The following is a 72,089-nucleotide window of genomic DNA, read 5'->3' as shown; positions in this document are numbered from 1 at the left end:
ATATTTCAGAGAATATTGATCAGACTGCAGTTTGTGTTTCCTTGTGTCCATGATCCTGTTTGCAGCCCTGTAAAATAATAATAGTACTCGTGTCAGTGAGGTAATTACCATTGATCTAACACACTGTGACAAATTTTTCAGTCATGCCACTTGATTCATACTTAAAGTTATGGCACTGCTGACTGCTCCTTAAATAATTGAAGGATGCTCTTTGTAAATCAGTGGGCTTTCCCCCCAAAAGCGGCAGTTTCTTCTTTGTTGAGAGCTCGTTACCTAGCTTCATCAGGGATTTGCAAATTAAACAGACAGGCTTTTAGCATCACATGTAGCTTACGGGAGGTGCTAATATCATTTGAGCTGGCAAATCATTTATGACAGTTTGCAAAACTACAGGGGAGGACAGCAATCGTGTTTCAGCTGCCTTGATGGCATGAAAAACAACTCAGAGCTAAATGCAACAGACATGAAGGTAGACTGTGAAATTTCTCTGCTGAGGGTTTTGCTGCAGGAAAGACAGAAATTCTCATGACCTCTTCAAAACATAGGACAACCATAGGCCCTGGCTGAATTGAAAGGAACCACTGACACCTTTTGTTCTCTTCACAAGAACTATAAGACAGGGATCATAGAATCTTAGGGTAGGAAGGGACTGCAAGGGCCATCTAGTTGAACACTCTGCAATGTGGGAATAAAAAGCACTCCCAAGAGGGCAATCCAAACTCTGCATAAAGACCTCCAGTAAGAGAGAAGTCCAAGCCAGTTCATTCCATATTAGAAAGGTTCTTATAGTCAAGACATTCTTCCTAATGTTTAGGTGGAATCTCTTTTGTTAGGATTGAAGTCCTCATCTCTGGAGCAGCACAAAACATTGATCCATATTCTACATGGCATCCCTTTAAATACCTAAATATGACTATAATTTCACTTCCAAGCCAGCTTGGTGTGGGTTTGAGTTTTAAACCAGGACGCTGCAAGACCAGAGTTAGAATTCCCACTCAGTCATAGAAACCTTAGGCAATGCACATTCTCTCAGCCTCAGCAGAATGAAGTAGGGAAAACTTTCTAAACAAATCTTGCCAAGAAAGCCCCATGATAGATTCGCCTTTGGATCACCATCAGTCAGAAACGACTTGAAGGCACACAACAAAAAACATAACTGGGCGAAGAGCATTGAAAATATGTGGAAGTCATGCGTTGTTTATTCAGTTTTTTGATCTGTTTTGGGGAGTGGTAGTGATTCCATAATAGTGTTACTACATAATTGCACAATTGCCATGAATAAGACTATATATTTTGTACCAATTTGAACGAGCATATCATAGCTTCTTTATTAAAGTATCTAAGACAGAACAAGTCTTGTCAAGAAAAACCCATTACAGGTTAACTCTAGGGTTGCCATAAATCTATATAAATAAAAATGTAATGGTCATTTGTGGGATTAGCATAACTCAAAAACCACTGGACCAATTGACACCAAATTTGGACACAAGACATGTATCAGGCCAACGAGTGACCATCATTCATAAAAACACTGAAAAACAAAACGAAAGGGACTCAAAAAGCAAAAAAAAAAAACCCCAAAATACATTACAACCCATGCACAAAACCACATATATACATGCAAACACACATATACACAAATATACACAAATATATGTGCATATATACACACACAAAACGCATATGCACAGAAAGGGGGAAGGAAGAAAGAAAGGAAGGAAGGAAGTAAGGAAGGAAGGAGGAAGAGAAAGGAGGAGGAAGAGAAGGAGGAAGAGAAGGAAAAGAAGGAGGGAAGGAAATAAAAAAGTGAAAGAAGGAAGGAAAGAGAGAGGGAGGGAAGGAAGGAAGGAAGGAAGGAAGGAAGGAAGGAGAGAAGGAAGGAAGGAAGGAAGGAAGGAAGGAAGGAAGGAAGGAAGGAAGGAAGGACGGAAAAAGGAGAAAGGATGGAACCAGAGAGCAAAGGAAGGGAGGAAAGAAACAGGTAGAGAAAAAAGAAAGAGGAAGAAAAAGAAAAAGAGGGAGGGAAGGAAGGAAGGAAGGAAGGAGGAAACGAAAGGAAAAGGGGGGAAGGAAATAAAAAAGTGAAAGAAGGAAGGAAAGAGAGAGGGAAGGAAGGAAGGAAGGAAGGAAGGAAGGAAGGAAGGAAGGAAGGAAGGAAGGAAGGAAGGAAAGAAAAAGGATGGAACCAGAGAGCAAAGGAGGGGAGGAAAGAAACAGGTAGAGAAGAAAGAAAGGGGAAGGAAAAGAAAAAGAGGGAAGGAAGGAAGGGAGGAAGAGAAAGGAAAAGAAGGAGGGAAGGAAATGAAAAAGTGAAAGAAGGAAGGAAAGAGAGGGAGGGAAGGAAGGAAGGAAGGAAGGAAGGAAAGAGGAGAGAGAAAGGATGGAACCAGAGAGAAAAGGAAGGGAGGAAAGAAACAGGTAGAGAAGAAAGAAAGAAAGAAAGAAAGAAAGAAAGAAAGAAAGAAAGAAGGGAAAGAGGAAGGAAAAGAAAAAGAGGGAAGGAAGGAAGGAGGGAGGGAAGAAAGGAGAGAAAGAGAGAGAGAGAAGGTTGACCACAGCAACGTGTGGTGGGTACAGCTAGTTGGAAATAAAATCATGTCACCTCTCAGTCTGCTGTGGGTTTAGACATACCCTGCCCCCTAATCCTTGGGAGTCTGCAACTGGGATAAGTACCATAGAAAAAAGTAGATTCATCATAATCAAAAAAGGAAAACCTCTTCCTTCTGTATATGCTGCCAAAATCTTTAGCTTCTGAAGAAGAGACTTTCTTTAGTGCACTCTAACCTACTGATGTACACTTGATCAAAGGACAGAAGAGGGCTTTCTCCATAATTCCGGAAATTCAGGAGTGAGTGGGCAGATCTGATCTCGTTAAGGAGGGAGTTTCACAGCGAAAGGGCTACCACATAGATGGCCCTGTTTCTTGTCCCCACCAAACGCGACTGAGTTGGTGGGACTGAGAGCAGGGCCTCCCCAGACGATCTTAAGGTCCTTAGTGGTTTGCCTAAGGAGATACGTTGGGACAAGTAAACAAAAAACTCCTTTTGTTTTTGGGTAATAACACTTTGGGCCAGTTCCCAGATGGTGAGCAGGAAGCTTATCCATTGGGTATGTATATCTACAATAGCTGGATGGTTTATCTGGACCATGCCCATGGCCCAGGGCATTGCATGACTTTCCTGGAGGTTGTCACTTATGTCGTGAAGGATAGTGTAGAGAAGGCAAAGAATACAAGAGACTGTCATAATGTTTATTTTCTTTTGATAATTATTCACTGTGCACGTACACATCTCTGGATCAGTGGGTATTTCCGGTAAGAAAAATGAAATTTTGATGGGTCTATTGTCTAGGAATAATCTGATTCTGGGGCTAGTGGTGTGCGGTTGTGGGGTCATCAGGCCCACTTTGGTAGGGATAAAGTTATATGCATTTATGGGCAAGGGTGTGGGGAAAGGAAGGTCAGGGAAAATGGTGTTAGATATATGTCATATAGATTTGATATATAGATATGGAATGGGATACATTTCATCCAGGGGGAATTGGAGTTCTTGAGAAAGAGAATGGCTGCTCCAGACATCACTTACATGCATGTTAATCCAGATCAGCGCATCTTTAGAGGCAAGTAATAAAAGGGATAAAGATGTGTATGGAGAAATATGAAAGAAGGATTGGGTCTTGTGGTCTGCTATGGCTGGCTCATAGTGGGGTCATGGGGACCCCTCAGATCGTGAGGGAAGACTTCATTTGGATGCTTGTTTTTTATGTACTTGATATACTATAAATCCCAATGGTGGGGGTACTGTGTTTGATAACATCACCAGCTATATTTGGGAGAACAGAATGGTGCAATAGAGATAGTAGGCTTGTATTGCTTTGGAGTCTGAGCAAGAAAAAACTGATTTTATAAGCAAAACATTCAATTCCCTTTGGTGGTGAATAACACGAGCCACCTGAGTTTCTGTTCTGAACCTGGAAATAATGAATTTGGTGAAAATCATTAATTACAACATTCAGTGAATTCCCAAGCATTCCCAAACTTTATGTGGATATGCAAAGCCACACATAATAGCAAATCCTATTAAAGTGAAGGACTTCTGACCCAAGAGTTATGCTAGAAGGACCTACAAAATACCTGGAAATGACTTGTTTTGTGAGATGTTGATCAATGGATACCATCCAAACAGATGTAGAGGTTGTATTGTACACCTTCTGAATTGTGTTGAGGCACAAATTCAAATCTGAACTGCTACACCTGCCCCTGCTATCAGCACTGACAATATAGCAGAGGATTTGTAGAGATTCTGGTCCACAAAGTCCTCAAAAACATATAATCCACCTTTGGCAGGCTGGGGGTTGTGATGGCCGCTGCTGTACACTCAGTGCAAACACCTTTAACCCCAATGTCTTCTGAAAGTAGGATTCTCTGCCAGTTCACCGAGTCCCATGAATGCACTTGTCTGTTTGAAAATAAGAATTCTGAGAGGGGCCATAACCTTTTTCATAGAAAAAGCAATACATAAGAATATTTTTATTTCTCCAGTAATGCAGAAGGGTGTTTTTCAGGAGGATGTTATATTGTCACATAATAGCCTTTTCTGCAGAAAAAATTAAATTAACTGCCCTCCCCCAAAATCTGTAGAACCTCTGTATTGTTGGAATGTGAAAAGCAAGGGCTCCAGTTCTAAGGCTCACTGAATGACGCATTAAGAGTTCCTATTGTTTGCATTCTTGTACCTGCTTGAGGTGATCACAGACCAAATAGAAAAGTGTCCTTAAAAGAGTTTACTAAATAAATCTGGGATTGAACAGGCAGTGTATTCAGAGGTCAAATTTAATTCCTTCCTTGCTTTTGTATCCAGATTAAAGGCCAAGGTGGATTTGCGGAAGCTAGGAGCTCCTCCACTAATGCTGCCTTTACAGTTAACCTGCAATTTACCTGTCAGGAGCCAACACTTTAAAGAAAGAGCTAAGCTTTTACCACTTCCAAACAATTTACCTTGCATTTCAATGAATGCCCTTTGGTTTCATGATGGGTGAAAAGAAATATCTACAATCAAGGGGAGATGGAATAGTGGATGTCTTCAAATCAGTGCATTCTAGTTGTGTTGTACTACAACTCTCATCATCCCATGATGGCTAGGAGATATTTCTAACACATTTGCGAAAAAACCAAGTGCACATAAATAAATCCCTGAATGGCAAATTCAAACCCAAAAGAAAAAGAAACAAAGGGTGAGGCCTCAAACATTCAAAAGTTTAATAATAATAATAATAATAATAATAATAATAATAATAATAAATAAACAATAGATCACATCCTCAGCTGCTGCAAGAAGATCATGCAGACAAACTACAAGCAGAGGCATAACACTGTTGCTCAGATGATTCACTGGAGCTTGTGCCACAAATACCATCTGCCTGTGACAAAGAACTGGTGGGATCACAAGCCTGAAAAAGTTACAGAAAATGAACACATTTTTGTCAGTAAAATAATAATAATAATAACTCTGGCACAAGCCAGTAAAGGTGGTCCCAGTGGTGATCGGCACACTGGGTGCAGTGCCTAAAGACCTTGGATTGCACTTAAACACAATCTGTGCTGACAAAATTACCATCTGCCAGCTGCAAAAGGCCACCTTACTGGAACCTGTATGCATTATTCGCCGATATATCACACAGTCCTAGATGCTTTGGAAGTGTCCGATGTGTGATCCAATACAACAGCCAGCCGAGTGTCTGCTGTGGACTCATCTTGTTGTGTTTCAAATAATAATAACCATTATTCAGACAGACAGACAGAGTGAGTTCTGGAGCACAATACTCCTGACCTCACGATCGTGTTAAAAAACAAAGTATGGATTGTCGATGTTGCAATCCCAGGTGACAGCAGGATTGAAGAAAAACAACTGGAAACGCTGACAAGATATGAGGATTTGAACTCCAAAGACTCTGGCACAAGCCACTAAAGATGGTCCCAGTGGTGATTGGCACACTGGGTGTAGTGCCTAAAGACCTTGGCCTGCACTTAAACACAATCGGCGCTGACAAAATTACCATCTGCCAGCTGCAGAAGGCCATCTTACTGGGATCTGCATGTATTATTCGCCAATACATCACACAGTCCTAGACACTTGGGAAGTGTCTCATGTGTGATCCAATACAACAGCCAGCAGGGTGATCGTGTCTGCTGTGGACTCATCTTGTGTTTCTAATAATAATAATAATAATAATAATAATAATAATAATAATAATAATAATCTTTTTCTGTATAATGCTCTATCACCCTAAGGAGACTTAGGACAGCAGAGGTAAAGGATTCAATTACCACACAAAAAACATACAGAATAACCATGATAAAACATAGACATAATACTATAAAACAGTCATACATATTTAAAGTTAAAAGCCAGTTCCAGTACTAATTTCTATCGGACAAAAATTCAGCAAGCAATGTCCAGAATTTCTGAGTGGGCCTAGACCACTATAAGAGGGCTGGGTTAGTGCAATGAAGTAAACTATGGCCAGTGGAATGGGTAAAGTGCAAGGAGACTCCTACCTGATGGTCAGGGTGGGACCTGGGGCTATTTATTTCCAAGGCCTACTGAACAGCTATAGGAGGGGAAGCATAGGGCCAGGGAAGTAGGTAAAGTGCAAAGCAGGGCCCTAACTAATGGCCAGTGTAGGGCCTGGGGTTATTCATTTCCAAAGTACGGTGAACTCTTGGTATCCACTTGATTGTACTTTATCACCATGAAATCCACTGGGTTTGCAATTTTAATGCTATATTAAGATGTTTTAATTCTATATTTTAAGTTTAAATTTCTGTTTATGTTCTATGTTTAATATGATTCTAAGGTTTAAATTATAGTTACATGTTATCGTTTTAGTTATTCTTCTTTGGTTTGTATATATGTTGCCATTGAATTTTGCCATTGCTTGTTGTACACCGCTTGGAGTCCCCCCAAGTGTGAGAAAAGCAGTATATAAATGCAGTAAATAAATATATATAAATTGTGGTTCCTGGATGGATGGATGGATGGATGGATGGACACACACACAGATGAATACCAAAGTGCATTGATTATCAAGTTCCATTATACACAATTATGTATATACAATGGCAAAATTAATGTCTACTTTTGGGTTTTTTTAATGATATGTGGATGTGGAATCCATAGATACAGAGAGCCAGCCTCATATCTTTTAGTGAAATTCAAGAATTCCATGACAGCCAGAGATGTATTAAGTGGCCTGTCTAGGTAGAGATCAAACTTTTCCCCAGTGGTGTTGAATTCTATCATTAAAACCTATTACCGGGCTATCAAAAACCTGCTGTAATTCGGTGTAATGACCTCATTTCCCTAAGCGTAACCCATGCCACTCATTGCAAGTTTTGCTGATTTGGTGTGGGCCTCAAACGGCTGTCGTTCCTTAATATTTTTTTGCAGAGAGAAAAGGAGAGTGGAAAAATCAATGTCCGTAGAGATGACAAGGCATGAGGCTAGTAGCTGGGGACCTCGAAAACAATCCAATATACCATTTCCTATCCAGTCTATTAGCCACCCCAGTCATTCTAGGCTCTAAGTTTTGATTGAAGGCTGGGCTGAGACCAGATAGATGGGGGGAACAGAGGCCGAGGCAGCCTGCCCATTAAACAAGCCTGCTTTATAGCTTGCTGAAATCAGCCATAAACGTAGGTGAATATAAAAATGGATTATTGCATTAAAAGTTTAAAATGGTTCTTTCCCCTCTGCTTCATCTCCATTCTTCCCCCCCTCCCCCCGCAATCCTCCTCCTTTCCAACTTTCTTTGCTCCATTGAAGGTAAGATGTGGATGAAAGAAGAGAAGTGGGAAGCAGACTGGGAAAGGTTTGTTCCCACCCCCCACCATGCACATAGGCACTCAGACACATACACCTTACCACCTCCAACCCCCCATCCTGCACTACTTCTACTTGCCATGAAATCATTTCGTAAATACAAAAGAGGCCCCTCGGGCTATTGGTGCCCAGACACTCATTTTTGGAGTGGATAATTGACTTCTTTCAGTTGATAATTCATAGCTTGCATATGCGGGCTAATACATCAGCGCCCTGAGACTTCTCAAGAGCCCCGAGCAGAAACAGAAAGGGCGAGTGGAGAGAGGGAAGGGGGAGAAAAATTCAGATGATAGATGAGTGCATTACAGCTTTATGAATGAATTATGTCCCGTAAATACCTTGAGCAGAAAAGTCTGTCGGCCTCTATCTATACTAATCTGTGAGGAATTATGACGATTTTCACATTAAAAGTGTATGTACGGGGAAGGGAGGAGTGACCAGGGGAAGGAGCCAGGAATTAATTGAGCAATTGGGCCATTAAAAATGTATGCCCCAGCATTTGGGTGTCCATTCTCTCATTCATCATATAGGGAGAAAGCTTCTGTCACTTGTATCTTTCTTAAAAATGTAGATTCTTGTCATATAGGAAGAAGTTTATTATTTTGAGAAGACAAAATACACACAGAGTGGATGAATTCCTTTATAATTATGTGTGGGTTTTCTTTGTGGTATTGTAAAAGAGACACCATTATGGTGGTCTTATAAACTGTGATTCTTTGCTGGATGGATGGCAAGGCATAATGAGATACCTTGGAGATGGGACCCAAGCCCAAATGAATAACACATAACCTGAGTATAATTTTATGTAAAAATATTTTTATAATTTTCTACATAAAACAAAGTCTGTGTACATTTAATCAACACAAAACAAAGAAGTTACTATCAAAACTGTCCATGGGGACAAAGTCGAATTCTGTGGAATTTTTGATTCTGGAAGGGTTGGTCAACGTGTACCTTGGTGGAGAGAGGACACCTCAAAAATGCTTTGATCCTCTTTCATTTTATTTCTTGAACATAGTAGGTAAGTCAACAATACTTTTAATCATGTTTTTCTGTTAGGCAGGGTAGGGCAGGGCAAGGCAAGGCAAGGCAAGGCAAGGCAAAGACTGGGTGGCTCGCTGGTCTTCTGGAGCCCCCAAGGGGTGACCGCAACAGGTTCCCCAGGTCAACAGGTGCCTCGGGTACCAACAAAATGGCGGCAACAGTGTGGTGAAATCGGGGAGCCAGCTGGGCTCCATGTTGAGTTTTTGGGGGCAAAAAAGGTAATTCCTGGGTGGAGAGGTAAGCGGAGCAAAAGAGAGCTAGCCATTAGTCTTAGAATTAACCCCGGAGAAGAATGGCACCGATTTTGGAGCAATCCATTGACTCGCGGATACAGGGACCTGAGGGGTTTCCATATCCGCGGTTCAGAGGATCACAGTTTCGGCCTCCCCGGGACTCAAAAATCACATCCTGGGAGGGTTGCAAGTGGTCTGCAGCCTGGGGGAGGAAAAGTTCATGCAAAGAGCAGTTTTAGGCAGTAAAAGACACAAAGTAACACTGGAGAGAGGAAAAGTTACAATTAATTGTTACTTTATTGGGGGATTTGTTACAATGTTAGGTAGGGGAAAAAGAGCGAAGCAGAAAGAAAGTCTCTTGGTTGAAGCGAGCAATAGAGAACTGCGGAACTTCCTGCTGCGGGTCAGATCAGCTTGAAGGCAGGGAGTTGTGGGATGGTCAGCTTCATGACAAACTGGCTGAAAAAGAGGGAAGGAAACTTATATGACACAGGCATCAAAAACTCATCCCATGGATGACAAAATGTATTGAACTGAATTGTGATTATATGGAAAAATAATGTAACGCCTATGCTACAATCCATGTAAGTTTTGTTAAAATATATCCATTCTTCATATTTTTTTTAAAAAAAAACTTGTAACCTTAATTTCTGGATAACCCTTGTATATAATAATAATAATAAATAATAACCTTCATTTTTACCCCACCACCATCTCCTCAAAGGGGACTCGGGGTGGCTTACATGAGGCCAAGCCCGGTAATACATTACAGCAAAATAAATACAGAATGACAAAAATAACATCACAATAAAATAAGTAAAACATAAAAGTACAATAAAACAGTGCAAAGTAACAAAATGCGAAATCAAACGCAATGGATGGGCCAAATGTATAACATAAAATGATAAAATTCTGGATGAGATAAAAGTAAAAAAGGTATATTTGTGAGGGAGAAGCTCATAGGGAATGGAATAGTGGAGACAGGCCATCAGAAAGGTAGAGGGAAGTACAATATGAGGACAACAATTATGGGAGGAACAACAAGAAAGAAGTATGTGTTCACTCTCCAAAGGCACAATGGAAGAGCCAAATTTTTAGATCCTTCTTGAAGGCTGCTAGGGTGGGGGTTAGGGTTATATGACAACTCAACTTCTCTATTTGAGGACCAATGGCCATTTAAGTCTCTTTTTGCAATTTATCTCATATGAACTGGCCAAGAATTCATTTGTGTAGCCTGAACATGTTTTCAAAATAAAAGTCAAGAAATGAATAAAGATGCTTTCAGCATGCCATTGATTTGTAAAATGCGGAAGAAGAATTGCGAGTGATTAAAAGAAACAATTGATTCTTAATGCAAGCAAATATTTAAACCCACATTTATAAAGGCATGCAGATAATTTTAATTCCTTAACCGATCAATTCTGACTACAGATTAGTATGTTCCACAGTCCATTTTGGACATTTAGCCTGATTTAGACTTGCTTAGTGCAAATAAAGTGAAATCTGTTTAAATCCAAACATGTTAATGGCTTAACTGGTTTGTGCCACTCTTGCCTAGAAGACTCTAAAATGTATTTCCAAGGATTATAAATGGGATGCTCCCAACCAATCACCCATTTTTAAATGTCTTCTTATACCAATGCTGAGAATGAAATTATGATTGCCATCAGTGTCATTAGCCTTTATATAAATAATGTCGAATTAAAACTGAAAAATGTCAAAGACTGGTTCCAAGATTAAAAGCCCATTTGAGAAATGCACCAGATATTCCCTTCCTTTAATTTCCACAGTCCAGAAATTATTTTTAAGATATATGAATTCTAACACAATGTGAATGTGTTATTTAAATGTCCAGGACATAACAGAGGGAATAGATCTGCCAAGAATGATAAAATTGGGAAACAGTAATCAATAGTACATTTGCTCCCCACATTTGTCCCATGCATCTGAAGCTGAGAGAGAAGATGGGGAAAATTAATTTCAAGCTGATTTGAATGTGTTATACCATCTTCACCCAAACTGGTTTTGGGGAGATCTATACAAAGTTGTGCCGTCACATGCTGGGCCTGAAATAACATCTGTTTACAGGATGTACCTTCTGTATGCCCAACATGACGCCGGGTTGCCTCAGCTGAAGGGTCCCTTAGATTTCCCAACACAAAGTTCTATTGAGGCTCAAAATAAGTTCAACAAAGTTCTTTATTTGGGTTTAAATCTTCAAACAAATGAATTAAATGCTTTATAACCTTGGAAAACCGGTAGCTTCCTCAATCTGCTATCAAGGGCAGGCAACTGGTGGTAAACTGTTCCTTTCTTCCTTAGGGAAATCTTCTGACCCCTCCCTGGGCAATCTTTCTTTACCTTGCTGGCATGAGGCCCCTACTCCCGGCTCCAAGCTACTTTATGGATAGCCCGAGTGGTCCCTTACCAGACAATGGTTGCTGTAGATCTGCCAAGCTGAAAGGTGTCCTTTAGTTTTACTCCACGAAGGCTGTAGGAACTGTCCTGTTGCCCCAGCAAAGGCTGGCTGTTTTCTCCCAGCAAAAGCTGTGGAACTATCCTTTTACTCCCCCCGGAAGCACTGTTAGAAGTGAAGCCTTTGTGCAGGTGGGAAAGAGAATCCCACACGTCCTGCTGTTAGGCTCCAAACAGTGAGACTGAACAAAGGTCTTCCTTTGCCTCCAAAACCCTGGGAAAAGGGGCGGGTCTAAAGACTCTAACGATGATTGCCAGGTTGCTGGCCCTATGGCTGCAACCTGGGGGAGCTGCCTGATTGCAAAATGCGTGGCTTAAATAAATTCATACAAACTAGCAGTGCAAGAAAAAGAAATTCAAATCTCCTGGCACTGCTGTGCCAGCACAAAAGTGCTCATTGATGGAGCTTAGAGCTCTGGTTGAATTCCCCACAATGCCCCAGAACCATGCTATATCAGGGACAATGTGGGAAACAGAAATCACTGTATGGTAACTGGAGTTTCTGACCTTAGATCTGCTCTCTCTGCTACATTGAAAGGAACCTCAAGCATCCCTGAAACAGGAGAAATAGATGGTGCAACAAATCATTTCCAAAAAAAAAATACATCCTGGGCCACATTTCTAAGAAGAACCAAGGTACATTTTTTTCTAGGAAATATATCTTATATCCCCTTCCTCAATTTCCCATTGTCATAAGTTTTATTTCTGGCTAGCAAATCTTCTGCATGGATGGTAATAAAAACCAACATGGGGGTATCATCTGTAAAAAAAAAAAAAGGAGAGCTAAAAATAGATAAACCAGATTAAAACATTAACAACCATCAGGACTGGAAATGAAAGGCAGGACTAAATAGCAACACAAGTACCAATGTTGCAAAGACTTTCAGGACTTAAACATTTTCCTTTTGGAAGATTGCATTTCCCAGAATCTTCAGCCAGCACAAATAGTTGCCAATATGCCTACTTGCAAATGTGGGAGTTGCAGTCTAAAATCTGACCTGAACTAAACCAGGTACACAGAAACAACAAAATAGTGAATATAAGGACTCACTGCTTGTCAAACTCTCTGACAATGGGGCTGTCACCTAATTAAAGAACTTATAGTCGATTCATCCCATGAGAGTTACTTGATTAGTTAAGTGATTGATTCATTGACTTATTAAAATTAAGCAGTAATAAAGTCAACGAGTGTAAAGTAAAATGCATTGCACACTTTCCCAGTGTTTTTCACAGCCTGGAAATAATTTATTATGACTTTGCTTTGTTTAACTTGTTAATGCATTTTGTCTCTCCAGCGAACAGGCTTCCCAGTCCTTCATTGCTAAATGTGACTTGCTTTACATGCAAATAAAACTTTCTTATTTGTATATACCCTGCAAAGAAAGAGGGATTGGTTTTCACTAAAGCTTCTCCGAAACCCATTATTATTTCACAATGCCAAAGTAAACTAAGACAACAAAATATATAAACAAATACATCTTTCAATCAAATAAAAGAAAAAGAAATAATATTTTAGTTGCATAAATTAATGAATAAGACCAATATTTCAATAAATGTGCTATTCCACGGATAATTAAATTGTCATTTATAATAAGGTAATTTAAACATCTCCCTCAGCTTAGTCATTATTGTATTATCAAATGTTTTTAATGCCCTAACTTCTCTGGTGTTTAATTGAAAGGAGAGTGTCAATGCAAACTAGGACTGTAAATAGTCAACAAGGGGTCAAGACTGAAAACAACTGTGATAAAAACAGCTACTGGATTTGATTTTTTTATTTGCGGTGATTTGCTTTGGATTGTGTTTTGTGCAAGGCAAACACTTGTATCCATGCTATACGATAACATTTCATCTTTCTATTGACTCTTCTTATTTCCTTGCCCTTTGTCACTTCTTGTTTCCTATCCACACCCAAAGTATGGCTTTAGTGATATTACAGTTTTATGACAGTGAAAACCTACACTGTTAATCTTTCCCTGGTTTTGTTGATGTTTGTTCTCTTTCCTTGTTATTTGCTGAACAATTTGTGTTAAGTCCATACATTTTATTAACATCCAACATACTATTGCCATCTGTACACAAGCAAACAAAATGGTCAGTAAAAAACTAAAACTAAAAAAGAAATGTTTTTACTGACCACTTTCCTTCTCCTTATTACAGAACAAAAGGCTCTCCCTTAATTATTTATTGTAAATGGCATGCTAGTGCCTATATACTGAGATATGTGATTCTTGAACAGTGTTTCCCAAACTCTGGGCTTCCAAGTGTTTTGGACTTCATCTTTCAGTATTCCTAATCATTGATCAAGGCACCTAAGGCTTCTGGGAGCTGAAGTAAAAGAAATAGGGATAGAGCATGAAACTCATGTTCAATCTAGAAGGAAAGCATAGATAGATAGATAGATAGATAGATAGATAGATAGATAGATAGATAGATAGATAGATAGACAGACAGACAGACAATCCAACTCCCTGCCAAGGAGCAGGAAAATCACATTCAGAGCATTCAAAGATAGATAGGGGCTACTGTATATTGAGGGTTCTATTGGTTCCAACTAGAATAGACCTGTTTATACAGTTTATTTATCGTATCAGGAGCGAACCAAGGATACAGTTATAATGGGTTTTTTTAAATAAAAAAACACCTCCCCCCCCCCCCCAAAGTTTGAAAACTTGGCATTATATTAAATGTCATTTAATATTGTTAAATATAATGCTTCAGGACAACCTTAACTGGCAGTTTTTTATGCCTTTGATAACTTCCACTTTCACCAGCTAACAATCAGATTGTGGGATTTGTAGTTCAGGGTGTCTGGAATGTTCTGTATTAGGGAAGACAACTGAAAACTACACAAATACTACTTTAAAATAGTTAATAATATTTGCAATTCTTTGTCAATCCTCTATATTCATTGAATCATAGAGTTGGAAGAGACCTCATGGGCCATCCAGTCCAACCCCCTGCCAAAAAGTAGGAATATTGCATTCAAAGCAATATTCCTGCTTCTTGGCAGGGGGTTGGACTGGATGGCCCATGAGATCTCTTTGAAAATATTCTTTGAAAATGTTTCTTAATTTTTAGCTAATTGACACTTAACAGAACAAATACAATCATGTCTCTCTTAACATTATTAAGAATAAATGGATCCCTTGTCTTCCAGAGATCAGATGTATGATTTTGAACATAATAAGACAGATTTTAAAATGCAGTTGTGTACAGACAATGATCATGGGATTGTTTAAATGCATACACTTCTGTTGAAAGTAGAACTGGTGGAAGACTAAGTGAAGGGAGGTATGATAAAATGGACTAGCAATTTTGATTTCAATATATAGATAGATCAATGGGAAAATATGCAGCCAAAGGGATTGAAATTTACATTGTGCTATGTGCAGAAAAAAAGAATTTTTATTAAATGATATCTCAGTGCTACATGACACCAGATAAACTGTATAGAATATAAACCTGAAAATCAAGAACATCTACAGCATCCCTTTCATGATATTGATATTCATTCCCTTCTTTCAGTCTTACATTTCTCCTTTGTTCATCAAAATGGTTACCTTCAGCTTTATCCATCATACCAAAACCTTTTTTCACCCCCTTGCATACTTTTTCAGTGCATATATAAGTCACTTTTAGGATGAACGCAGATTGCTATTGTCTTGCCCTTGTACCAAAACCCATCCATATGCAGAAGCTGTCAATCCCTGGAAGTGGCTGTTACTGCTCCTTCTTACCAAAAAATTGTGAAAGGCATTTCAGATTATAAAGATCTTGCTGTTCTGAACTCCAGGGGAAAGGAAAATATGAGTGAATTCCATTTGAGAATGTGTCCTATTTCTCACCACCACTACCACCACCATTGTGCTAAGGCCAGATATTTATGGTCTGAATTGTCTCTCCCCTTGCATTGATTCCCACTACTAAATGACAGCAGCAAGTACTAGGTAGCGGGAAGATGTAAAAACAACATTTGCAGAGGGTTGCTGTGAGTTTTCAGGCTGTAACCTCTCAAACAAAGGAAGCCTCCAAGGACAACAGCCAGTCTACATCTATGCAATTCCACAGGTCCAAGGCTACTTTCCCCCCACAGATATCTATCTATCTATCTATCTATCTATCTATCTATCTATCTATCTATGCCCAACACTTGCCTCACCTCCAACAGACCTCTGAAGATGCTGACCATAGGTGAAATGTTAGGAGAGAATGCTACTGGTACATGGCCATAAAGCCCGAAAACCTCACAGCAACCCAGTGATTCCAGCCATGAAAGCCTTCAACAACACAACATTTGCAGAGCTACATATACATGTAGAACCCTGTCCTTTATTGATAGTTATTAGCTGTCTAGTTGACTTTGACTTATTTTGACCATATGAATAAGAGACCTCCAACACCCTCAGTCATCATAAACCTGCTCAAGTCTTGCAAACTCTGGGACATGGCTTCCATAATTGAATCAATCCATTCATAGCGCTAACTTCCCCTTTTTCTATTGTCTTTCACTTTACTAAACCTTGTATTTCCCCATAATATGTCCAAAGTACAACACCCTTACTTTAGTTATCTTTGCTTCTAATAAAAGTTCTGGCTTTTGTCTATAAAGCTATTGAATTCTTAAATTCCAGGTCAAGGTTCCTCTTCACACACACACAGGCCAAAGTCCTCAAACTACATGGCCTTAAGTAGATTCAGAACACTTTCTTAGGCACCAGCAAGATGCTGTCCATGGCCAGTGAGAAAATGGGAAGGCAGACTTCCTTGAAGAAACAGGTTCAAACTGATTTATCTAAAATTAGATTTTGCAGAATTCCTATTTTTTACAGCCTGTTCAAAAGTAATTCTTTGATCCCCAATGACATTCTTATCTTTTGTTGAACGTGTTTAAAATAAGATGTTGATTGATTCTTGAGAATGTTTATAACCACAGTCATTTGACATATGGTTCAACAAACTTGAATCACTCATTCCGTTTAAATCATGTTTGCATTATTACCTGCTGGAGTGTTAGGGATACAGTCAGGCATGTAGCCGGGGGGGGGGGGGGGGGGATTTGGGGGGCTTCAGCCCCCCCCCCCCAAATTCTCATGGTGGTTCGCAAAAAGGCCTTACTGGTACATTATTTATGTTATGTTTATTCATATCATGATCTGATCACCATACTCAATATATCCCGTATGCATGGGGGTATTGGGGTAACGATACAAAAGGTTTGCTAGGGTAGACCCTCTTTCACTCAGACTCAGCCCCCCTCGAATCGAAATCCTGGCTACAGGCCTGGATACAGCAGATTAGAATTCTAAATAAACACATTGTGTGTGTGTGTGTGTGTGTGTCTACTTTGCAGTGAAAGACAAGATTCACAAAATTGCAAAATGTTTGTTAATTGCACAAATTCTTCAATATTTCAAAACAGATCTTGTGTAAAATTGTTGCTCTTAATTCACAGCCTGTGAACACAGAAAATGTGGGTGCTTACATATCCAAATGGCAGGTATTGATATTAGTTCTAGCACAACCACTATGTTTCAAAAAGATGAAATTACAATATTTCAAGGAAGAAAACTTTCAGATTTGGTTATGCAGAAAAAGAAGAAGAAACTGAGACATATGTTTGGCATCTGAACATTTTTGCAACTTATTATTTATAGTTAACATGCAAGCCAACAATTCCACCTGGTGGTTCTTCTATGCACTGTAATGGATAAGCAAGACTACAATGAATTCAAATTTAACATCCTTTCTCAATATTCTTAAATAGAATCTTCTTTCTGACCTTTCGCAATCAGAGGCACACTTAATGGCCATGTGAGAGAGGTCTGGATGGAACCTTTTGGTGACTGCTTCCATGAATGGAATGACAAGAGAAATCAGACAGATTCCTTCTGTTTAGTTCCTCAACAAGTAGTCATATTTGTATTTAGACAGTGTTTTAGGTTTTAAACTGGAGCTGAAGTAAAATCTCACTATTGGGGCCTTTTTTGTTTTTTTTATTTAAAGTGGATTGTTGATTTTATTGAATCATTTCACTGTTGTTTCAATTCATTTTAAATTTAGCTATTATTTAATAATTGGTAGCCACTTTAAGCACTGACTGTTAATTGAAAGATAGGAAATTTTAAAAATAGAACCACATATAATATGTTCAAATGGTAGGTCTAAAAAAACAGTAAACTTTGTTGTCATTTTCTCATGACAGATTTTTACCTATGGCTTATTGACTTGGAATCAAACATTCAGTGGAACTTCATAACTAAGGTAACAATGACTTTATCAAAAAAGAAAAGTGTGATTTTAGCTGAAGTGAGAATGAGGCCAAGCCTGGGGTGGAAATAAGGGGGGGGGGAGGCTGTCATGCAGATAAAACTAATAAAACATTGGTCTAGACTCTAGCTGATTGAATTTTTGTAGAGCAGCTGCAATTACTGCTGCTCTACAAAGTCAGGATATGTGGTCTACTGATCAACTTCTTTTCCTGTTTGAAGGAAAAACCAACAGAAGTGTAGGTAATAGATGGAAAGAATGAGGATAATAGTCTCCAAATAAGAATACTGCCTCTCAAATAAACTTTTCTTCAACTTCTAAGAGTGCAGAGATAAGACACAAGAAATAATTCAAACCTAAAACTCATATTTGCTGTGCTTACCCTTGATAGCTCTGTCCGTCCCTTTCTTTCGATGACTAAGATATAATTCTAAATGCTCAGCTGATGGTAATGCTAGAAGTATGGAGAGTGAAGGAACATTTCATTGAAGGTCAGAAGTTCTTATTGGGGGCAATGTCCTTATTCCCCTCTCTCCAGGAGTACAGCTAAATAAATCTGGGAAATCATAGATTTCTAGGATCTAGCATCCTAGAAATATCCTATAAATGCTTGTCTAGTTGTGGCAGTGTGTGTACACTTTTAAAGTACAATGGATGCAGTTCTGTTTCATGGCCAGTGACATCTGGTGGATGAGATGTCGTCCCTATGCTCATAAAGATGGTGTTTCATTTCATGTGAATGAGCGCCCTCTGCTGACAACATTTGTATTTGCAACACTCTTTCTGAAATCCATTATCACTATCAAGAGTTTGATAACTTTAGAAGCTGACCAGAAAATTTCTTCCCTGTGTCTTTGTCCACCACAATTTCAAAGATCTTCTCTGTGCAGGACATCATAGGAATGCTGAGAAGGAGCCGAACTAAAAGCAAAAGTGAGATGGAGTAAGAGGGAAAAGGTGCAAGGGGCAAGAAACAACAGAAGTTCGGGGGTCCTTACATCTGACCTCTAGCTGAATACTCTGCCTCCACCTGTTCAAAAGTCATTTTTAGAATACTATGACCTAATAAATGTTGAGAAAGAATCAGTAGCAAGTGAGCACTGGCTGAATCAAGAATTCATAGATCTCACCACATTAGACACCTTGGAGATTAAGATCGATTAAGATGCTTTCAGTCTCTCCTTCTTGACAGGCCCGACTGGTGGGGACGAGAGACAGGGCCTTCTCAGTCGACTGAGGAACTCCCTCCCCAGTGACATTAGATCAGCTCCCTCCCTCTTGGCCTTCAGAAGAAAAGTGAAAACATGGCTTTGGGATCAAGCCTTCGGAGTGCAGTGCAATAATAAATATGCAATATGCCCAATGAGTATTGGAATGGCCCTGGACTACGATTACGGATGGCGTGGTCCTAATACTGAATGTAATGCTTTAAAATGTTTCATATGTATTAATTTTAATTTTCATCTTAATTTTAATTTAAATACTCATTGGAATTGTATGTCGCTCTAAGGGATTGAATAATTGCCAATATGTAAGCTGCCTTGGATCCTCTTTGGGACTGAGAAAGGCAGCATATAAATAGGGTAAATAAATAAATGAATAAATAAATGTGTACCATAAAGACAGAGGAAGCAAAAGGTGAAGCAGAGTCTATCTCTCTATTTTACCTTAATGAAGGTGCTGCTAATTGGTCCATTGACACAGGTCTTATTGAAATTGCTCCTATACCATAATTGAAAATGCAATCTTCTTGATGCAAAGAAATTATAAACACTCTTAAAGAGAGGTGTGGCAGACTTCATCACGCAGCAAAAGAGAAAATTGAACCTACATTGGATGACTTCCTGCAAGATCAATGTTTCCTAGTAGAGAAAACAGCAGAAAAAATATTTCAGAGAATAGATTTGCAGCAAAGGGAAGTTTCCAGCCTAAAATAAAAAAAGCTGTAAATAAATAAATAAATAACAAATAAACCTGCTATTGGAGCATTGGTTAGACTGGTAGGGCTTGGGATTTTGGCTGCAGCATCTCCAGGAAATCTCCATATCCAAGATAATGGGAGCAGTATTGGGCCAGAAGATTGTCAAGCTGGATGTGAAAAGGGAAAAGAAAAAAAGAAATATACTTTTTTTAAAAAAATAGAAGGATTTCTCTCCAGCAGAGGGCATTGTTGCCATGATCCAAAAAGAAAGTGAAGTTTATTCCTTTCTTTGTTCCTTTATGCAAGATTCTTCATTTTTCCCAGTAATTATGATATTGGTGAAGGATAGAAAAGTAGGCCCATGCGCTGTGGAGGGGGTGAGTATAGTTGGAGTGCAGAAGTTGCTGGATTGCAGCTCCCTGTGTGCCTCATTATCAGCAGTGCAGGCTGATGCTGATGAGACCGGTAGGTCAAAAGTATCTGGAAGGCCAGAGTTTGGCCGTGACTAATCTAGAGGCAATCACTATCAAACAAAGCCGTACTTTGTTAAAAGTGAACATAAATGGGGTCATGCTATGTGACTGGCAGCAGTTAGACTGCTCTAAAATGGCTCTACTAATGCACTACCCACCAATTGCACTTTCCAGACAAGTATGATTGCATGCTCTTATGAGTTTCTGTATGAATCATTAAATAATGATGGAAGGATGCAAAAGTTCTACAGGGGAGTTGGGACATTTGTGATTCAGATAATGCACTTATCATAAAGGTTGATTTATCCAATCAATATAATTCTTCTGATTCTTAATGCCAGCCTGTTTGTAACTGAATGCTCCTCCAGTTGCCTGGATAATGTCTTGAGCAAGCTGGTCTACCCATAAATATATCTGCAAAGATCTGGCTCTTTTTTCTGGAGCCTCCAAGTTACACTTATCAGCTACACACATAATGCTATATTTATCAGCTGCACACATAATGATCTAGCATCTTGTGGTGTTTCTGTGGCAGTATTTATAGACAGGCCATTTTATCTTTCACATCCTTGAATGACTTCTTCTCCCAGATGGTTTATACAGAGATATTTTGATCAGATATTTTGATTTGAAATGGGAACAAAGCAAATATAAAGACAGCAAGTGAAAAGGATAGATCCAATCCAATACATTTATCTGAGCAAGTTAAGATGAATGAGAGCATTTTATGTATCAAATTTTGAAAACAAAATCTGTTCCTGGTTTGAAAGTGTTATTCCATGTTTAATTGTGTTACGTACTTTGAAATTAGTTGTTATACTCCAGAAATGTTGTTGTGGCTGCCCCAAACTATGCTGAATTGGTTGACGCTCTATGAGATACACACTGAAAAACTATAGCAAAATGTACTGCAAGATGTCTTGCAAAAACACATTTTTTCCAGGGTTGCTGTGAGTCTTTCAGGCTGGATGGCCATATATAATCCCACTTGCCTAGTTTCCAACACACCACACAACCTCTGAAGATGCCCGCCATAGATATGGGGAAAATGTCATGAGAGAATGCTTCTGGAACATGACCATACAACCCAGAAAACTCACAGCAACCCAGTGATTCCGGCCATTAATACCTTTGACCATATGACGTTTTTGTAGTTTAATAAATGTTTTCCATGTTAGAAAATGACATTTATAACCCAGGAAAAGAAGTGTTACATAGTGTTATCCCGCTAAATGAGAATTCTCCCCCTTCCATGACATTTGTCTCCAACTCTTAAATTTCTAACAGTGCAGAAGGCGAGATACTGAAAATATTTTACCATACATTTAGAACTCTTGTATTTACTATGTTCACATTCCTTTGATAACTTTGCTAGTCCCTTTTTTGACTAGGTGCCTCAACTGTGTTTCTAATACTCAGTTTAGCTTTAATTCAGCTAAAACCAGGGGTTAGAAAGGCAGTATATAATTACTGTAAATAATAATAATACATCCCATCTTCCCCTATGAACCTGTGCAGGCTTTAAGATCTGCTGGGGAGACCCTTCTATCACTCCCACTTCTGTCACAAGCACAGCTGGTGGAGAGGAGGCCCGCCCAGCCCTAACTTATTTGTCTGGCTCTGCAACACTTTATTACCAGCCCCGTCCTTACAACAGTAATGCGCTAGCCCTTGCCCCACCCGCCTAGATCTGAACATGCCCACTATTCTCAGCTTCTGGTCAATGCTTATTGATGTTCTTCTGTTTTTATGATGCCTATTGCTCAGTTTTATTGTTTTGATTATTTAATTCAATGTATTTTAATTGTGTTATATTTTTTTATTTCTGGTTTTGCTGGGCTTGGTCCCCATGTAAGCTACCTCAAGTCCCTTTGGAGAGATTGGTGCAGGATATAAAAAGCTATTATTATTATTATTATTATTATTATTATTATTATTATTATTATTCATCCAAAGACCCCTCTTGTATACCTGAAATTGTGGAGAACAGCAAACCCTACATTTGGACAACACTTTAACAGGAAGTATACCCTACCATAGCACTGAAGAACCTAAAAAAGCTTACAAAAACGTCTAGTGGCAATTTTTTTGAGACTGTGGATTCATGCAACCATGGCTACTGAGTACTTAGATAAGGAGGTCACACTGTACTGCAATACTAGAGATTTCGAAAGTGAAGTAAAATTTCATGGAAGAGGATTTTTATTGAGATCCACCTGTAGCTATAGCAGAATAGCATGTTGAAAACAAGCTATTATAAGAAAATACTTTCTTCTATACTGGGAAGGCTTGTAATATTTAACATGCATAGCAGAAAGTAAAGTCTGTTCAGAACAGTGGTTGGTGTCACTGATTCCTGATTTAATGTCTTTGCAAAAGAAAAGTGGAACTGTGCTTGGGAGACCCCAGCTTTCTGCTACGTGCAAGAATTATTGTTCGATTCCTCCCTGTAAGAAGGATAATTGAATAAATGTGCCTGTTGATTACATTAAGAGCTATGAGGCGGTGTCTGCAAGCCATCCCATCAAGGTTCACTTAATATTATAGAAGCCATGGCTATAAAGAGAAAATAAAGACCACAATACATTTTTTCTCCCCACAGTAGATCTTGGCACTATGTATTGTTGGAGGCTTTCATGGCCAGAATCACTAGGTTGCTGTAGGTTTTTCAGGCTATATGGCCATGTTCTAAGCATTCTCTCCTGACATTTCACCTATATCTATGGCAGGCATCCTGAGACTAGGAAAATGGGAGATATCTATCTATCTATCTATCTATCTATCTCTGTGGGAGAAAGAACTCTTGTCTGTTGGAGGTAGGTGTGACTGTTTCAATTGGCCACCTTGATTAGCATTTGATGGCCTAATAGTTTTTAGGTGTGGCTTCTTACTGCCTGGGAAATTTCCTTGTTGAGAAGTGACCAGGTGTCCTTGATTGTTTCCTGGATGGAGTTCCTCTGTGTTTGAGTGTTGTTCTTTATTTACTGTTTTGATTTTAGAGATTTTTAAAATACTGGTAGCCTGATTTTGTTCATTTTCATGGTTTCTCCTTTCTGTTGAAATTATCCATATGCTGTGGATTTCAATGGCCTCTCTGTGTAGCCTGAGATGGTAATTGTTAGAGTGGTCCAGCATTTCTGTGTTTTCAAATAATATGCTGGACATCTGGACAGTAGTTTCCAACAAACCTCACAATCTCTGGGGATGCTTGCCACAGATGCAGGTGAAATGTCAGGAGAGAATGCTTCTAGAACATGGCCATTCAGCCCGAAAAACCTATAACAACCCAGATCGACTCCTTTGTAGAATAGGCTTTATAGGTTTACCAAATATCAACTTTTCCAAAATAACCTATTAAATTGTGTGATTTGAATACATTCAAATCACAGAGACTCTTCTCTTCTGTATCTTCTCTTCCTTCTTGGAAAACTGGAGGATCAAGATCAAAGAAGTCTGAATCAGTGATTGATCCCACTCTGTTAGTTGAACCTGGAGAAGGACACTCTCTCATTGCACTTCCCTGCATGCCTCAAAATGTGCTTCTTCAGGGGCCTGGAAAATCCTCTGGAACAAGTTTTCAGATGATACTGGGAGTTATAGAGGGCAATGGAGGGCAAGAGGTGTTCTATCTTATGCACAGTCAATTATAGGATTGCCAGAATGAAATCAACAAAGGTCTCTTTACCATTGATGACTGTACAGTATGACCCTGTACCCATGGAACTGGTACTTGTGGTTTCACCTACTCACAACTGATCAAATATGTCAATTCTAGAAATTCTGCATGTCCTTCAGGTGATTCTATGATATGTTTCAGCTGGAAGTTATCATACTATTGGAGCCTCCAGTGATGCAATGGATTAAAGCCTTGTGCTGGCAGGACTGCTGACCAAAAGATCAGTGGTTTGAATCTGGGGAGCATGGGGAGCTCCCATTTGTCAGCTCCAGTTTCTCATGTGGAACATGAGAGAAGCCTCTCACAGAATAGTAAAACATTTGGGCATCCCCTGGGCAATGTCCTTGCAGACGGCCAATTCTCTCACACCAAAATCGACTTGCAGTTTCTTAAGTCACTCCTGACATGGAAAACATCATAGTATTGAATTGGAGGACCTAGTAAATTCTTAGAGTGGATACTTCTAATGTCATTTCAAACACAAGCCAATTATTTCAATAGGGCTCGCTATTATCCAGTTTCCACGATAAGTTCAGGAACACATTCCCCATGGATATAAGGGCTGAATAATATACAAGAGAAAATTTCAATAACTGTTGCTTGTTACCTGGCTGCATGACAAGCAACCCCTGTTGAAATTCTCTTTTTCACACATCCATTAAAATATGAGAGGCTTCTCCAGTTTTCATTCTGGCAACTCTAGCTTAGTTACTAATGTGATGTTGGATTTAGTCCTAGACCAGGCTGGAATACCATTTGTTCTTTATTTGCTAAGCCAAAAGTGGCCAAAATGCAGTCAAGATAAAAAGTGATGGGTTTTTTTCCTTCAATTAATGTTCATGTTTTGTCCCCAATTGCTCCCAAATGGGATACATTTTTGACAGTCCTCTCTGATCAGAAGTGTCCCATCACACCTTCTAAACATAACAAACATATCCTGTAGGGGTTGTTTAGGACATTTGGTAACTTTTTCCAGTAGTGTGTTCATTCAAAATCTGCTAATAGTAGTGTGTTCATTCAAAATCTGCTAACACATTCCCCCTAACCTTCCTGTTCTGGAATTTGAATTCTCATATGAATTCAGAATAAGACGATTTTTATTGTATTCTATGGTTATGAGAGAGGTTGGGAAATGACTTCTAACAGGCAATATTCTTCATGGGCAATAGTGAAACGTACACATTGTGGATTTTGCTAGCAATGACTTATCTGTGAAAGGCCTGAAGGTGGTGATCAGTTTAACTGTTTCTTTATAAAGGATACTGTATTAAGACAAACTCTAGTATCCTCCTGTGCTATATTGGATGTTCAGAACTCAAGAGAATGTGAATGATCAGAGTGACTGGCAGACATTTCTTGTCAATGCTCAGCAGTTGTGGAACAGTCCTCCTCCCCCAGTTTTGGCTGCCAAGTGGGAAAAACATATGCAGTAATTTCATTCCTACGCCCCCTAAAAGAGCTGTAACACTTTGAGGACAGCTTTCTGGGCAATTTGCAAGTTAGTGTAGCTGTATTCTACTGTATTTACACCTATTATTATAATGTAAAAAATTACATTTCCCTATTTTTTTCTTTTTTATGATTTTTTTATTATGAGTTTCCAAATTACACTTCTCCCTCCTCCTTCCACTTTCTCCCTTCATTTATATCTTTCTTTGGTTGCCACAAATTCAATTCGAATTGCAAAAGGAGTTTGCATCCAATTAACTCAGCAGAGACAGAGGCCTCTTCTACACTTCCATATAAAATCCAGGTTATCTGATTTGAACTGGATTATATGTTAGTGTAGGCTCATATAATCCAGTTCAAAGCAGATAATGGGGATTATCTGCTTTGATAATCTGGATTATATGGCAGTGTAGAAGGGGATAGAGGGGTAACGGCGGGCAGACTCTTGCTCTTCTAAGAAGGCTCAGGCAAAAGCAAACTACTCCACTTCCTTCTGTGTTCTTCCCCCATAATAGGTTCTATCATCTTGACCATACTATGTTTCTTAGCCAAAGATGTTCCAAAGATGTGGGGCATTTTCAAATGATAGAGAGTATAACCTCAACACTCACAATAGTGTTCCCCACCTGTCAGAGAGGCACATGTAGATAAAATAAAAATTGCAGTTATACTGAAAAATAACTATAGTTATTTCTCATTACATTACAGTCATAATATGAAGTGTCTGTACATGCAGTAGTAAAGATCAACTGATGCATTATTTGTATCGAGAGGCTTCCAAGTTCTGGGATTCACATCCCCACTGGCATCAAAGTCACGACCTCCTACTGATGCTAGGCCAGGCTAGTATTCATTTGCATCCAAAGCTGCCAACTTTCTCCCTCAACATATAAATTATCCTCCTTATCTGTCAAGTGATGTAATATAATGGACAATTTTGTGGCGAAACATTACTAGGTGACTATGCTGTACTATCCTTCCTGTAATTGCACTGGGTTTGATGCAGTTATATAAATGACAACACACTACATGCACATGGCTATGGTTCATTATTTCTAGTTCTTTTTAAAAGCAACATTTCTCGGTGTCTTTTCCTGGGAATACAAGGAGCATTGCAATAAATGAAACTCAGTTCTATTAACTATGGGATTTTTTGCAAGACATTATAGCAATGACCATCAATGTAGACTGTTTTCAGTGGGAACTGGACAAATTCATGAAGAAGATGACTATTGGGATATATGGATATATATATATATATATATATATATATATATATATATATCCCTCTTTCTTTCTTTCTCTCCTTTCTTCCCACCCTCTTTCATTCCTTCCCTCTTTTTCTTTCCTTTCTTCATTCCCTTCGTCTTTCTTCCTTTTCTGTTTCTTTTCTCGCTTCCTTTGCTCTTTGGTTCCATCTTACCTTGTCTCCTTCCTTCCTTCCCTCCCTCCCTCCTTCCATCCTTCTCTCCTTCCTTCCCTCTCTCTTTCCTTCCTTCTTTCACTTTTTATTTCCTTCCTTCCTTCCTTCTCTATCTTTGTTTCTTTCTTTCCTTCTCTCCTTCTTTCCCTCTTTCTCTCCCTCCTTCTCTCTTTCTCTCCTTCCTTCCTCCCCCCTTTCTATGTATATGTGTTTTGTGTGTGCATATGTCTGTATATATTTGTGTATATGTGTGTTTGTGTATATATGTGGTTTTGTGCATGAGTTGTAATGTATATTTTTGTTTTTTGGCTTTTAAGTCTCTTCTGCTGTGTTTTTCAACGTTTTTATGAATGATGGTCACTTGTTGGTGTTTTGTGTCCAAATTTGGTGTCAATTTGTCCATTGGTTTTTAGTTATGTTAATCCCACAAATGAACATTACATATCTCTCTCTCTCTCTCTCTCTCTCTCTCTCTCTATATATATATATATATATATATATATCCAGTCCTTATATCTGTTAATTAAATGTGATAATGTCTTATTGGTAAATCTTACTAAAATAGTATCGGTGATTCAGTTATTAAATGGAGAGTCAACATTTATGCAAATCAAAGTGATTCAGTGAATCTAGCCCAGGCACTGGCTAACTTCAGCCCTCCAGGGGTTAGGGTCTTCAAGTCCCACAATTCCTCACAGCTGGTAGGCTGTTAGGAATTGTGGGAGTTGAAGTCCAAAACACACGGAGGACCAAAGTTTACCCATGCCTGATCTAGCCTAATTGGGACTACTGATAGAATTCAGGCTTCCGTACGCTATTGTGGGTTTTCCTGGGGCAAGTGAGAGCAGCATATTGGAGTAGATAGGCTTTTGATCCGATCCAGCATGGCTCATCTTCTATTGCTTTGAATACAAATAGATATTGGAAGAACTCTGGACCCTTTCACACTATGCAAGTATAATGTTGTGATTTCACTTTAATTGTCATGCCTCCAACCTATGGGCATCTGGGGTTTGTAGTTTGGTGAAGCACTATTGTTCTATGGTAATCTAAATAGTCTCCCTAAACTTCAAATTACAAGATTTCACAGGATGGAACCATAACAGCAAAAGCTATAACGATGTGCTGTTGAAGAGCTCTCTATCAAGATCTTGACTCTTGGGATGTATTCACAAGTATCTTGCTACTTTATAAGCTTCATGATTTTGAAATGTAACCACCTGTGTCCTCAATTTTCATCCACCACATGCTGGAAGGCTCATGGGGTTAGATCTTGGTCTCTCTGTGGATACCAATTAGCACCACATGTGTTGGCACCGGAGCTTGTTTCAAGCCTGAAGATTCCCATGTTTCTTAGCCTGAGCATAGAATAAACAGCCCTTTGGGTTTCTTTGCTGCCTTTTAATCTTGAGTAAAATTCTGCATCTTCTTTTTTTGCCACAGACTCCTTAATCTCATTACTTGTGGATGTCAGCCCAGACTAATCACCTCAGCCATGAAATCAAAGACAAGTGTAGTGAGAGCTGGGAGGCAAGACTTCTCAGAAAATTAATTCTTAAAGCAGAAAAGCAAAATGCCATTTTAATAATGGGAGGTGGGGCTCAATTTTTGCTGTGGAAAATCAAGTTCTTTGATGGGGATGGAAACTAATGTAGCAGAACATTTTGAAAACTAGAGTTCTTAACTTTTCCCCCCTGGGCAAGATCTTTGTGCATGTTACAGAAGCATTTCAGGAGGGGTTTTCAGAATAGAAGCTTTTTCCTGGCATGAAAACGTGGGCTGGGGAAAGCTTCAGCTACTGGACTGGACTGGAAGTCATTAGAGCAAGTTATAGCAATATGCAGACTGTCAGTCATAGGCATCCCCAGGTGATTTTTGCAGACCTTACTGCCCCTGCAGACAAGCAACAGGGCAAAAATTCAGCAACACTGCCTCCTCAATGAAAGCAAAAACCAATTTGCTATATTCCAGTCTGTAACAGAAGGAAATGCTCTGTCCAACACATTTTGCAGGACTCTCATCATCATCATCATCATCATCATCATCATCATCATCATCATCTTTAATTATTTATTAATCGCCCTCCATCCGAGATGCTCCAGGCGATTTACATAGCAGAAATTATACAGGATAAAACACATACAGTACAGAAGGCTGGTCTGGCATCCTCTCATCTCATAGAGAGCTGCTGTGCTCGATTCTTGATGTAAAAGGAAAAAGATAAACTGGCACATGTGGATGGAGGGGGGCATGGACTACAACCTCCAATCCCTAAAGGTTTTCTATTTCTATGGGTCCTGCTCTTTAAAACAATGTGATGGCTGCCATATTGCTCTGGTGACTAGGACATGGAGCAATGGATACAAACTGAAAGAAAAGAGATTCCACCTTAATATTAGAAAGAAATTCCTGACAGTAAGAGCTGTTCAATAGTGGAATATTCTGCCTTGGAGTGTGGTGGGGTATCCTTCTCTGGAGGTTTTAAAAAAAGAGGTTGGATGTCCCACTGCAGTGGCATTTTGTATTCCTGAATGGCAGAGGGATGAATTCCTGAAAATGCCCATCCAGCCTCTGTTTGAAGATGTTGAAAGATAATGGATCGGTCTCTGAGGCAGTCTATTCCACTTTCAAGCCACAAAAAAAGTATATTCTGTTTAGATGAAACCTCCTTTTTTGCAATTTGGAAGCATTTGTTCATTGACTACAATGTGACCACTGAAGCACAAGTGTGTGAACTCAAGCATTCAGGGTCCCTTGGCTTTTATAGATGGTAGGTTTTTTGTTGTTGTTGTTGTTGTTTTAAGGATTACTGGCATTGCGTTCCAATAAAGCTAAGATTTTAGAAGGAATTAACAAATAACAAGGAAAGTATTTTTCAATATGTATCACTTTGGAAAGCAAAGGGAGAAAATTTGGAAGTGTTTCATTTTTAGTCCCGATTCCTTATGTGAACTTCTAGTGGCTCAATGCTAAATAAGACTGACAATTGTAACATTTATATTGTTTAATCAGGAGATATTCCATGCCACCTTTAATCAGGAGTTCCTTATCTGCCTGCAGTGCAATAGGCAAGCTTAAAGGCTGGTTGGCATAGTCAACGTTCTACCTCCTCCTTCCCAGAATGGCTGCTGGTACATTTATCACAATAGCCCTGAAATGACTACTAGAATTTCACCTGGTTCACCATCACTGTGCATGCTTTTACATTTCTCTGAGAGTGAATGTGTTCCTTTCCTTTGGGCACAACTTTGGCAATGGGAATCCCAAAAGGGAATGTTTCCACATTCTGGTTTCAAGTATTGATTATTAGATTTCATTCTAGAAGTTTCATTTTTCTTTCCTTGTACTTTCCTCCTTGGTTTTTACTGCCAAAATAGAAACAAATTGTAAGTTACTCAAATTGATCTTATTTACCTTGTATAAATATTTATTGCAAAAATTATTGGTTTAGAGAGAATATGGATAGAAGAAACTGTTGTGCTCAATGATCTATCTACTTTTGCCATTTGTTTGGCCCTATAAGGTATGAAAATGGAAAGTTTTCATCATACAGAGGTGTTATGTTATTTTAAACAACTGGGTTCTCACTGTGACAGATCAGAAGCAAAGGCACCAAAAACAGTCATCAAGTTCTCCCGTAGATCTAAATGGTTTCTTGATTCCATACTTCTAGCCCATCTCTTCTCTTGAAAACTTAAGCTTGAATTGTTACTGAGTGACTGTTGTTTTCCAGTGACTCGCCTGTGCAATGTTGAATCTGTAGGTGAAGCAGACCTTTGGTTAAATAGTATCACAGTATAAACAGTATTTGAAAGGATTGCAGTGGTTGGATAACATAAATCAATCTGGGAATATAGATAATGTTTCTCATTTCAAGATTTTTCTTTATCCATAAGCCGTTGAGAAGATGTAAATTATTTCCACAGTATCCAATGTATATTTTCTCCACCACCACAATATCTGAATACAAGGTAACAGCACGATGTGTTGATAAGAATGAGGCAGCCAAGGTGTAGCAACAGTAAAGTGAGGAAATGTTTGACCATATTTTATTGAGCACAAGGAGAGTCCAAAGAGCAGCACCAAACATGGACTCAACAGTCACTTGCTTTTGTAAACATGGAAACTGATACCAGAACATAACTAATATGTTAAACTCCAAACACTGAGCAGAATAGGCCACAAGTATTTTATACAATAAAACTGATATGTTTCAACATATTTCAAAACTGGAACAAAAAAAGATCTTCCCTTTATCTCCTGAAACACTAAATTTCTTCAAGAATTCAAGCAAATACATTTTAAAGTGTTAACTGTGCAAAAGAGTTCCATTCCACAAAATATGTACTTGGTTTCAGAAAAAATAGTTTTGAAACACAACACAAATCTACTTGCTTTTAGTTGATTAAAAAAATCTCCCCGACTCCTAAAAACATGGTGTTGATCAACTTTTCTGTACAGTTTGGTAGTTTGAATCTGAAATGCTGGCCTTATTAAAATTGGCAATATATATGTTATCATGATGTATTGAAAAGAATGATCAGACTGGTGATTATGAAAAATTATCATCTTAGACATGGTACAAGATATGTTATCAGAAACATTTAGCTGTGAGCTGATTTCTTTGTTGCAGTTTGAGTGCATCTTGGAATGAATATTAGGTATGTGTACAGTCTATTAAAATGTTTCAAAAGTCATTACAAAATTAGTGGGTGCTGGCATTTAATTTCTAATGTATTTCAAAAATATAGTTAAGTAAAACTTTCGTTACTATAATGAGAGTAACAAAATTTTGTTATTTTTTCATTATAGGAATTGTACAAGTGGGGAAACTTCAGGGGCTCCTTTCTCTCTTGTTTTTACAGCTATTAGGGTGAAACTTGCTACAATAGTAGAACACGCTTACCACCATGAGCCCATCAATTTTCAGAATGTTTCACTTATCCACGGATTTTTGGGAAATTTCCAAAGTTATTATAAGCAACATTTTAAAAACTACAAGAACTATCTCCTTGAGTTTTCTGTACAGTGACACAAGATAACAAGGTATCGTTCCCCCCAACTTTCAGAAATAGCTATGCATCTACTGATTTTAGGGAATTTTTAAAGTTTTGACCAAAAAAAGGGGGGGGGAGGAAAAAAAGGCCACAACAGCTATTTCATTTAATCTCTCTCGTATTAACCAATAGAACTTCCATTTAAGGATTTCCTTCCAACCCAGCACAGAGATTTACTTACTAGAAGTATCAGTCAGTCCTCCTCTTTGCAGATTCAACAATTTATTGGAACTCTGCATGGCTGCTGCTACGGAGGGAAAATAGCTCTCCCCTATCCTGATTGGGGTTTTCTGATGCTGAGCAGAATTCTGGGAAATGTAGTTCAGGGCATGGCTTTTTGAATTCTCTGGCATAGGGCCCCATCACAGAGGTTTCCATAAATAAGCTCCAGACTATCTCAAAGAAATCTAATATGGGTGTCAGGATTTGTGCATAAGTAGGTTCAGTGCATGTGATTGCAAGCAACTTTTTAAAGCAATTGGTTGTTACTGTTCTTTGTTGCAGCTTTTAGGATAATTTCTGGCTTTTTCATTACAAAACTAATTAAAATACTTACTTTTACTGATTTTTTAAAAATAAAACCTGAATGAGATATGTCACTGTACAAAATACAGACTGCCCCCGCCCCCCTTCTACTTTGTCATTGCCTCAACGTGCACAACAGAGTAGGGTGAAGCAGACAGAGCTAGTACCTGAACTGTGTGACATGCCTTCTGAGATATCATGTGATGGCAACCTCATAACTATAGAAGCTTGCTAAAATATTGTAGTTACATCATAAAAGGAGTGAAGCTATCTTTCATACAATCATAATACACCATCCTAATACCTTAGGTATTGGTGACATATACATATTAAAAGTGATTAAATATTTTAACTACTATTTCTTTTCAATCTCTGTTGTCATTCTTATTTTCTCTCCTTTCTGTCTGCACCAGTGTACCCCAGTGCATGTGCATGCTTATTAAAACATTTGCAAAGGCGAAGCTTGAGAAAGTTTCATTACTGTGTCAAAATTCTTGCTTTGTTTCAGGCAGGAGTGGACGTTGACAACCAACAGGATTAGGGGCCTAAATTAATAACCTAATAGGGCTGTGCACCTAATTTACTCTACTGCACCCTACAAAAATCCAATTGTTGTAACTGTGACAGGGGTCAGAGGAAATAACTGAATAAGCTGATTAAATGAATTAGAGGTTAATGTGTGACTTAATGGTTCAGGGTTTAATGTATAAACTATGTTGCACTTGTAGCTGCTGTTGTTGTTTTTGTTGTTGTTTTTTTACAATTGTTTGCTGTTCCTGATAAGTTTCAGTACAGCTTCTGGTCACATTTACCATAATGAACTGACTGAACAACAGTTTCACTAATCCAAATAGGGATCACCTTCAAACCCTAATATCCAAAATAGGGAGGGATCTTAAGAAGAAGATGTGCAAGGTTAATGACAAGATCTTAAAAGTTTGGAAGTGCAAGGAAAGCCTGAAGAGGGAATCCATCACACATGTTTGAAAACATGCAGTCCCAACTGTGGATAAGAGACGAATGGGTTTGATAACAGTATGTAAAAAAATTTGAAAAAAAAAACTGTTCCTGGTTGGAAAATGTTGTGTCCTTTTTAATTGTACAGCCCCCAGTGGCACAGTGGGTTAAAGCATTGAGCTGCTGAACTTGTTGACCAAAAGGTCGCAGGTTCGAATCCGGGTAGCTTCTGCCAACCTAGCAGTTTGAAAACATGCAAATGTGAGTAGATCAATAGGTACCACTCCGGCGGGAAGGTAACAGCACTCCATGTAGTCAAGCTGGCCTCAGGACCTTGGAGGCATCTACGGACAATGCTGGCTCTTTGGCTTAGAAATGGACATGAGCACCAACCCCAGAGTAGGACATGACTGGACTTAATGTCAGGGAAAAACCTTTACCTTTTCTATTTACTTTGAAAGTAGTTTCTATACTCCATAAACTTCATTTTGTGGCTGCTACAAGCTATGTTGAATTGGTTGAGACTCTATGTGGGATTCATAGAAAAACTATAGCAAAATGTCCTGCAGAATGTCCTGCAAAAACAAAGTTTTGCAGTTTAATAAACTTTTTCCATGTTTTTATGATAGAACCAATCAGAAAATGATGTTTATAACCCAGGAACAAAAATCATGTTACATAGTGTAATCTCTCAAGTGATAGACACTTCCAAAATATCCCTTTATATTTAGCACAGTAAACAACTCTAACTGCAGAAAATGAATGCATAAATTAATCCAATACTGAACATCTTCTGATAATTCAATACTGCTGTCAAATATTCTTCACTAATTGGATTTTTGCAGGCAGCCTCTGAGGAGAGTTGATTATTCTCCACTGGTCCCTCCCTTTTCTCATTATTTTTGCTGCCTTCTCCACACATTGTCACCACCTAAATTTCTCCCCCCTTCTTTGACCTTCCCATCACAGTCAAAAACCCACTGTTGACTCATCCTACATTCTGTAATCTTACTGGGATAGGCATCATATAGCATATAATTTATTTTGGGTGTTGTTTTTCAACCCATGTGAATATGAGTTTTTGTGTACTGATAGCGTGTAAGGAAAACAAAGAGACAAGAACTGAAAATGGGCCAATGCTGCAATCTAGAAAAGGTCAGAAATCAAATGGGGAGATCTCAGTCATGCATAAGTTCCATTGTGAAACATTGACATCATGTGGGAAATCTCCACAGAATGATATCTTGATGATCCTCTCCACTCTGGTCTACATTTTTAATCCTCACAAGCTTTGCTTGTTTCCAAGAAAATTCCCTTCCTCAAAATTCTATCTAATTATAACACTTTACTTTTAGAGTACAAACAATTTCTGAAATAAAAAATGAATATTGTGAGCAATCGGAGTTAAACATGATCAAACAACTTTATCTGAATTGACAACTAAGGAATTTTTTAAGCGTGCCATTACTTACACCATTTTCACTTCTAGTGATGACTACAAGAAAAGACCTGTTCTTTACACAGAAGCATCGTTTATGCTGAATTCAATAGGATGCAAAGTAGTTTGATACAGGTAAAAGACACAAGAGAGTGTGTTCATTGAATCACTCATACATATACAGAATCTGGACCACACAACTCATTCCATTAAAAAAAAAGCTCTGTGTTAGTTTTCCCCAAATGAAAGACTCTAGCTGATTATACAGAGATCAAAATGTTCATTTTTGCAGCAATGTTCTTCTCTATAGTACACATATGTGTATCTGTGCATGTTTCCATATTTGTGCATCAACTTTTCAGAAGCCAAATTTTCTTTCCAAAGAAATGGGTGTTCAGGTCAACCTGCAGATACCGAATCAGTTATAAAAATATTATTTCATGCCACATTTATGCTACCCAGCACAGCCAATGGCCAGCTACAAGCTAGAAAGTGAAGAAAGGCTGAAAAAGAAGATATTTGATGCATGTATCTTCCAGAGACTTCTGCAGAAACCAATGAAAGAATGAAAATGCGGGCATAGGGAAAATCAAAACAGGCATGATCGGTTTTAATTGCCTCATTTGGCATCAAAATAAATAAACCGAATACAGATGGTTTCCCCCTTGTTACCATTGCTTTATAGCAAGCTATTATTCTGCCTGACAACAGAATCTGTACTTTTCCACTGCTCTGCATCATCAAATCCAGATCATCAAGTTAACATTCACAAGCCCATTAAAGTAATGAATGAAATCGAGGCTATTCTAGATGTGCTAGCTGCATGCTATTGATTTATATATTCCATATTTCATTTTAATTTCATTGCTCAAAACTCAGTTCCTCCACCCAAGCATCTTGCACTTCCCCCTACTGCTGTGTATTGATTTCTAATTACCATCTTATTACTGCTTTCCCTTAAATTTTTCAACATATTCAAATGCATGTGTTGGCCAACTATAAATTGATTCCAGATGCTTGCTGCACTGAAAACTCATTTGACCATCTGGTCACATGCTGAAATGCCTGCTGCCCAGCTATTCATAAATATTCTCCTCTTTGGTTTATGACATAGCAATGTCTCTGGGCAAATTCAGCTGTATTGATTCTCCACCAGCTGTGTACTTGGCTGCTGGCCCATTGCTGTCCATCGTAAAGAGTTTGCAAGTCTTAGAATTCTCATGAATCGGCGTGGATTTCTTGGAGGACATTGGAGAGTTGGTTGGGCTCAACTGCACGGCAGTCGTGTCTTGCACAGTATGCTCACTGGTTTCAATCTCAAAAGCCGTGTTGCCAGGTTTGATGAGCCCAATGTTGGCCCCAGTTTTAGATTTCCTTGTGCCATGAGCGGGTGGCCTTCGGCTGCAGATGCAACAGGCTCCAAAGAAAGTGAATGCCACCACCAAAAGGATGGGCCCAATGACAATAGGAGGATTGTTGACAGGCAGAAATGTTCCAAAAGCAAAGGCACCCACCAGAGTGATATTAATTCCTGCTAGCATGATGCACAGACCACAAGCACAGCAAAGAGCTGGGGAAGGCAGACCCTGTGGCCTGGTCTTTTTCTTACTTGGTTTCTGAGACAAAGGAGTGTTGCTCTTTTCAACAAACATGGTGGCCAGCGTCTCACAAGTGGCTCTGGACTTTACTGAACAGACATGGCATCCTCAAGATGGTTGCTCTTCAGATTTTCTGTAAAATAAAAGAGGCACAAAGCATATGTAAATCAATCCATTAGTTTGCTCTAATTTTTAAATTCTGCTATTTCCAAAGATTTAATTTAAATTGAATTTTGCTCTCAATTTTACAAAGTGCCCAAAAGCAGCATGTTTCCTTAACAGTGACAGAATTTCCATTTTGCAAAGCATAGAATAAAATTCCAGGAAGATTGGATTCAGACAAAATATAATCTGAGTTTGCATGGCTCTGCCTCTTCCAATTTGGTTGGTTTGTGTGCATGTGTGTGAAGATGCCACACTTGTGATCCAAAAATCTAAGAGGCACTGCTGAGTTGCCTACTCTCCAACTGTCTTGATTTGGCAAGAACAGTCTTGATTAAAATTTCATCATCTCATTTAACTGCTTTTTAAATGTTGTTTCTCTCTCCTCTTCGCACTTTCCCTTTCTCTTTGCTGGTCCAAATTTAGTTCAAAGTGCAAATGTTGTTTGCAATCCATTAACTTAGTAAGTGGGGACGGGGAGGGGGCAGAACCTTGCTCTTCCCAACAGGTTTAGGTCAAAATAAAATATTTTTTAAAAACTTTATTTGTATTCTGCCCCATTTCTAATGTACTATCTTGTGTTTTTTTTTATTGACAACTTTTGTTACGTTGTTCCTACCTGATGTTGCTTGGCTACACATGTGCAATTTGTCATCCCTGAAGTGTTGGCAAGTATGAGGTTGCATACAACAGTTTTAAGATGTGCAGTGACATTTCACGGAGTGCCTAAATTTATCCATTACCAGTGCACTTTCTCCCTCCATTGACAAGACTTCTCCATCCTCAGTCTTGACTCCATTTTTTTTTAAAAAAAGGAGTAGCCACACTACTTGAAGGATTATTAGAATGATTTTAAAGATATTTTTAAAGTTCTTAATTGGTCAGGAAAGCACATTGGCCATATATAACTGCTAGTTCCAAGCAGAATCAGTTTTTTTTCATGTCAGGAGTTACTTGAGAAACTGCAAGTCACTTCTGGTGTGAGAAAATTGGCCATCTGCAAAAATGTTGTCCAGGGGATGTCTGTATGTTTGATGTTTTACCATCCTTGTGGGAGGCTTTTCTCATGTCCCCACATGGAAAGCTGGAGCTGACAGAGGGATCTCAACCCATTCTCCCTGGATTTGAACCACTGACCTGTCAGTCACCAGTCCTGCTGGCACAAGGGTTTAACCAATTGCACCACTGGGGAGGGGGACAAATAGTTGTGAATAGTCAGTAAACTCTTAGGCAAATCCCATTGCTACCTAGTAACATCTGAGAGGTTGCCTATGTGGCTTAGAAAACTGTTGTTTAGTCTAAACTAGAGTAATCCCAGTGAATGAATTGTTGAGCGGTAAATTTGAACGGCTGCACTGGAATAACAATAGGATTTAGGCCTAAACTTCCTCAATGCTGTCTATTTAAGCTTAGGTTTCCATAGCTGAGAACCCACCTAGTGCAAATAAGGTCATATATGGATAGCAGTACAATACAAATTCAAGTAGAAATGAATCATTCTCTTCATCAAGCACAATTATGACACTACCTACATGAAAACCAACATGTTGGCACACTCCAGAGTTGTACAAAATGTCTTTGCTCTTAACATTTGTTACAAAGAAATTTAGGGGGTTTTTTTATTAAAAAAAAGTTTCACATATGTCTGCTACTGATCCCTACCAAGAACTGTCTCACTAGGAAATAGAAAGGCAGGGAAACTCTCATGCTTGATTGCTTTTGCAGCAAGGCAGTGATGTCAGTACAGTTGGTGTCATCCAGTGTGGAAACATACTGTCATCCCAGGAAATTCCTCCTATACCAGACTACACAAAATCCTATTTCTTCCTTTAAAATGGACCCTATGATGCTTGGTATTAGTTGGCAATATCCCATTCAAGTACTAACAAGTTGATACAGCTTTGTTTCCAAGATCAAAGGGGCTCTGATGCCTTTATCTGAATAATATTATTCAGCACCATGTGCAGCAGCTTCAGACATAGGGGTATAATAAGGAAGGTCGAGAAGATCAATCCAGTGTTGCAGTGAGATTTTCCCATTTCTATCCCCGCTGGGTTACAATTTGTATTATTACATTACTATGGTGCAGAGGGTTAAACCACTGAGATGCTAAACTTGTTGACCAAAAGGTCACAAGTTTGAATCCGGGGAGCGGCGTTAGCTTCCACTGTCAGCCCCAGCTTCTGTCAACCTCGCAGTTCGAAAACATGCAAATGTGAGTAGATCAATAGGTACCGCTTCGGCGGGAAGGTAACAGTGCTCCATGCAGTCATGCCGGCCACATGACCTTGGAGGTGTCTAAGACAACGCTGGCTCTTCAGCTTAGAAATGGAGATGAGCATCACACCCCAGAGTCGGACATGACTGGACTTAATGTCAGGGAAAAACCTATACCTTTACCAAAAGGTCACAGGTTTTTATGGAGCCCCAGGTGGTGGAATGGATTAAACCAGTGTGCCGGCAGGACTGAAGACCGATAGGTCGCAGGTTCGAATCCGAGGAGAGCACAGATGAGCTCTGTCAGCTCCGGCTCCCCATGTGGTGACATGAGAGAAGCCTCCCACAAGGATGGCAAAAAACATCAAAACATCTAGGTGTCCCCTATGTAATGTCCTTGCAGACAGCCAATTCTCTCACATCAGAAGTGACTTGCAGTTTCTCAAGTAGTTCCTGACATGAAAAAGTGGCATTGCTTGCACCTACAAATCTCCATTTCCACAAGTGGCTGTGAGGGAATGACTGCATGAAGACATTGTGCTCCAGGAAAATGTGAACCTACATATTTTTAATTGTAACAGAGACTCCATTGTCTGGCACCTTCTCACTCACCCTATCCCCACCTCCCTTGGATCATATTAATCCTGCAGTCCAGTAAGAAATATTTCCTTGATTCAATATTCTTCTGTTCTTTTTGTGGGCATCTGGCAGGCTGAGAAGAGGGTAGAGGGCAGAGGCAGCAATTGTGGGAGGGGATGCCAAAAATCACATTGTGGAGCTATGTATCCATGAATGATGGTCACATAAGCATCTTTGTTTCTTTGGTTCAGACATGTTGTTTATGTAAACGACCACATTATTTAGATAGGATTAAAGTTTCAGAGGGAAAGACCAGAACTTAAACTAGAAGACCAAACTTGTTATTTCCCTCTCTCCTTCTGCTACTTCTGTCTTTCTCATTCCATAAGAACACTGTTATGAAAGATCTGGGTTACTTTTCAAGTCCAGACATGAGAAATTTTGATACTTTGGACTCTTCTAGACTAGAGACCATTTGGATTGTGGGATTCTTGAAATAATTTTGCAGAAGGCCTTTGAAATTAAGCTGAAAAACTCTTATAAGAGAAGAAAATCCAAGAGAAAAATGTAATTAAGGGGCCAATCCCTAGCTAAATGTCTTCATAAAGTAATTTGTTCACTGGGAGCTATAAGGGAAAAAGCAAATGTGTGAAACACAATACACCACTGGCATCAAGTATCAATCAGAACTCAGAGTAATTGCAATATAATTGTAATTACCTGGACCCAAATAGGTCATTGCCTTTTCAAAATGCTGATTTAAATTAAATTCTACTACATTTCCCTGAATAAAAGGCAAACTGTTTTTCAAAATTAACCAATATGTATTAATATTGGGCTAAAATGAAGCTGTCATTTTCTGTATGATTTTACATGTATTTGATCACTGTAATTTGTGATTATGCTGTATTGTGCACTGTTTTTAATATATTAAAATAAATATTTAAACCACATGTCTTTAACAGGCAAAATACAATGTACATTATCTCCATAATTTTTGGAACAACCTCTTAAAACAAGCCAGTATGATTGTTTAGATAATGTATACTGTACGCAGGTTTCCAAATTGTTTCCTACTCAGACCATAACCGGACTATCAAGACCAAATGTAGATTCCCCACCACCACCACTACTACTACTACTACCACTGAGATGTTCTGGACGATGACTCTCAAAATCCCTTACCATCTGTTGTCTGGGGCTTCTGGATTTTTTTTTGGTCCCTACAAAGAAGGCACATGAAGTTGTGTATGAGCAGCCCTTCACAGAAAGTTAGAAGTTTGATAAAATGACAGCAATGTCTGAAAAGAGCACCAAAAGACACATCATCGGCACAGATATTCACCTGCAGATGAGCTGCATATGTGAGTACAATGATACACACACAAAAAACCCACACTTGATGTGTGCAGAGAAATTAGAGACAAGTGAAGTCAATTCCCACTCATTTTACCAAAGGTACATGCAGCAGATCCTTTGCCTATGAGTACCTACAGCAGTGGTTCTCAACCTGTGGGTCCCCAGATGTTTTGGCCTTCAACTCCCAGAAATCCTAACAGCTGGTAAACTGACTGGGATTTCTGGGAATTGTAGGCCAAAACACCTGAGGACCCACAGGTTGAGAAGCACTGGCCTACAGGTTACCAACAAAATGGATAGTGTGTTGTGATAATTCTTGTAGGCATGAGAAGACAAAGGCTCAGAATGGAGCATATGACTGTTTGATAAGGTCTGAGGAAGTAGCCCAACCTCGTGTCTCCATGGGCCAAATAAAGCAGACTGCTGCAAGGAGTCAATACAATGTATGACCAGTTCTTCAGTAGCTTGCAGTTAACTCTGGAGTGACATGTGGACAGTTGAATAGAGCCTAATCCAAGACAATCCAGGGTCTACAAATCAAGAGAGAACCACTGCTGTTTCACCATCCAGAAGCAGCTCCATGCAGCTCTGAGCCTTGCATTGCTTCTAATGATCACCTGTTTGGACAACCCATTGTGCCTTCACCATAAGCAATGTTACCAACAAGACTTTGCCAGGGACCTGTTTAGAGTTGTTTCTGGTTGGAACAGCTGTGGCAGTCACTCCCAGGAGGTGCCAATATGCTGGAGCCCAGGTGGTCTTTTAAATTCCAAATTTGTGAAATATTAGACGGTATGTTGAAACTGTCATGATTATCTCCTATAGGATCTAGCATTCAAAGCTTCATGAGAGACTGAGAATTCTCTGCTCAAGAACTCTGCATTTGAGAATTCAGAGAATTCTAAATACCTCCCCACCAAAGTACAAACTCTGATGGTTCCATTGAGGACACACTGCAAAAGCCAGAGATCATTTGACAGGATGCCCCCAGTGATGCAGTGGGTTAATCCCCTGTGCTGGCAGTACTGAAGACCAACAGGTCGGAGGTTCAAATCTGGGGAGAGCACGGATGAGCTCCAGCTCCCCATGCAGGGACATGCGAGAAGCCTCCCACAAGGATGGTAAAACATCAAAAACATCTGGGCATCCTCTGGGCAACGTCCTTGCAGATGGCCAATTCTCTCACACCAGAAGCAACTTGCAGTTTCTCAAGACGCACATGACACAACAAAAAAAATAGACACAAGGGAAAGATGCAAAACCTGAAGTATCACTGACTTGCACAATGTATTGTCCCTCCTAAATTCCAACAGAAGCAAACAACCTATGCAAATCTGTAATAATGTTTGCAAGTAGGGTTGCGAGATCAGAGCTAACTGAAATGCTGGGATTTTGAGGACAATGTCCCCAGATGATGCCATTAAACATCACTGTAACAATTGTGCCATTCAGAGAAAAGACATAAAGATTAAGAAATGATGATAGCACACACTGACACACAGACGTATTTTTCAAGGTTAGCACTCCCATCCTGAGGACTGGGGGGAAAAGTTCTGAGATCTGGAAAGTCTACTAGCAAATCATACAGAATATACAAATTAAAATAGGAAGGTTATGTGTCAATAATTTCCCAGCAATATCATCAAGCTACAATTAGATTAAATTTTCCAAAATCCTAATGACTTTTTCAAGGGCATATATCATACACACACAGGGAGTCAGGTTCTGCTGTATGGAAAGCAGAGATCTGGTCCTTGGCATTGTTCTTAGGGAAAGAAGTTTTGGCATCTCAGCGTTTTGAAGTTTTGGCGTTATGGAAGTTATGGAACCCTGCATTGGCAGGCTGCAGGAAAGCAGGGTCTGGCCTAACAGGTGCTTCTCCGGGAGAAAATGATATGGTAATATTTGGATGCATGTGGATGATGCGTGTACATGTGTGTGAATGCTGAGTGAAAATGTAATTCCCCTTTGTTTGTTTGTTAACCAATGTAATTGTGAATCCAATGTAGTTGCATAGAATCTGTATGTCTGTATGTCCAATGTCATTTTTTGTCTAAATGTTTTCTGTAATCTGATATACCTTCTCACACTGGAAATTGCAATAAAAAGAACCTATGCTTCAAAGTTATTGAAAAGTCATTCATGACATACACACACACCAATCTCTGTCACATTCAAGCATGACCTAGCAAGGATTTAGCAAAAGAATAGACTTGGTTCTCAATAGATGGAATAATGAGGGATAGGCAACTAGCATAACTTCTAACTACCTCCTTTTCCTCACATGAAAAACATGGGGGAATTGGGGGGGGGGGGGTGGAAAAGTTGATGACTTTGCAGTTGGAGCTTTTAAACAGAGGCTGTATGGCTATCTGTTGGGGGTGCTTTGAATGCAATTTTCCTGCTTCTTGGCAGGGGTTTGGACTGGGTGGCCCATGAGGTCTCTTCCAACTCTATGATTCTATGATTCTATGAAGCTTCCTTGAAAGATCGATTTTTAGGATTGCCATTGCCTTCCTGTAAGGTTGAGAAAGTGTGACTTGCCCAAGGAACACAGGTTTCCATATCTGTGTAAGTTTTAAACACTGATTTCCCAGAGAGTTAGTTCAACACACTTACCTCGACATTGCCATGACTCTACAGACATTTCCTTCCACTGTGTGGCACACTTCCCATTGGGATGGACACCATAAAGTAATAACTTATAAGCTGCCTTTGCACATAAAATTACTTGCAAATACAGGGACTTCTTTCACAAACACTCAATCCACAACTCAAACCCTTTAACGAGCATTACCTCCATGTATAAACAAAATATGTTGGGAAGGGATCCCACCCCAATATCTTGCTCCATGGAAACTTATTCTGTACAATGTGTGGTGTTGGAGCCTTCACACATATTGCTGTGGACAATAGACTCTGTATGATTGGAATTTGTGCTTGTGTGAAAAACTATAGGCCTACAGAAATCTCTTTTTGAGGCATTGTGTGGAATGCAAAGGTTTTGAGGGCTGATGTCAGCAGGGCATGGAAAATTGGGGGTAGGATGGGGAAGTAAGGTCATCCCCCCCCCCCCCCCACTCCACAACTACTCATTGACTTAACCTGTGTAGAGGATTTTCTGTAAAAGGCTATAATGAAGTGGAATCCAACCAATCCAATTAACTCCGCTTAACAAAGTAAAGTGAGCTGATTCTACAAAGGTCTTCTCCCCAGCTGGCTTATGAAGCCCATCCAGCTGCATCAACATAAGCTCTGCTTGATCAGATCAAAGATCAGTCTAGTCTGGCATCTTCCAATTAATTACAGTGACCAAGCAGATCCCTCTGGGAAGTCTACAAGAGAGAACTGTGAGTAATAGCTCTCTCCCAATACTGGTTCCCAGCAGCTGATATTCAGAGCAAAGCTTGGGAAGTATATTTTTACAAGAGTAACTCATCCCAATCACTTACAGAAAGCAATAAAATGTTTCACTGTCACTGCTAATCACAATATCTAAAAGGTAACTTGCCTCACTATGCATTGAACTACTCATTATTTTTCCAGTATTTTTTCATTGTGTAAAAATGCATTTAAGGCTGATAAGAAAATGGCATCAAATGTAAACAACTCTACTCAAACTTCCCCTAAAATGTCCTTTAACTAAAAAAATAACTAGAAAATTTGTGAAGGGTAGCTTTTGAACTGCTTTTAATTCTAGTGACAGATTAGTTTTATTTAACATTTATGTTACTGTTTTTTTAATTGATATTCTTTTATCTGTATCATATTTTTGTGAGGTGCTTTCAGCTGCAAGGCTTGGGAATTAGTGGGCATTGTTAAAATAACAACAATTACAAACAACCTGTTACATCAAAAAGTATGATTGTTCTCTTTTGTGGCATTGTAATCTTATGCTCTTCTCTCTGTGTCTCTCTAACACACACACAACTTGCTGGCAACCATGCTGCTTATACATCATTGCCTCTAAACTCTATCTTAGAGGTACAAGTTGTATGTCACCTATTCAGAATTCTGAAACCAGAAATACTAAGAAATCCAAAAATCAGGCATGTAGCCGGCTTGAAGGGTTTCAGCCCCCCCCCCCCCCCCCCGAAATTCTCATGGTGGTTGGCGAAAAGGCCTTACTGGTGCATTATTTAAACTGTTATGTTTATTCATATCATGATCTGATCACCATACTCAATATATCCCATATACATGGGGGTATTGGGGTAATGATACAAAAGGTTTGGTAGGCTAGACCCTCTTTCACTCAGACTCAGCCCCCCCCCCCCCCCCCCCGAAATGAAATCCTGGCTACGGGCCTACTAAAAATTATCCACATGGGTGATTGAGATAGAGAGATCTTTCCTTTGTGATGATTCAGTGTACTCAAACTTTGTTTCATGCACATTTTAAAAAATATTGCATAAATGACTTTCAGGCTATATGTAAGCCATTGGGATATGAAACATAAATGAATGTTGTGTTTAGGAATGGGTTCCATCTGCAAAATATCTCATTATGTATGTATATGCAAATACAAGTATTCTAAAATCTGAGGGGTCAAGAATCTGAAATCCAAAGCACTTCTGGTCCCAAGCATTACAAATTCCAAATTATATATATGGTTTTCATTCACAGGACCATATGTCTTGACTTCACTGCTCAGAAAAATTCAACAAGTAGATTGCCTGTATCAGAACACAGCAGGATGGATAAAATGCTCCTTACTTGCCTGCTATTCTTTTGCTTCCACACTGCTTTCATGATAGCTGTGTGTCATCATCATCACACACACAAACACACTTTGTACCACACACGGGATTTGGATTTCATTGAATGCAATGTTCTTCTTTTCTTATTATGACCTATATTGTCAGTGGCTTCCTGTTCTATAGAAATGATTCAGTTAAGTTTGACAAGTCAAATGAACATAGACAAGGAGTACAGCTTGCACAGGAAATGTTTATGAGTGGGGACAACAAGCTTAATGCTTATATAATCCACATCTTGGCCACAGCATGAACATCTGCTTTTGGAGTTATATCACATTAACATTATGCAAGTCCTAAACAGAATAACACCATAACACAATTTATGTAGATAAATGAACAATGCACATGGGCATTAGCCCATTGAACAATAAAATGCACAATACTGGTCTGTGTATATTAATGTGCAACCAAATGCACAGTGGTTGTCCATGTGTAATTCCACTCCTACTACTCTTAGCTGGACATGACTGCTTGATGTTGTCCGCAAAATCCATGCAGCACAATGTACACCTGTCCTTGTTACTCATAAGCTTTTGGAGATTGTATAGCACAGTGGGTGAAGCTACCTTTTCTCATAATTATCATGCCCAGACAATGGCCCAAATTCTGTTGATGTGAGCAGTGGTTGCTCTTTCGCCAGTCACACATTGGTGGCAAATAAAGTAGCAAAATATGTCCGCTTGGAACAGCCTATTTCTTCAACATGTTGGAGGGTAATTTCCAAAAAGGAAAAAGCATTCCAAAAAGGTAAAGAAGCAACAACAGAAGTAGCGGTAGTTCAGTAGATCAGATGCTACTAGTGCCAGCAGGAGAACAATTGAGCTTAAGCAATTCAGGAACAGAGTCAAGCTTAAAAGTTATAAAAGACTTTACTCAAAGAACTATATTTCTAGATAGGAAAGTTAATAAGGCCTAGCTATCTGACTACCTAATTCACAACAGACATCTTGTCTCTCCATGCTCACAGGAGAAGAAACAGTAGAACAACATGGAAGACTCGGGGGCTTGACATGCGTGTGTCCCTGAGAAGTATCAGTCTAACAAACAAAGGGATAGGAGGAGAGATCAGACAACAAGCAGACAGTGTGGCCAATGAGAGAAGGGCTTTTCCTTGTCAGCTAACCCATCTGCTATGTAAGAACTTGATAAGGACTATAACCCTGTGCAGGATATGGTTGAGTTCCAACACAACATCTAAATTTCTTCATCTCTTATGTCAATAACTTGTTACCACTTATCATGTCAGTGTAGTTGTCCTAGCATGGTGAACCAAAAGAATCCTGGCCAAGTTTACACTTTTTTTAACTTCTAGATTTGCTCAACAGAGTTGCTTGTAACATTCATGGAAGCAAAAACCCATAATGCCAAAGCTAGAAAGGATCCTATCGCACTCCTCTTGCAAATGTATTAAGATATTGACCGTGTGTCTTTCTTTTACATAAGACAGTCCTCTGTTGGAAAATCCCCTCGGGGAGATAGGTGTGGGACATAAACAAAGACTATTATTATTATTATTATTATTATTATTATTATCATTATCATTATTATTATTATGTGTCTTCCATTGTACAGTTTCAGAAGCCATAAACAGATGGAGCAGAGAATTTGAATGCAGTGTCAGCTGGTGGGTCTCTCACCAATGAGATGAACTCACTGTGGATTTTAGGAGCTATATAGCTTTTGAGAAAGCTTTTGAGAATAGGGTTCAGAAGTGTGGATAGTTCCTTTAAAATTTGAACTAAAACTCAGAGTGAACTATCCCACTGACCATGTGAATTCTTGAAAATACAGTGTTCCCTCACTTATCGTGGGTGCTACATTCCAGGAAAAGTGAAAATCCATGAAATAGGGATGGTATATAAGTATATTGTGCTCCGAGGCTGAGGCAGAAGCAAGAAGAGATTTAAAGGCACTGCACACTTTTTTTTTTGCTAGCTATAAGGAAGGGGCTATAAGGCCATGATTTGCATACTGCTTTGTATCTCCTCTCTCTCTTGATTGGTTGCCTCTCTCCCGAGGGGGAGGGTGAAACCCCCTTCCACACTCCATCATTGCCAGGAGGCAGGATTAGAACTCCACTCTAGGCAACGGCAACTATTCAAAAACTGGGAGGCAAAAACCCACGAAACAGCGAGTCCGTGAAAAGCGAACTGCGAAGTAGCGAGGGAACACTGTAGCCTCAACCAGAAAGAACCACAACAGCAGACTGAGCAGAGAGAGCATTGGCCTGGTTACAGTTTCCATATTGCTTTTCTGTTGATGATAGTCTTTGTCATGAAATTTGCATGCATATATATATGCAGAGCCATATGCAAATTCTATCCTCTTTTTGACAAGGCAGTTCTGCTTTTCTTTTCTCTTTTCAGGATGCAGCCACCCTACTTTCTACCTGATCCGTTTTCAGATCAAAGGCAAAGAAGAATAGAAGAGAGTCTGTTCTTCCAAACATTTATGATTTCTGGTAAGCTAGCAAAGGGGCAGAAATCCATATCTAGTCCAACATAAACCATGTATTGCATGCCTATTTATTTTACTTTCCAATCAACAATTAATTTCAATTGTAATGGAACTAGATTAAACCAGAAAAGGTGGCTCATTCATCCAAATTTCATCTTTGGAATGAAAGAGCACCATCCTGAACAGCCTCCAAAAATAGACTGGGGCAGAGGGTGTTTTAGAACTAGTTTGGCTGATTCATCCCTTCTAATGCAGGAAACACAATGCATACAGCTCATCTTTTTCTTTGATCCTCTTTGATCTCACTCTCTCGTTCAGTTGATCGGTTGCAAGATTGACCTCACACTGGGCAAGGTCATTCTGGATGACAAATAGGAGATCAAGAGATATGAATGTCTGGAAAAACCTAGCTAAATGAATGGGAGTTTTGCAACAGCACCTTGTGGACTGTATCTACCAGGATCATGAGTATCTGCATGGATGTCAGTAGCATCATGTGTCTTAGGCACCAGATTAAGAGCACCAAAACGCCCAGAGTTGGTTCTGGACAGAGCTGGTCCACCGTCATTGCTATAGTTTTCCATGCATTTCATTTCTGACACAGCTTAAATCCTTCTTTGTTTCTCTGGTACAACAGGAACATATACTTACTTTCTCATTTCCTGCTGACTATATAATTACACAGTTCCAATATGTCACATATCTCTAAAAATATACCTCTTCAAAAAAAACTGGAAGATATATTATTTATGTGAGATATGTTAGTGATGGAAAGCATTACTATGGATGAAGTTGCAATGCATTTATTAAATGAAGATATACAACAACATGAGAAAACATAGCTTGAAAAAGTTATTTTTGCACAACTGGCATGGTGACTTTGAGATTCTATGAAGCTCTGGCATTCTCTTGTTTTGAACAAGTAAATTTGTATATCTTTAATTACTAAATTTATCTCATCTCCTCCATGTGATGTCAGGGTAAGATCCATTATGGTTACAGTCATCTTCACCTTTAGCTTATTTCTGTATTAAGATCTGGTTCAGAGACTCCTCTTCCCTGTTTCTGTCATCTGAGGTGAGCAGGGTAGCCACTATCTTCCTACTTAGCTGAAGAAAAGTACAACTTGCACAAAGTGAGTTTCTAGGACTCAACTGTGGTTCTAACCTGGTTTTCGAGTGTCCTGATCCAGCATTCAAACCACTAAACCATACTGGTTCCCTATACCAATTAACCTGGACGTAAATCCTTCTGACCTCGATAGGGCATATTTCCGAATAAGCCTATGGATATTGTATGGTTAATCTTTTCACAACTCCAAGTTTGTTTCAAGATGTAAACTTAGAACTTACTTCTTAGAAGTAAATTTTATTTTAATCAGAAAGACTTAAATCAGTTTTTCTGAAAGGTACCATTTTCTGATATAGTGCAGTCTGACCTTTCTTGAGTCATGTATAAAATCTGTAGGGGAAAAAAAAGAATTAGCATAATGCTAGTTCTTCAATATCACATGCAGGAAGATATCATCATAGCATTAAAACAAAGTAGATACAATGCCACATAGAGTACACTCATTCAATGTAATATTAGCCATATGGAGACATAGCTACAACACCCCCAATGCCCTCCCTACGGATTTCTATTCTTAACGCCTTGTATCCCTCCCCCCCCCCCCCCCCATACAACCATTTCCAATGCACCGGAAGGCAGGGTGATGAATAATGATTTCTACAGCCCTGTCTCAGTTGCTGGGCACACTGAGACATACAGATGCAGCAGCTCTTTTTGATATCCTGTTGCAGCTGTCTGTCTCAGTGTGCCCTGTGACTGGGAGAGGGCTAGACATGTCATTACTCACCACTCAATGCTTCAATGTCTCAGAAATGGTTGTGTTCGAAAGGAGGGGGGTGCTGTGAGACTTCAAAGATAATATTTTGAGAGCTCATTTGGTCTATGCAGTTGTATTAGATTATTATGATTTTGTAAACCAGGCTTACGACATCATCGTTACTGAACAGACAGGCAGACAGTTTTTCAAACTCTTGAAAGCATAACAAGTGAATTGGTTACTACAGGGTCTCATGTGTGGTTAAGCAAAACATAACCTACATCATCAATAGCAACAGAGACAGCCTTCAACAGTGAAGAAGCCACTTCAGACATGACCTCCTCCCCCCAATGAAGGAAAACAAAGTCCACACACACATGAATAACTATTCTCACCAGATCACTATCATATGGGAGTTTATTCTGACAGAACTATATCAGAGGGAAGGTAACACTTACTACAGATCCATGGCCTATACACTTTCAGAGAATCAAATATGTGTGCAGTTCTTTATTGGTGTGTACTTACTTATCCTTTTCCAAAACAGAGATTGTAGTCACCAGAGAAATATAATATATTTCTCAAAATATTTAATTCCACTGGCAGGGCTCTTCTTTCTTTCCTGCTTCTACTCTGGTGGTTTTGTGGTGTTGATGGGCCAAATTCCACCTTCCTTCTCCCATCCAGTGTCCATATGCAGGCATGTTCCCAGGAGCATTTTGACTGCCCTTGGGGAGAAAAAGCTGTCTTCATCCCCAATAAAAGAAGGCTCTTCTTCTCCAGGTGCTCAAGGACATCTTGAATGTCCCAGATGCTCCCTGCAGATGATCAGTCTTCAGAAAGAAGGATCTGCATCTCAAGAGCTTCCATATAACCAGGAGAAGGGGGTTTGCACAGGATTTCTTTCTGCACATGACAGCATCAGCAAGAATTATATCAGCATTTATAACTAGCAGAAGTGAGCTGTAACTTCTGCAGAGTACGTGTTAACTTTCCATATGGCACTTTGCTTTGTCAGTTTATGGATGGACTATTGATCCACTGGAAGTGAAAAACAGATTATTTGTAATATTTTGATTCCACACAGAATTTACTGCTACTGCTTTACATCAGCAGTGGGCAACATGTGGCTCTGAGACTATGTGTTCCTCTGAAGGCTATATTGGTAAATTTGGACCTCTTTAGACTTTCTAGATGGCCCCTTTTCTGGTGAAAACAGAGTATGCATTGCTGTTTCCAAACATATCCAGGAATCATCTTTAAATACATTGCAGGCTGCACTTCATTACCTGCTTTCAAACCAGTAGTGAACTTCTAGCCACTTCTGGTTGGTTGAGTAGGTTGGTCTTTTTTTATCTATTAGTGATACCCCCAGACAGTTCAAGGGCGGGAGAAAATGACCTCCAGAACTACTGCATTTACCTTCTCTTGTCTTATTTGGCCCTTATTTAAAACTCTCTGAAGCCAGATTAAAAACATTATAACATGCTATGAGACTAGCATAAAGCACTATATTGAAAATATAATGCTGGAAAACCAAACAAAACAGATGAGTGCCCCAAGACTCGGCAATCTTGTTCACTTCCTCTTTGAAGTTATGAATAACTGCTCATAGGCTGGTATATTCTTTGCCAAGACTTGCTAAAATATAGTAAAGCATAGTTAGTGTTACCCACTCAATTTAAGATCAATTCAAAATGTTGAATGAATACATACACTAAAACACAGTGTTCCTATTCACTTTCCTGAGGTTTAGAGAAGTATCTGTTATTGATATCAATATATCACACATACAAGTTTATCTCTGTTTAATCAAGGATTGAAATCTCCAAGATACCAGATTTCAAGTTTACAGAAAAGTTAAAGATGCTTTTTAGTTCAAATGGTATTTGGTGCCAACATTTTACAGATAAACATTACTAATGTGTGTGTGGGAGAAAGAACAGATTTTGGAGCTGTAATGTGTTGCCTTTATGAGTTTATTCTCATATGTATATTAATCCCTCCTACACACACAACTGCAAATTGAGCAACTGCAATATTTTGGAAGGAAGCACTGAGGTGATAAAATGGAGCAAATAACAAAAACCATATTGCTTAGGGACTGAAAAGAAAACCCTAAATTCTTGTAGCAAGGTATCATTCTCCTTTCTAGTTCTACCGATATCACAGGACATTCAAGGCACATTCTTGAGGTTGGAGGACAATAACAGACAAGTATTTAAGAAGTTATGTATCTAAGGGCAACCTCCTAAGATTTTAGTGGAAATTGAGAGACAATCAGGTATCCTTCCAGATTTATTCATATAAATAATAGTAAGATAGTTATAAAAAAAACATGCATGATATTTTCATATAAATGCCTTTCAGTGAGTTCTCTCCTCTCTCTCTCCTTTCTCTATATATGTATGGTATCAAACATAATTTGTACCCTATGGAGAATTTCATGCAAGCCTGTGACTACAAAACCTACAGTTACAAAACTATCCCACAGTAAACATCGGCAAAGCAAGATTTTCTTCAATGTAAGTGAGATTGCTGGCAAATTCTTAAGCAATTGGAGCACCATTAACTTAGCTGGCATGATCATTATTCAAATGCATTTATTTTAAGCAGGAGAGGAAAAGCATTACCTGAACTTCCGTCTCACTTCAGAGATGGCAAGAGGAGATTGATGCCCTTAAGCAATTTTCTTCTCCCATTCAAAAAGAGCCAAACAAACATAGAAATGAAATCCTCAGAGAGATAGAGAGGGACGGTCCCAGGAAGCAGCTGATAACAGTCAAGAAATAAAAGAAGGGTACCCTGTGATGTGTGAACTTCATCTGGTCACATCAGGGCAGTGGGGAACTTGAGCTGAGCTGAGGCATCGTCCAGGGCTGGTGCCTTCTGAGAAGAGGACTTCTTTGATCCTGGCTGCAGGGCTCTTCTGTACCACCAGCTGGCTCTGATCGAAGCTGGAGTGGGAAGCTTTGTTTCAGAGAGCCGCCTCCCACCTCTCTCAGGGGGGTGCTGTCTCTTCTCCTACATAGAGAAGGGCTCACATGCAACATGTTTCCCTTTCCCCTCTCAGCCTCTCTAGGCTCCTGCCAGGCCGGTTCAGAAGAGGTCAGTCTCTCTCGCCAGGAGTATTTCAGGTTGCCTCACCACCTCCTGCCTTATCCCCATCTAGCCTGGAAAGAGGAGCTCTTTGGGAAGAGGAGCCCTTTACACGCTCCCTGGAGCTGTCCACCGCCAATGGTGCTGAAAATAGCAACTGCTCGCCGACTACACTTGCCTTCCCAGCTATCACCACTAGGGGCAGCATGGCTCTGGTTTTTTCCCCCCTCAATCAACCCAACTTCTCATTCACTCCCTTCCTTCCTCCTCCTTTCCTAGTCAGAGGGGAAAAAAACGGTATTAACGAAAAGGCATTAGCCTCAGGTGAATCAATGGTCCTTCAAATAACAGGGCAAAAGTTTGAGAAAATCAGCTTGCTCAACTCTTGCCTTAGAGATGCTGCAAACAAAAGTCTTCCATCAAGGCAATGGAGATCATAGCTTGCCCTCTGTCCCCTTTCTTTTGTTTCCAGGGATTAGTGTATTGGCAGCCAGTTAAATCCCGCCTACGCACGCGTATAACACACACACAAAACAACAACCCACTCCTCTCATTCAGCCTCAAGGTACTAGCAACAAGAAGTGAAGGAGGCTGGTGAAGACACTTACCTTCTTTTCTTTTTCTTACCTAAGCCTTTCAGAGTTCTCCTGAATCTGCGAAGAGTGAAGTGAAACGACAGCAGTGAGAATATAAGCAGAGAGGTTCAAGGAGAGAATTTACATTTTGCTTTGCCTGGAGGAAATTGATCAAAGAGGGCTAGAGGGTGAAATTGACAGGGTCAGTAGGTTAGCAGCTCTGTTTATTTCTGAAGCACAGTCCTTCCCCATCTCCCATTCAGCCCTAGGCATGTAATCCGATGCAGTGGTTGTGTCTTGATCCCTGAGAAAATTATGTATACAAATTTAAATTTCAGGAAAATTGTCCTATTTTTAAATGTCTATCCTTTACAATTCTTTGTTTAAAAAATCTAATTCATTGGGGATGGGGATTTCAAGCAATACCAGTATCTGTTGTGCTGATTCCTTAATATTCTCCTCCAGTAAAGTAGGGCTCTGTGAGAGCTAACGGGTCATATTGGTTTGGGCATTGGACAAGGTTTTGCATTCCAACTCAACCATTGAAATACCAGTATGTATTCAGAGGTTAAGATAGTCCAGGGAGGCCCTGGAGAGACAGGGCCTTCTCCGTGATGGCCCCTCAGCTATGGAACTCCCTCCTCAACAAAATCAGACCATCCCCTTCTCTCCTGACCTTTAGGAAAAAAACTTAAGACATGGCTTTGGGACCAAGCTTTTGGCAAGTAATTGGAGCAGTGCAATAAGTAACCAAGAATCAATATGATTGACAAATGCTACAGGCCTGGATTATGTTTTGTTGGTGTGATTTTAATTGATGTTTCAATAATTCATATTTTAATTGTTTGGTTTTAATTGTAATTGTTTATTTGATATATGTGTGCATTGCATCAAATTGCTGCCTGTTGTAAGGCCACCTTCAGTCCTCTCCAGGTTGAGAAAGGTGGGATACAAATATGGTAAATCAGTAAATAAATAAATATGTGACCTTGGGAAAGTCATTGTCTATTTGATATATGTGTGTATGGCATTGAATTGAGTCCCCTCTGGGGTGGGAAAGTCAGGATACAAATATGGTAAATAAATAAATATGTGATCTTGGGACAGTCATTGTTTATTTGATACTAGCTGTACCCGCCACGCGTTGCTGTGGCCAACCTTCCCTCCCTCTTTCGTTCTTTCCTTCTCTCCTTTCTTCCTTCTCTACCTCTTTTTTCCCTTCCTTCCTTTGCTCTGTGGTTCCATCCTTCCTTCTCTCCTTCCTTCCCTTTCTCTCCTTCTTTCTTTCTCTCCTTCATTCCCTCTCTCTTTCCTTCCTTCCTCTCTTTTTTCTTTCCTTCTCTCTTTCCATCACTTCTTTTCTCCTTCCTCCCTTCCCCTCCTTCATTCCTTCTCTTTCTACTGCTTTTTGTGGGGTTTTATGAGTGATGGTCACTCATTGGTCTGTTAGGGGTGTAGTGTCCAAATTTGGTGTCAATTCATCCAGTGTTTTTTTAGTTATGTTAATCCCACAAACGAACATTACATTTTATTTATATAGATAGATATGTGTGTACGGCATCGAATTACCTGTTGTAAGGCCACCTTGAGTCCCCTCTGGGGTGAGGAAAGTGAGATACAAATATGGTAAATAAATAAATAAATATGTGACCTTGGGAATGTCATACTCTCCTCAGCCTCATAGGAAGGCAAAAGCAAGTGTGTACACGCGTACACACACACACATCTCTGAACAAGTCTGATCAAGATAATCCTAGGATAGGTTCACTTAAGAATAATCATAAGTTGGAAGTAACTTGGAGACACACAACAACAACAACAACAACAACAACAACAACAACAACAAGGCATGTGAGTATAAGTGTGTACATAGTTTAGGGTAGAATTCATCCTATATAATTCCAAAGAGTACTCATGACCTCTGGACTCTGATAGTGCTTCAGCATCGCATTTTGCTACATATTGGGAGAAAAGTGGTGTCTAAATAAAGTAAATAAATAAATGGACAGACTAATCCATTTTTACTGGAAGGAATGAGGTGGCCCCCTGGCAAAGGTTAGGGGCTGCATTTCAGCTCCCCAAAGGACTCCACCCCCCCCCCCCCCCCATCCAAATTCTAGAAGTTCTACGAAGAGCATTCACAGTTTTGGCTTTCATTCTAGTAATAACAAGGATGATCAAACCTTTGTCAAATATTATAAATCTTGTGATACATCATGTCCTTTTCTGTATATAGGTTTTAAAAAACCCTTCTGATGAATCTCTAGTTTCTGTTAAGCCATCAAGCTCATTATAGAACTCTGGTTACTCGGTTTGTTAAAGCTAAAGGTATTTCAGAACCCCACATAAGCTCAGTATTTACTGCATGATTTGAGGGTAATCTAACAAGACAATGTCCTGGAGTTCTTCAGCCCTGTTGGGTATCGTTATTGACTGTTTTTGTAGACCAAACCAATATGTTTGCATTGCTATGGAAGCAGCAAGGGGAGAATTAAAATCGTAAACTGGAAATAGAAAGCAAATGTTTCTCCCTTTTCATTCTTGTTTTTTAAGCTGGTTACTTATGTATCCAAATGGAACAAATGCAATTTTAATAAAGGAAAGTAGTACAAACCCTTTGATGGTGAAAATTAAGATTAAGAATAGATTTACAGGGTTTTTGTTCTGTCCTGGGAACATCTGGGAACTGCACAGACTAACAAAGAGTGAAAAGAAAGTAAAATCAGAGTTGTTACAAGAAGGCTACATTGGTTTTGAAAAAGAAAACTCAGTTTTCTAATGTTAAACAGTGCAGGGGAGGAGTGTAACCTTTTTAAAAGGTGAATCATCATTCCTAGAGGCTTTCACAAGAGGCAGCTCACCCTTTTCTGGCCAGGAGAGGGGGGTCCAAAGAGTCTGGAGGGGCTGATGAACAAAACAAAAAAAAACCCCAGACTTGTGAGGCCACACCTGGACCCATGGCTGCACATTGCCCATTCACTTCAATGTATCAGGAAGTTAGATGGGTTACATTAAAAGACATTATCTTCCAAATAAATTAATATGAAGTCATTTTTTCTTATGATTTCCATGTGCATTTATTCTTCTTTTAAAACATACCAGCAGGATTTAATAAAGCAGGTTTCTCACTGTTTTGCATTTCATGCACACTCATTAAGGCTTTCTGGAGGTACATACAGCTACAGTAGGATTGGTTAGAGCAGAAACCTGCTTTTTTTGCACACATAGGCTTTGTTATATTGCTTGCTGCAGATTTGTTGCTGCAATCTGACACAGACTAGCTGTGCTTCTCCAAACCTTATTCAGCATCCTCTCAGTGTAGATGCTGCTAAAAAAGCTTTCAGATGGACAGAGGATGAACGAAGGGGTCTGGACAGGCATAAAAAGACTCCATTAAAAAGTGTCTTTGTCATAAATGTTGTTAACTGAAACATGCCTCTATACGGTTACTGCTGGTTATGAGCACTGGAAAATGAAGAAAGCTGACAAGAAGGAAATCAACTAATTTAACATGTGGGGTTGAGTTACTTAAAAAACAAATGGATTGCTTAAAAAAGCAAATCAAAACTGAAGAATCCAAGATGTCTCAATGAAGGCTAATTTGGACATAACAAGAGGTGTTGTGACTTACTGGAAAAGACTGCAATGCTAGACAAATTGAAAGGCAATTGAAAAAGAAGACTGCATTACAAGTGGATTGGTTCAATCAAGAAAGTCACAGTCCTGAATTTGCAAGATAGGGGCTGTTGGAAGTCTCTCATTCATAAGTTTGCTGAAGTCAACAAGAAACATATATTGTTATTTGGAAAAAGCTATTCTTTGACTAGATTGTCTAGTCCTGGATGCCACCTGAACTGCAGAAGTGTAAGTGTAATCCCAAAATGATGAGCATCAGTTTTTGATACTAGCTGTGACAGTACTGATAATTAACAATTACAGGTTTTCCCCAGACATTGGGTCTAGTTGTGTCCGACTTTGGGGGTTGCTGCTCATCTCAATTTCTAAGCCAGAGAGCCGGCATTGTCCGTAGACACCCCCAGAGTCATGTGGTCGGCATAACTGCATGGAGTGCCATTACATTCCCACCAGAGTGGTACCTATTGATCTACTTACATTTGCATGTTTTCAACTGCTAGGTTGGCAGAAGCTGGGGCTAACAGTGAGAGCTCACCATGCTCCCTGGATTTGAACTGCTGACCTTTTGGTCAGCAAGTTCAGCAGCTCAGTGGTTTAATCCACTGCACCACTGGGGGCTCCAAATAGACATACCCTGTTGGAACTTTCATATTAGCTTGCCTAATACCTGACAAAAAGAGAAAGTTGTCTTATATTTAAGGAAGTCAGTTAGAATTTAAACATCTTTTTCATTGAAACTTTCCTCAAGCTGGTATTATAGTTAAACTGCCAAGAAGTTTTGCTCCCAAAAACCTTTTTCCTGGAACTTGGCTCTGATGCCAGCTCAGCTTTGGAAGATTGAGAAAGTAGTTTCCCTTTTCTGCACCACAAAAATTTCAAACACAGACAGAAAAAGAACAAACTATACCAAAAAAATTCAGTGAGGCTACAGAAGCTTGCTTTCCAGTGGTCATTTTAGCCGTATGCGAACACCTGAAGACTGAAGCAAAATGGAGAGATTTATCCTTCTTTGCTGCAGCAAGACCTCCCTTGATTGCATTATTTCATAAATGAAATATGTAAGCAGCTTGAAACAACATATTGCATGTGTTGATATCTTAAACATTTATTTGTGTACTTCATTCATTTTCTGTCTTTCACATTATTATTATTATTAGTAGTAGTAGTAGTAGTAGTAGTATCATTATTTATACTCCGCATTTCTCCCTGTGGGGACTCAAGGCGGCTAACAATCCCACACTGTAGTCAAGTTTTAAAAGTGCAAAACAAAAGTTTAAAAAAATTAAATAGTACAGTGTGGTTAAAACAGATTAAAGAATACACTTAAAACTAAAACTCACAGTCCCCCCTCCCCCATGCAATCCCACCACAACCTCCCCAAATGTCTACTGGCAGAAGAAGGTCTGTATTAAAAATATTAAATATACCTGCATGCATACATACATAGAAACATCTATCGGCAGCACCAGCTTCATCAAAAGCATCTCTTCCCTTCAGGTGCCCTATTAATTTGTGGCAAAAACCTGGCAGAATTATTGGACCACATGTGGCTTTTTTTCAACACCTTTTTTGTTCATCTGTTCTTCCTGCTTCTAGCATCATTTAAAGAAAGCTGAAAGGTAATCTAATATGAGCGATGTACTTTGCTAGCTTACTCATCAACTTTCTAAAGAGAATATGTTCACTGGAATTAAGTAGAAAGGAATGCAGTGTAGGTCAGTGAACTGGTCACGTATTTAAAGAAAAATAATCAAATTGTAACATGTAACTGAATTTTCTGTTCTGTGGAAAGCAGCAAATTTTCAATGATGAGGCTGTCCTTTAGTGAAGGCTCAGGGATTTTTAACATGAGAATAATTGCTGAACCAGATGCCCAATATAACTTGCTGCTCAGTCCTGATGACAGAACGTTAGGACTGATGTTTCTTTAAGACATATTCCATGTACCTTTCTGTGTAATCCTTCTTCAAACTAGTGTAACCAACATGAATTTGGGCAACATTTCTTCATCTTTATGCCATCTGACAATCTTGGCTAACATCATTTCCCAAAGAGTCAAGTTATCTGAACAGCAATAGGAAAACTACCCCTCAGTTGAAATATGTTTGCCAAAAGAGTTCCAATTTACTGGAACATTCAGCTATTGGAGCATTATGCAAATCTGTTGACCATTCGAATAACTGTGCTTTTAAATATTTTTGTAATACACCTTCGGTTTGAGTCCAACTGTCAACTCCTGTCACAGAGTTTTCTTGGTAAGGTTTTTCAGAGGGGATCAACCAATTTCTTCCTGTAAAACTGAGATTGTGTGACTTACCCAAGGTCATCCAGAGGGTTCCATGACTCAACAGGGACTTGAACCCCTTTCTTTCAGAGCCTTAGTCCCCCCTTCAATTATCTCACATAATGGGAAATATTTCAAACAAGTGTTGACATAATTGTGAGGGAATAGGTTCATTCTCCCACACATGGTGGAAGTGTAGAAAAATTCAGAAGGATTATGGTAAAATAAGAAATGTAATGGAAGAAATGATAGGGAAAGAATTGAAGTGGGATAAAGCCAGATTCATGTCTCTCACTATAGAGGCAAAGGAAGATAACAATAATTGGACAGCAATCCTAAAATATATGACAGCCACAATACAGGCTACAATCCCCCGAGGATGGAGAGACCATACAAGATGGGATTTAGAAACTTGGTGGACTTATTTATCAGAATATATAATTAATGATTTCATTAATCAAAGGAAAAACAAGTATATAAATAGTCATACAAAACAAAACTGGTACAGGAAATGGCCTATTCTAATTAACAAAATAGATGGAGATAATAGATATAGCTGCCCTAGGTCCCCCTTTGGGGGCTGAGAAGGGCGGGGTACAAATAATGAATAAAATAGCATTTTGAACCAGGTTTTCCACACAGTTAAATTGATGCAATGACATCATTTAAACTTGCTGTTCCAGGAGGGAGCGGGGAATGGGGAAGGAGGGTATGGGTAATGGGTGATACACATCTAAAGAATGTATAAAGTATCATATAAGGTAAATTTACTTTTGAAATAATGTATACTGAGATAAGACTTGTATCACAAAAGTTTGTTAATTGACGAGATATATCAACTAATATATATATATTTTAAAACTGTTTTTTCATATAATTAGTAAATTATACCATCCATAATAATGGAGCGATATAACTCCTCTCACCCCAAAACTGTATTTTATCTGTTGCAATTTATATATAGAATATTATTAATTTTATTGCCACTGTAACTTTCTACCAACTTAACAATCAGTCTTTTGTTGGCATTTTGGAAGTATCCCAGCACTTGCTCCTTTCCTTCTTGCATCATAATCACATTGGATTTCTCATTGGATTTCTTTATAGACCCTAAACACTTTAATAGCTTGAATTTCAGAGGATTTTAAGATAAAATGTAGCATGCAGCATCTTGAATCATTTTTATATTTGTATATCCAATAAGATGTCCTACAATTCTTACAATTTAACCAATTTCTGTATTGAAATATGATGCCTTAATAGCATTCTTTCACCTTTTTTGATCCAGAGTAAAGTATAGCATTTTGTCTCTTTTATTAATCATTTATATTAGGTTTCATTTCAAGAGAAATTGAGTTACTAGTAATAGGATTATACATTTGATTTTCCCATCTCAATGGACAATCGATCCTATCTTCAATGAAATTAAATTTGTTTGCCAGTCAGTTCGGACTATCTTTTAAACCTACATTGATATACAATAAGGATTTATATCAACAATATAGTTCTCTTTATTAACATTTCCTGTGGAAATGCAGCAATATGAAGCTAATGTAATATTTCAGCTGAAATCAAGCCCAGTTTCCTCCAGCACACAGAAACTGTAGTCCTTTAAAAGCAGGATTTATATTCAGTTCAGATAAATTGCTCCAGTGCTTTAAAGTGTGGAATGTTTCTCATTGCCTCTACAGCTCTTAGTATCACAACATTGCCTTTCATTACCTGTGTTGGAGATTGTTTTTGAGGACTTATCTCACTTATAGGTGAGACATACAGAAGGAATCTCCCCAGAAAGATGTTTTCAATCAGTGAGCAATTGACTCCTTTTTAAAGAATTTAGTCTGTCACCTTGCCCACATATACATGGAAACGGGGCAGTTTATCCCCTACACTTAGTGATGTGTCATTTTCAACGGAAACAGCTGTAACCTGCTAGAGTGGCATCATTATCTAAAGCAAGCAATTGGCAACCTTTCTTCTATTCTTACCTGGCTTGGGAGTACCCTGTACTTAATGGAAATGTCATTTAGTACTCTATAACGCCACTTTTTCTGTGTGTGTGTTTAAACATGAGTTGCAATCATTTCAGATTTCCAACTATTGCTGCAGGCCTGCTGTGTCACACATTCTCTTTCATGACCCATGAAACATGAGCAATGACAAATTAAACTTTTCATTTTTCTTGAAAGCTTTATAGGCTTATGACCCAGCTCAAGAAACTATGAGAGTAACCACTTTCTCAAAAACAGCTTGCAGGTTTTCTTCTGTCATCTCTCTCTGGTATAGGGGAAACTTAGCCAAAAAAAAGATGAACAACTACATTTTCATTCAGAACTGGATCTCCAATCCAAATAAACCAGTGCCATTCCCAGGTGGCTGATATTGTTGGAGTAGTAGGGAAGTTGTCCATCTTTAGTGACCCGTAGTGACATAGTGCCTCTCATGTTAGTGGGACAATGAACCATGTGACTTCAAAGCAAAGGACATTTTTATTTCTCCCTATCTATAATTCCTACTGTAGAGAGGTACCACTTTTACTGGCCTCAAAATAATAGAGGTTAAAAGAAGGAAAGGATGGTGGAGTTAAGTGCACGAGCATCAAAGCATGAGGCAAGAGGGGCGGTGACCAGTTTAGAATATAGTTCCTCCTTTCACCCTCTTACTCCCTTTTTTTGATGCTGGGGTGTGCTTTTCAGGCCAGCACAAGGTGGATGGGAATGGGAAATAATTCAGTGACTAGAGAGTAAGGCCTTGGGCTTTGCGACCTCATCACATTGCTCCTTGGCAGTGGCACGATTCACCAGCCTCTGTGGTAGATTGGCAGGGCAGTGGGGCAATCCCAGAACCCCTTGCCCCCCTGACCCATTGCAATGCTTTCTCATCACATGTGGGGAAGCATCGTTGCACTGGCCCCATTGTTTCTTACAGAACATTAGAAGCCTCCTGTGTTCTGGGTGCAGGGTTACAGAATGCTTGCATCACAGTTGCTGTACTGGATCCCATCAGACGTGATTGTGCATCATGTAATAGGCACCATTGGGCTCCATACAACAACCATGCTGCAAGCGTTCTATGATGCTTGCAGCCCCCTGTATGATGAAGTCCTTAGTCTGATCATTAAAGAAGCTATCATGGTACTGAACCTTCTCTCCAAAATAGATTCCACATTTTAGAATGAAATCCAAAGTGGATTCACACTCCCATTAATACTGGAGACATCCACCTGCACCGATAATCCTTTCCTCAGTCCAATCTCTCATTCTTTCACTTCAAGGAAGGGGCGAGTGAGAGAAAAGAAACATGGCAGGATGTTTATCAGGAAAGGGAAAATATATATTTTTAATTAACTTGCTGCAAGTGTGCTGCTTACCTCTTAGCCATTCACATTTTCGAACCAATTAGCAACACTGCTAAATTTGAAACCCTGCCTTCCAGTTATCTAGCCATTCCCTAGAGAGGTATGTTCCTCCAACTGTTTGCAATACATAACTAATGACTGCTGCTCCTTTGCGACATCACTGCCTGGTGCCCAGAAAAAAAGAACACAAAATGAAGCACTATGGGGAAACAGCCATTTCTGCAGTGTGCCCATTTCTATATTTCTATGAGTAATAATCTTAATGTGTCAGAGGTGGCTACAAGCAAAGGAAACACATCTGCATTTAGGAAGGCCTGCAGAAGAGATATATCGTTCCTCATGACCTTTTGCAGCTCATTTCTATTCAATCAATAATACTGCTCTGACTTACATTTTCCTGTGAACTAGTGTAAACACTTCAACAGTGCTCCTTCCTTTCAGTGAGCCACTTATTTTAGATATCCCTCCTTCTGAAACAGGGTTGGGAATCATACAACCCTCCAGATTCTGTAGGATTCAAACCCAACACCCTTCACAGTGAATTATAACTTACTAAAATGTATTAAAATCACTGAGGTGCACCAATATTTCCTTTCCCATCAATACCTGGTGTTTTCCATGACAGTGAGGTAGTTTATTAACACTGGATTTTAGTGCAAACTTTAAAGCAGCTATCTAGTATGCTAAGCATATATTGTGGGGTAGGAGTCAGTGCTTTTTCATGAAATGTAACCAGGTCTCACACTGCAGCTACAGTTTATATGGAAATGTATCTGTTTCACTGGCCCTAACCCTATGGCTGGACACAGAAAAAAGAATGGATTACATTAGCATTGTTCTTTCTCTTGCAAGTTTGGCCTTCAATTGGATGCTCAAGCGATCTTGCCTTAATTATGCATCAGCTCCTGTAGCCAAGAACAACATTTAAATTCTGTACACCCTGCCCTCTGAAGTATAACAGACACCATTCATACCAGGTTAGAACAAGAGGTCACTCAACTGGAAGACCAGACTTTAGTGAGACAAACAGACAGGAACTGGGGCAAGCAGGAGGCCACCAATGAAAACAGTTCTATGTTTCTATCATAAAGAAATCAAGAGTGCACCTACAACATAAAATTAATGAAATTTGACACCACTTTACTTTCCATGGCTCAGTGCTATGGCATCATAGTAGCTGTCTTTAGACTTCAGGCATTTCTGCCAAAGATTGCTGATGCTTCACCAAACAAATCCCAGGATTCCATAGCATTGAGCCATAGCATTTAAAGTGGTGTCATTCTACAATGTAGATCCAATCCAAGGTTTTATAGGCAATAATCATGCCATTATGTTAGTTCTGCCCTTCACATTGCTCCAGAGTTCCTTTTTAATGACCAGACTGGTTACATTGCAGTCTTTCAATGGAGGTCATCACCAGCTTTTCATTGAGAACTTTGCCAAAATGCTGGGGGCCCATTGACACCGCACAATTACAGCTCTGTAAGCCATAGTTAACTTCCATGACAACATCCTATGGAATTTCAGGACTTGAAGTTTGGTGAGATTATAAAGTTCTTTGGCCGAGAATTCTAAATAAAATGCAAAGCCCAGAATTCAATAGGATGTTGTCATAACAGTTAAATTTAGAGCCATGCTAACATCATGTAGTGTGAAAAGTGTCACATGAGTGGTAGTTAAGAGCAACATTGTGCAGCTGGATCCTCATTTTAATTCCCCCAATGTAGTTTCTGTCTGGATGCATGCTGGGGAATTTTAATTGGCCAGTTACACCTGGTGACTTGGCAATTTACTAAGGTGGGTTAGACCTTCTCAACCCTTCCAAAATATGCCCAGTAGCTAATTACTCTAATACCAACAATGGAGAAATAAATGACACTGAGAAAATAAAATAAGAACAAATATGAAAAGAACTAGAAAGGTTATTTATGTGGGCTCACATCTCCCATAACAAGGGAATAAAACTGCACAAAATTAATTAGTGGGAATGACATGCATCTTCTTTTGCCCAAATGACTTCTAAATCAATCTTAACATAAGACTGCTCTGTTAAAATATTTTATATCATCTTCATACATATGGATTATATCAACTGCAAATAACAAAGATTGAGGTAGATTTTAATATGTTTCACATATTCTGGACTTCAGACCTTTACATTTATTGCAAAGCTGATATTATGAAGATATGAATAGAGCTGTACTCCAAGAACATTGAGTCAAGATCACTCTATTAAAAATAATGGGCTGTTTTTTAAAAACAAAAAATATTTTCCTGGTCAAATATTCTCAAAATGTTCATTCCAAAAGCTGTATTTATGATCACGGATGCCTAATCAGAGAAATAACACTTATACAGGCCCTTTGTTATGTGATTTCAGCTCTGCTAAATTGCATGTTCGGGGCCTGAAGTGCCCGGCTTTCAAAGGATTGAATGAGACACAGAGGTTTATTCTCATGTCCACGTAGGATGTCAGTGGAGAAAGCACTCGAAAGAACCAAAATACCAGCAACTGCAAACAATGGGTTTATTTATAGTACATTTGACAGAAAGATATAGTAGCACAGAACAATTGGAAATTTCCATACCACTTCCTCATTGGTCCTTAAGGGTGCTGGCTAGGATCCGCAGTCCCATTGAAGGAGACACATATATGCTTCTGCCTCTGAGCCAATCAGAGGTGAGGAGGGAAATTTAATAAATGATCATGGATTTGAAATCTGTTTGTGAATCCTTCCCAGAAACTGGGTGTGTCTGGGTGGAATGTGGTTTGATGGGTGGTTGACGGGTCTTGATGGTCCAATGCTGGCTAGAAAAAAGGTGTTTAAAGCACAGTTACATACAATGGATGATTCATAGAGGGAGTCCAGATAGTTGCTATAGATGACACAACATACCCAGAATAAAGTTTTAGATACAATTAGGTAAAGATGGGAAACCCTTGTGTTTCTTCATGAAAAAAAACCATTATACTGTATATCCTGGGATTTTTTTTAAAGGGTATTGTGAGAGGATTATGATAATTACAAAACCATTTGCCAAGGTCCTAAGGTGAAATGGGAAACATTCTAAAACATTCCAAGGGAAATTTGTAAATGATTACTAGTAGGCAAGGAAATAAATTCAATGCATGCTGACTGTATATCTCAGTGGAGCCAAAGATAAGACCATAATTTGGAGTCCAAGAGTTCAGTGAGACTTTAGTATGGATACCAAACCCATGAATGTTTCAGACCATTACATTCCATGGTGCAATTAAACAGGGTCCTTTATTTAAAATGGTGAAATCACAGTTTGTTTTTTTGGGGAAAATATTTCAAGCTATGGATGGTTGAAACTGTGGATATAGTGGGGTGGTTATATCCTGCTGTAAGATACTAATTCATTGAATGGAGAGGCACATGAAATAATGAATAGTTTACTTGTTTGAACTGCAGGTGGAGGCTCTCTCATTTGCTGCTGATTATGGAAGCTGCTCTGGAAAGCCTTTTTCAATAAAGAGCAGGGTTAAAATATAATAAGCTAAAGCAATCATTCGAGCATAAGCTGAGCATGGAGAGAGGGAAAGAGAGAGAGGAGTTTCATTTGCACCATGATGGAACCAGACTAGTGCTACTTAGTAGGGCTGGGCGGTTTCATTCGTTAATTTCGTAATTCGTTATTAATTCGTTATTTTTTTTTATAACGAAGCGATATTGAACCATTCAGGAGCAACTTAAAATCGAAATGAATTTTTAAAATTTATTTCGTAATTGTTTCGTAATTGTTTCGAAATTGTTTCGAAATTGTTTCGTTATTATTTCCGTATGTCTGGTGCAAGTTTTATAGTTGTTGTTTGTTTTATCAGTGATAAAAAAATAAATTATCACACCAACAGTCAACAACAGAGGGAGAGGGAAGCTTCAGAAGTTTCCCCTGTCCCATTTGGAGGGTTTTTTAGCGTATTGCGCAATCGCATCCGCCATTAACAAATCGATTCATTATTGTTTCGAAATTGTTTCATAATTTCCGAAATTTCGTAAATATCAAACTTTTTTAAGAAAAATTTCGGAATTCTTTTAAATAATGAAACGCAAAAACCGCCTAAAAACGAATCGAGTTTAGAAACAAATTTTTCCGTGGTTGGACAGCCCTACTACTTAGTTCTTACAATATTTGGAGCTCTTTACCAGTATGTGTATTCCTTTTTTAAAGACTGTCCCTTCAAGAATCCCACTATCTCTGACTGTTGTTCCTTGGTCTCTTTGATAAGCTATCCCCACTCATTATGCACTCATTGCAGGAACTCTCACAACCCAGTCTGCATCTGGATAATTCAAAATGTTTTCACTGATGCCAAGCCTGAACCAGATGCTATCTGCCATTTGTCAGTTTTTTCTCAGGATTCATTATAAAATCTGTTCTTCACCCTTTAGGTATTAAGTGCCAGCAGCCTAATTTCTTTTGAATTCAATGTGAGCAGATTTTTTTTTGCACATAATCCACTTATTCACAATTGCACCTAACTCAAACCAGTCCTGTTGTAACCATTCTCTCATCCATGCATTGCAAAATCTCTACCTGCCTACCTAGCTCTGCATATGAAACAATTCACTACTTTGGAGAATTCTGCCTTTGAGTGCCTGTTTCATTTTTCTGCATTTTGCTTCCATAACTACATATCTGTATTCCTGTGTACACCAGTATTGCTAGCATCTTGCATGTGCTATCTATCAGGTTGGCTAAGTGGAATATGCTACTTTTTTACACTAGGGAGTGAGTCATCATGTAGTCTCCTACATGCCCATCACACACTCACCTCTTTCTGTTTTAAAGAACAAAATAATTCATTGCTGGGAATCTCCTGCCGACCAATACCTTTAACTGTCAGAGGATATCAGTTCATTCCTTCTTTTGAGGGAGTTTTTTCATGTTCCTTAGAGAAATGATGCCCTAATTTTCCAAAGAACCACTGGCCATGACAGCAGAGATCTCACTTGCTCTCATTTCAAGCTCTCCGTGTCTTTGTTTTATAAATGAATGGAGTCATAGAGTTTGAATGGAATATAGGGCATCCAGTCCAGTCCAGTCACATGCTCAGTGCAGGATCTCCAGCTAAAACATCCCTAACAAATAATTGTCTAACCAGTTTTTTACAGCATTCAGGGAAGGGGACACCATTACCTTTTTAGGCAATTGGTCCTATTGCCAAATTGCTGTCCTTGCCAAGATGTTCTTTCTAATGTTCAATTGAATTCAATCCTCCTATACAATAAAACCATTAGACTGAGTTATATCCTGAGGCAAAAGAAAACCTCCTCTTTGTGGCCTCTTGCCTTATTGTTTAGCTTCAACAGGGGACTAATATGTTTACTATACCAGCTCCAGGTGGTAGAGCACAAAGTTGCTCTGCCACCTGGAGCTACTCCATCACTACCATCTAGCAGGCAGAGCCAACAAGCAAGTAGACATCTATTGCTCCTCCTTCACATCACTTCCCTTCTTTGCCCAATCCAAGAACAGTTCAACAGGCTTCTCCTTTTGTATCTCTGGTCCCCTCTGCTGGTGTCGAATGCCACTAACCCTGTTCATGGGTCTATGTAACAGTTTTCCTTGATGCTTTGTCATCTGTGGATCCCTGCACTCTTATCCTCATATTGCTCAAATAGGGTGTTTCAGCAGATGTTCATTTAGAGCAAGTTTTGGCCATTGTAGATTTAGACCCTAAATGCTTCCAAGGACCCACTGGGGAATGGTGGTGTTGTCATCCTGCTTAGATGATATTTGGGGCATGTAAAGCCCCCAAAATGTGCAAAATGTTGCAACCCCCTTATTTTGACCCTTGGAGGCCAAGGGGACCTCCAAAGGAGATGGAGATGTCATCTGAATCCCCTAGAGGTAACTTTGGAAACATTTTGAAGCAAAAAGAAATAGTGGTTAACCCTAACGGGCCGAAGGCCACTTGTGGTCCATAGGCCATCCTTTGCTGACTATTGGATTAGATGTAATGCCTAGTTGATATGCTGTGCTAATAATGCTAGGAGTCTTCAGAGGAAGCTGAAATGTGAATGTCTGTGTGTTTGTCTTCAAGTCATCTGTTTATTTATGGAAATTCAATGAATTTTATAAGGTTTTCTTAGACAAGGGATAATTAAAGACAGTTTTGCCCATTCCTGCTGCTGAAATATAGCCTACAGCACCTGGTATTCATTGGCATATTCCCATCTGAGTACCATACTAACCACCAGAGCTAGTATGGTAATACCTGGTCTTTTTGTGAAAGCAGGGAGAAAACTGGATACACAGCTCACCTTAAAGGCAAACACACACTTCTCCCCCACCTATTTTCGAGAGGAAGCCACTTTCATATTCTTTCTCTACCCAGGTGTCATCCAGCACTGAATCTCATCTGACTGGCTGCATCTTATAATCACATCCCACCAGACAAGGTAGGAAAAAGTATTCCTTGGATCAGATGGATCTACACTCAGCGGATCTTTGTGGCCAATGTCTCAGCTTCCATTCGGTTCCTGGGATGCCTGCAAGGCCATAGCCAGAAAAAAAAAATCGGAGAGGGTTGAAATTTGGGGGGGGGGGGGGGGTTGAAAAAGTCTGGCCTCCTTAATGAGAGTATTCAATACCCCCCCCCCCCCCCCCAACTTGGTTGCTTCACTACATCGGCTATTGCTGCAAGTAATGACAGTGTGAATAAATTGTCAATATTTGCTTGAGATAGTGCTTGCAGTTCTGGAGGGACTCTTAATTTTTTGTATCTGAACTGCACAAACTATCACTCATCCATGATAGCAAGCTTCCACCATCCTACAACAGCGGGAGATGGCACCCAGCGGGGGATGGTTATAACCCAGACCTCTTATTTGTGAGCGACATGCCCATGCCAACATAAAGGCAGATCAGATAACACACCAACTCCTGAAGAATGGGAAACCCAACTTTGCCACCAAAGTAGGAAAGAAACCAATAGCCAGACAACCAGAGATTGAGAACAACAATCTCCATGAACCCTTTACATCTACTGAATTGGACATTGCTTTCAATAAATGTAAAAATGGCAAAGCAGCTGGCCTGGATGATCTACGGATGGAACAAATCAAGAACTTTGGCCCAAAAGCAAGGCGCTGGGAATAGCCAGGTCTTCAAGTTCTTCCTAAAGACTGCCAACATGGGAGCTAGTCTAATGTCTTTGGGGAGGTCGTTCCAAAGTGGGGGGCAACCACAGAAAAGGCCCTATCCCTCGTCCCCACCAAGCGCGCCTGCGACGCAGGTGGGATCACAAGCAGGGCCTCTCCAGATGACCGAAGGGAGCGTGTGGGTACATAAGCGGAGATGCGGTCACGGAGGTAGGCAGGTCCCAAACCGTTTAGGGCTTTGTAGGTAAGCACCTGCACCTTGAATTGGGTTCGGTAGGTGAACGGCAGCCAATGGAGCTCCTTAAACAGGAGGGTTGACCTCTCTCTGTGAGGAGCACCAGTTAACATCCTGGCCGCCGCCCGTTGAACCAGTTGGAATTTCCGAGCCGTTTTCAAGGGCAGCCCCACGTAGAGCGCATTACAGTAATCCAATCTGGAGGTGACTAAGGCATGGACCACCCCAGCCAAATCAGCCTTTGCGAGGTACGGTCACAGCTGGCGCACAAGTCTTAATTGTGCGAAAGCCCTCCCGGACACCGCCGACGCCTGAGCATCAAGCGTAAGTGATGAATCCAGAAGGACTCCCAAGCTGCGGACCTGAGACTTCAGGGGGAGTGTAACCCCATCCAGCTCAGGTTGCCACCCTATACCCCAATCCGGTTTACAATTGACCAGGAGGACCTCTGTCTTGTCGGGATTGATCTTCAGCTTGTTCCTCCTCATCCAGATAGCCACAGCAGCCAGGCACTCGTTCAGCACTCGAGGGGCCTCCTTGGAATTAGGTGGAAAGGAGTAATAGAGTTGTGTGTCATCTGCATAGAGATGGCACCTAACTCCAAAACCCCGGATGACCTCTCCCAGCGGTTTCATGTAGATGTTAAAAAGCATGGGAGACAGAATAGAGCCTTGCGGGACCCCACAGGTCAAAGGCCAGGGGTCCGAGCAGGCATCTCCCAGCTTCACCATCTGGGATCGGCCCTCCAGGAAGGACTGGAGCCACGACAGAACCGTGCCCCCAAGACCCATCCCAGCAAGTCGTCCCAGAAGGATACCATGATCGATGGTATCGAAAGCCGCTGAGATGTCCAAGAGAACCAGCAAGGTCACACTCCCCCCGTCTAGCTCTCTCCGGAGGTCATCCACCAAGGCGATGGTGGATGACCTCCATCTCCCCATCTCCCCAGTAGGGACTCGGGGCAGCTTACATGAGGCCAAACCCACCAACGCAATACAATAAATGAAATCAAAACATCAACAACAACATAATGAATTACATAAAACACAAACGACCCTCCAGGAAGGATCGGAGCCACAGTAAAACCATGCCCCCAAGTCCCTTCCCAGAGAGTCTTCTCAGAAGGATACCATGATTGATGGTATCGAAAGCCACTAAGATGTCTAAGAGAACCAGCAGGGTCACACTTCCCCTGTCCAGTTTCCTGTGGAGGTCACCCACCAAGGCGACCAAAGCCATCTCGGTACTGTGCCCAGGTCTGAAGCCGGACTGCAAATGATCCAGAAAATCGGTGTCATCGAGGAATCCCTGGAGCTGCAAAGCGACCACCCACTACAGAACTTTGCCAAAAAAAGACATACCAGTGCTCTTTGGCAAAAAAAAACCCCTAAATACTTTGTAAAACTACAACTCCATAGACTTGAGTGCCATTTGGACATGTTAAAGTGGTGTCAAACTGTATTCGTTCTACAGTATAGATGCACCCTCAAGTCATCTCATGTCAATGTAGGCAGAAGGATGGCAAGTTAAAGAAGGCTCAATTAATGATAAAGATAGTGACATCTTCCCTTTTCAATGTCAATAAAAAGACATATGTTGGCATATGTCACAAACAGCATGCCAGCATGTTAGCATCCATACCTTCCAACAAGCTACAGTTTAAAACAGGAACATCAGAGTGTAGTCAAGATGGCAAAATATATTAATGAAGTATAACAGACAAGAGAGGCAAAGCTGCAGAAGTTCACTTTTGTTTGAGCCTACTGGGAAGGGCAGGAATCTGTTTTTCCTCTCCCTGAAGATCGGTGGTTCAAATTCAGGGAGTGGGGTGAGCTTCCGCAGTTAGCCCCAACTTCTGCCAATCTAGCAATTCAAAAACATGCAAATGTATGTAGATCAATAGGTACTGCTTTGGCAGAAAGGTAATGCCGCTCATGCAGTCATTCCGGCCACATGACCTTGGAGGTGTCTACGGACAATGAGGGAGGGAA

The 72,089-nt window shown here is 39.6% G+C and overlaps 1 protein-coding gene across 2 annotated transcripts; it reads right to left on the bottom strand.

The window, feature by feature from the left end:
* Nucleotides 1–30,428: 30,428 nt before the first annotated feature.
* Nucleotides 30,429–53,327, bottom strand: TMEM275 (transmembrane protein 275). Of its 2 annotated transcripts, none has more exons than XM_060773445.2 (2): nt 52,586–53,327; nt 30,429–36,552 (listed from the first exon to the last, which is right to left on the bottom strand). In XM_060773445.2, exon 2 carries the CDS (start codon nt 36,471–36,473, stop codon nt 35,925–35,927), a length of 549 nt encoding a protein of 182 aa, XP_060629428.1. In that variant the 5' UTR covers nt 36,474–36,552; nt 52,586–53,327; the 3' UTR covers nt 30,429–35,924. The 2 variants fall into 2 exon arrangements, with proteins under 2 accessions (XP_060629428.1, XP_060629427.1); XM_060773444.2 differs by having other exon boundaries at nt 52,415–53,326.
* Nucleotides 53,328–72,089: the final 18,762 nt, after the last annotated feature.

The sequence above is a fragment of the Anolis sagrei genome, chromosome 4, assembly GCF_037176765.1.
Source record: "Anolis sagrei isolate rAnoSag1 chromosome 4, rAnoSag1.mat, whole genome shotgun sequence".
NCBI classification, from domain to species: domain Eukaryota; kingdom Metazoa; phylum Chordata; class Lepidosauria; order Squamata; family Dactyloidae; genus Anolis; species Anolis sagrei.
Note: the sequence above shows the minus strand (reverse complement) of the source record. Positions and strands in the feature narration are given on the sequence as shown.

Coding starts and splice junctions, on each gene's coding strand:
- TMEM275 (XM_060773445.2), bottom strand. CDS start 36,473: ATGTTTGTTGAAAAGAGCAACACTCCTTTGTCTCAGAAACCAAGTAAG.